The 71,731-nt window shown below is 47.3% G+C and overlaps 1 protein-coding gene and 1 pseudogene across 1 annotated transcript; one reads left to right on the top strand and one right to left on the bottom strand.

Annotated features, from left to right (window-relative positions):
* Positions 1 to 15,783: 15,783 nt before the first annotated feature.
* LOC121156272 lies at positions 15,784 to 56,171 on the bottom strand (annotated as a pseudogene).
* PDX1 (pancreatic and duodenal homeobox 1) lies at positions 56,134 to 60,513 on the top strand. Its single transcript, XM_040979904.1, has 2 exons — positions 56,134 to 56,618; positions 60,072 to 60,513. Exons 1-2 carry the CDS (start codon positions 56,207 to 56,209, stop codon positions 60,509 to 60,511), a joined length of 852 nt encoding a protein of 283 aa, XP_040835838.1. The 5' UTR covers positions 56,134 to 56,206; the 3' UTR covers positions 60,512 to 60,513.
* The last annotated feature ends 11,218 nt before the right edge of the window (positions 60,514 to 71,731 follow it).

Below are 71,731 nucleotides of genomic sequence, written 5' to 3'. Positions count from 1 at the left end.
ATAGACTGAAAGGTAGAAATTTCATGTTATCAACGGTTGCTTGAAGTATGAAGGAAGTAGCTATTCCCAATGAAAAGGCAGAGATAAACACAAAGTATTTTTTAAAATTTATTTTCATTTGAAAGGCAGAGTTAACACAGAGATAAGGAGAGATAAAGAGAGAGAGAGAGATTTTCCATCTTCTGGTTTTCTCCCCAAATGGCTACAATGCTCAGAGCTGAGCTAATCCAAAGCCAGGAGCCAGGAGCTTCCTCCAGGTCCCCAACATGGCTGTAAGGGACAAAGGACTTCCGTTGCTTCCCTAGGCACATTAGCAAGGAGTTGAATTGGAAATGGAGTGTTGGAATTTGAACTGGTGTCCTTACAGGATGCTGGCACCATAGGTGAAGGCTTAACTTTGTATGCCACAGCAACAGGCGGTATCACAAAGTATTTAATGGCAAGCCTAAAATATGCTATCTGTGAGGCATGCGTTTCAAATACAAAACAGAAAAATGAAAGGAGATGGACAGAAGATGATATGGAAACGGTGACATGTAAGAAGGTTAGAGTAGTTCTGCTGGTCTCTGCTAAAATGGACTTTGAGAAAAGAAGCAATATTATTAAAGACAAAAACATTTCTTAATGATAAAGGGCTCAATACGTTAAAAAGACAGAGACATCCAAAAAGTCCATATATCCAGTAATAGAGCTATTCTTGAAGAAAAACTGGCATGTATAATGCCCAATCATAATGAATGCAGATATAAATATGAGCAATCAATGAAGAGTCAGATGAAAACCACCATTAACCACTGTTATTTCATTGATACAATGCACCACATCCATCTGCAGCTACAGAATACTACAGAATACACAGTCTCTTCAAGTGTGATTTGTTGACCATATGTTGAATCATAAAGCAAGAGAATTGAAGAGAATTTAAGAAGCTGGCTCAGTGGCTCAGTTGGCTAATCCTCTATCTACAAGCACCAGCATTCCATGTGGGCATCAGTTCATGTCCTACCTGCTCCACTTCTGGTTCAGCTTCCTGTTTGTGACCTGGAAAAGCAGCAGAGACTGGCCCAAGTCCTTGGGCCCTTGCAGCCACATGGGAGGCCCAAAAGAATCTCCTGGCCCCTGGCTTTGAACTGGCCTAGCTCTGGGGAGTGGACCAGCAGATGAAGGTCTCTCTCTGTTTCTCTCTTCTCTTTCTGTAACTCTCCCATTCCAATAAAAACAAATAAATCTTCTGGGAAAAAAAAAATCTTGTGTAATATGAAGGTAAATTTTTTAAAGATTTATTTATTTTTATTGGAAAGGCAGATATACAGAGATGAGAGAGGAAGCTCTTCTGTTGGCTGGTACACTCCCCAAGTGACCGCAACGGCCAGAGACACACCTCTCTGAAGCCAGGAGATAGGAACCTTTTCTGGGTCTCCCACACAGGTTCAGGGTTCCAAGGCTTTGGACCCTCCCAGAGCTGCTTTCCCAGACCACAAGCAGGGAGCTGGATGGGAAGCAGGTTGCCGGGATATGAACTGGCGCCCAAATGTGATCCCAGCGTGTTCACAGCAAGGACTGTAGCCACTAGGTTACTGTGTCGGGCCAAAAAGCAGAAATTTTTGAGATACAAACAAGCAGTACTCAGAAGTTATAGCTTTACATGTTTATATTAAGGAAGAAAAGGAGCTTCAAAAACAGAAACTCAGTGTTTTACCATGGAAGAATAGAGATCAAAATAAACCCAAAGTATCCAGGAAAAAGGAAATGATAAAGATAAGGGCAGAGAGAGAACATGCAATTGAAAAAAAGTTAGCAGACTATATTAAGCATAACATGAGTGCCAAGACTAGTCTTCTCAAGAAGTGGCACTGAGACAACTAAATGTTCACGTGCAAAGAAATGAAGTTGAGTCCCTACCTCACATCATATGAAACAATGGTTCACATGCAGCAGACCCGGGAGAGCTAACATTTCTAGGAGAGCTAAGAATGTCTAGGAGGAAATTCCCATGTGCTTGGGCGGTAGTTTCTTAAATATTCTACAAAAGTACAGTGACAAAAGAAAAAATAGATAAATTAGAATCAAAAGTATAATCAAGAAAGTGAAAAGCAACCCACAGAACAGGAGAAAATATAAATCATATATCCAATACGAGACTTCCATGCAGAGCATATAAAGAACTCTTACAATTCAAATAAAAGACAATTCAACTACAAATGGACAGAGATTTGCAAAAGATACACAAATGAGCGATAAGCTCCTGAAAAGATGTTCAATAGCATTAGTCATTAGGGAAATGTGGACACAAACCACAATAAGATATCACTTCACACCCACGAATAAAGCTGCCTTCAAAGAGTTACAGAATAACAGAGTAGGAGAGAATGTGGAGAAATTGGAACTTTCATCAATTACTAGTGGGGATACAAAATATTGCATTTATTCTAAACAGGAGTTTGGAAAAATCCTTAACAAACTAAACCTGGAATTCTAGCAACTCTACTCTCAAATTATAAACCCAAGAGAATTGAGCACATGTGTCCTTGCAAAATTTATACAAAAGTGCTTGTTTTGGGGTCAAGCACAATGGTTCAGTGGCTAAATTCTCACCTTGAATGTGCCAGGATCGCACATGGGTGCCACTTCATGTCCAGGCTGCACGGTTTCCCATCCAGCTCCCTGTTTGTGGCCGGAGAGGGCACTGGAGGACAGCCCAAAGCCTCGGAAACCTGCACCCACCTGAGAGACCTGGAGGAAGCTCTGGCAGCTGGCTTCAGATCAGCCCAGTTCGGCTGTTGCAACCACTTGGGGAGTGAACCAGCAGACGGACCTTTCTTTCTGTCTCTCCTTCTCTCTGTAGATCTGACTTTCCAATAAAATAAATAAATTTTTAATTTATTTTTAGCCTAAAATTAGAAGCAACCTAAGCATTCCAAGAATGAGAGACAGATGGACAAAATGTGGTGTAATAATGCAACAGAATAGTGTGTGTTCATAAAAAGGAATGAGTACTGGTGCATGTTACAACATGGATGGACTTGAAAATGTAACACTAGGCAAAAAATTAGACACAATTGACCACATATTTATAATACTGTTGATTAGAATTTCCAGAAGAGGCAGAATCTCAGAACTAGAAATTGGATTAATGATTGCAAATGACTAAAGGAAAATGAGAATGAGGAAGAACTGCTAATGATTATCACAAATCAAATCCAACTGTTTACAATTGTAGCTGTAATTACAATGATCGTATAGGCAGCACCATGAAGAAGTGAGCCTTATTCCAATGATTCAAGGGAAAATCAATAGCCATAATTCATCATTTTAATAAAGTAGAGACACAAGCTCATATCAACTACTGCAACATTTCAATGCTTATTCACGGTATAAATGCTCACAATGGGACTGAGCTGGAAGCCAACCACATGTCCATCAACTGGTGAGTACATAAGCAAAACTAGGCATAGCCACATCACAAAATATTAATGGACAATAAAAAGGAGCAAAGCCCTGATACACATGACAGCGTGAATAAATCTCAGAATCATTATGTTATGTGAAAAGAGCCCAACAGAAAAGCATATGAAAGAGTATGTGATGGAAATGTTTTGAGTGTTTATGGTGACGGTGGTTTCAAGGGTGTGTGTATCCACCAGAGCCAACCAAATTGCTCATTTTCAGTGGATGCAGTTTTCTACACATAATTAATAAATTATAAGTTTGACCAAGATCATGTAGCCAAAAGGTACATGAAGCTATCACTCAAGACAAATAGTTAAAATATTAAACTAGTTTCTGGATCTTTTTTCTTTGTGGTGTTTTTAAATGTTAAACTTAAAAATTGCTCAACATGAACTCTTTGGAGTTCTCTAGCTCTCCCAGCGTCTCCCCCTTATGTCTCCTACTTGGTCTCATTCCACCCGTGTCTTCCTTTACGACTTCATTACACAGAATCCGCCAGTTCACAGCTCTAGCCTGGGATGCTTGCTGCAGCCATCATGTTAAGTAGACCTATTACTATCTATGCAGCAATTCTTCAATGGCCAAATTAATCTTAAGCTCCACCTCTTCAAAATTGTTTTTTGGGTAAGATTTATTTATTTTTATTGGAAAGTCAGATTTACACAGAGAAGAAGACACAAAGATCTTCCATCGCTGGTTTACTTCCCAAGTGGCCGCAATGGCTGTTGATGAGACAATCTAAATCCAGAATCCAGGAGCTTCTTTTGGATCTCCCATGTAGGTTCAGGGTGCCAAGGCTTTCCCAGGCCACGAGTAGGGAGCTGACGGAAAATGGAGCAGCCAGGATACAAACCAGTGCCCATATGGGATCCCAGAGCATGCAGGGCGAGGACTTTAGCCAGTAGGCTAACTCATTGGGCTTACGAGAAAATTCTTGACATCACTAATACTCAAGGAAACATAAACATGAACCAATAAGATGTCTCTTTTCACTTCAGTATTGCCAAAGATTAAAGATGGGTTACTCTGGGGATGACAGTGTGTGAGCATCCACTCCACTGGGGTCCACCCAGTTAGGAGAGGGCAACCATCTTGCTTGGTTGTTTGTGCTTCTGTTTTCTTTGGTCTTTGGTACTCAAGGCATGCTAGCTATTTTCCCATCTGAGAAGTATTTTAAAACATATCCTTGCACACTCCACCATTAAAGGCAAGGTCAAATGCTGGTAGCAGCCTGCGTTAAAACATTCCTGGAGAGCAAACGAGTGATGTGTACCAAGATGTGTGGATCCTCGCACCCAGCATTCAACACCTGCAAGTTTACTGATGATAATGCGCAGGATGTGTGAGAATTTTCCACTTCCTGCCGGGGAAGCATACCGGAACAATGATCAAAGTTCCTCACTTCCCTCCAGGATTCAGCCTCCTGGGTGCTTGGTAGGGAATATCTTGGTGGACATGCAGAGGAAACTGCTTCCCCGAATTCCTGTGTGGCAGCAGAGGCTGACAGTCCCTTCTGGAAGCTGGCGTGGAACCCACCTGTCTGCTTCATCCATCCAGTGGTTGGCTTGCTGTTTACTTACTTACTTATTTCTACTGTAAAGTCAGATTTACAGAGAGACAGGGACAGAGAGGAAGATCTTCCAACCACTGGTTCACTCCCCAAGTAGCAGCAAAGCAGGTGCTGAGCCGATCTGAAGCCAGGAGCCAGGAGCTTCTTCCACGTCTCCCATGTGGGTTCAGGGTCCCAAGGCTTTGGGCCATCCTTGATTGCTTTCCCAGGTCACAGACAGGGGGCTGGATGGGAAGTAGAGCAGCTGGGACGTGAGCAGGTGCCCATATGGGATCCTGGCACATGTAAGGTGAGGACTTTAGGCACCAGGCTATTGCATGGGGCTCAGTGATAGGCTTTTTAAGGCTCTGAGTTCTAGATCTGGGAACAGGAGGAGCTGCCGCAGCAATTGTGAATGCCCTGGACACGCAGGACACCGCTGGCTAGACCTGAAAAGACTTCTGCAACCTCATCGCCGGCAGAGAGGAGCACGAGCCAGGGACCTCTGCCTCGCTCCTGTCTTCCAAATCACACACAAGCATGTGCGGAACTGAGCCTAAGATCAGCCAGAAGGGAGCATGGAGCATCACGCCTGCATCTTTCCTGACCCTGTTGTGCAGAAGCAAATGGACCTGGATGGCATGTGTCCATCATACATGACTCGGCACCAGGATATCTGCTGAGAAATATGCATCATCGGGCTGTTTGGCTGTCTGCCAACATCACAGAGTGTGTTATGTAAATGAAGTGGCTATGACATCACCAGGCCACATAATCTTATGGGTTGTTATAAGATGCCTGGTTGGTATATGCAATGTAAACACAGTAGTTTTTTTTTTAATTTTTAATTCTTCAATATACTAGGAAGCTTAAAACTCAAACATGATTATGTAGAATTTAAGAAGTACTGGGTCCTGTAAGTCTTCTCTACAGAAGAGACTTATATTCTTATATCTAAATCTTTTTTTTTTTTTCTCATTTCTCACTGCTGTTTAGTTCTTCAGCCTCTCCCCCAGTGTCTCTTAGATACTTCCGGTGTCACAGCCTGTGTCACACTGGCCTATGATTTCTCAGAAATAGGCGAATCCTGGGGAGTTCTTTTAAATCAGGAGTACAAGGGCCCCTAGAAATTTGAGAACCACTGTGCTGAGGGGGCAAGTAGGGTCTGGACCCTCTGCAGCCCAGTGGACAGGAGGGAAGTAGCTTGGGGGACAAGGTATATTGGGGACAGCTGACACCCGGTTCTGGGAAGCCCCCAGCCTCCTCTTCCTGGAGTCCCATACTTCTTGACCATCAAAAACCAAATTCATTTGCACATCATGGTCACTCATGAAATTGATTAGAAATACAGAATCCTGGTTCCTACTTTAAGCCAGACCCACCAAACCAAATTTTGGGAGAGGCGGGGCAGGAACCAGTTTGACAAGAAGCCTTGACATTCCTAATGAGTGATTCGGTGCAGCCCAAGTTAGGGCAGCAAAGCTGGGAGAACTGTGCTTCGTTGCTTCCAGGCCTGTTCAACCCATGCCCATCCCCCACTCCCCCAAGACACACCTCAGGAGCAGGTGATACTTGATTAGTCGCTCTGTGACCTGAGGTGCCATTGCTCAACGTGGGTTTCAGGCGCCTGCCTGGAGAGATGGAAATGATTGTTTTCTGCAAGATGTTGGGAAAGACTGACTCATGTGTCAAGAACTCTGAAACCTGCAGATAAAAGGCAACACGATTTCCCCTCCCACTCCCTGTGGTCAGAGCACATGGTGTGTGGGAATCTTGGCCATCACCGCCGCAGACCCCTGCCCATAAAGGTGATGACCTCATCCCACGCCATCATCCAAGCTGTCCCTATCACACGTCATTGCTGTCCATCTGAGGCTCTTGCTGAAGAATGTTTCTTCACCAGTGTAACTCCAAGCCTTCCCACCTGGGAGCTCCAGCAGCTGCTGAGGCCGCAGGTTGGATTTAACTCTGCTGTCCTAGCCCCATGGACCTTATACACCCCTTATGACATCTGGGAGTAGTCAGCACGCCGCAGGGTGAAGGGCGATCCGGTGGCAGCTTTTGCAGGGCGGCCAGATGTCGCCACTGGACCAGTGTCTTTCATCCTGCGACTGGTGAATTTCACATCTATCAATATTTATCAGCTAGAACATTGGCAGTTTTATAAATGAAAGACAATCGGTTGTAAATTATTCTGTGGGTGGGTTATCATGAGGCAGTTTGGGGAGGAGCGGTTCCACTTGTCTGCTTGCTGGCCAGGTGTGTTTCCGCAGGTGGCTGTGTTTTCATAACACCCAGGGCCACACAATGGTAGCAATGAGTGGCTCAGAGCCTGAAGATATGTGCTACAACACCCATGCCAGCCCCCCTACACACCCACCATGGTAAGCCTACAGGCTAACTTCTTGGAGATTTGGTCTGATTCTTCAGGCTTAAGTGAAATTATGTGACTGATAATTGATAGATGGTTTGCTGAGCCCTTGCTGTGTATAATAGACTCAGCTCTCTGTCATTCCCCAAATGACCACAACAGCCAGAGATGGGCCAGGCCAAAGCTTGGCGCCAAGAGCTTCTTCCAGGTCTCCCACGTGCGTGCAGGTGTGCAGCACCTTAGACCTCTGTTGCTCTTTCAGGCACATTAGCAGGGATCAGAAGTGGAGCAGCCAAGCCTCCAACAGGCACCCATTTTGGGTGGCAGCGCTGCAAGTGGCAGTTTTTACCCACTGCACCACAGTGTTGGCGCCTGTGCTTTCTCTTTCAAGGAGAGTGCATATAGAAAATGGCACCTTCCTTACAGGTCCCCAGACCTTGGTGAGCACCAGGATCATCCAGAGCGAGTTTTCCATCAGGAATTTCTGGGCTCTGCTCATGATATTCTGGTTTGGTAGATCTGAGCTAACACTTGAGAATTTGCCTTTCTTAAAAACTCCCGGTGATGCTGAGGCTGCGGTCGGCGTGTGCGCCTCCCTCCAGCACACCCTCTTTCCCCCTGCCCCCTGCAGTCACCACACCTGGCGACCTTTTCTCAGCACTGCCCGCCTGCATTCCAGCCAGCAGCAGGTTGAGGGCGTGCACAGGCTGCTGGTCACGTAGGCTGCAGCCCTACGGAATCCCACTACCACCTCTTGGGCACCAAGTGCTGGTGCAGCAGAAGTTCGGTGAATGAGTGAATGACTTTTCCGGTATTATCTAGCATAGACATGCTGCACATTTGCCAATACCACAGCCATGTGCATCACAACCCTCATGGCCCGGCACGTGCCTTCTAAGTGCCCAAACTTCTGTGCTTTGGGACCCAACCCATGACTGGTTGCAAGTGGGGGCAAAAGTCTGTACTCAGTCCCCTACTACAATTCAGTACCTTCTCCTTCCCCCTCTCCTATTCTCCCTGTCTCTCAATTTTTAATTTAACTTACTGATTGCTTTGAAAGACACTGCCCAAATGCTCACTATAGCCAGTACCAGGCCAGGTCAAAGCCAGTAATCTGGGACTAAATCGGGGTCTCCCATGTGGGGAGCAGTAATTCCAGTCCTTGAATCATCCTTAAGAATCCTCCCAGGAACAGTCATAAGATGTTGGATGGGAAGTGGTGTAGTGGCACTGGAATAGGCACTGCAATATAAAATGCAGACACTGCAAGAAGATTAACCCATTGTGTCACAACGCCAGCCCCTTTCTCCTTCTACAGGGAGTCATTTGGCATTGTTTGCACCCAGCTGTGGGCCATGACCAAGGCCACTGCTGCAATTCCCAATCCCAAAAGCCGGTCCTTGTGGAGGCCTCCTTCCCTGGTGGGCCTAAGAGACTGCCCACAGCACAAGGAGGGAGCAGCTTTTGTTTCAAGGGTTGGGATGGAGCTGTGACTATAAGGAATGGCCAAGGCACAGGCATGACTCAGCAAGGTGGCCTAGTTGTGGTTTTCAAGTTTAGCAGACACACACTCAAAGGCTTGAGGCAAGTCCACACCCAAGTAATTAGGAAGCAGCTGAGAGAGCAGGCCAGCACCGGCCCTGCCCAGGAGCCCTCTGCTACCCGTTTCATCGCTGTCACATCCCTACCATCCTCCCTCAAACTGCTATAAAATGCCTTGGCTTGTTTTTGCACTTCATGAAAATGGAATCACAGTGTACAGACATCTCTGCTTCTGTTCTCTCCATCCTTTCTGTGAATTCATCCACATTTCTGTAAACAGGTGAGTTTGTTGTAGAGCAGAGTGCTTGTCTGGACACACCATGGTTTGTTTATCCACTCTGCGCTGGGTGAACATGTGGGTAGCTCCCAGTTTGGGGCTGTCTCAAGCCATGCACCTGTGACTCGCCCAGCACACTTCCTATGATGACCCTTGTACTCATGTCAGGGGAGGATGTGTGCAGCTTTTCCCAGGCTATAAGCAATGAAATGGATGAAAAGTGAAACTTGAATGGGCACCCTTATGGGATGCAGTTTTACCCACCACGCCACAATGCTAGCCCCAGCAAACATCATTTATTGAATTCACTGCACAACAACTATACCACAGAAAAATATCAGACTTGGAGGGGATGTGAGCCCCTCATTTTACAAGTGAAAGAGCAGCCTGACGTCCAGAACAGCATTTCCAATAAAGCTGGAATGTGCCCCCAACCCTCAAACACAGAAACACAGACACTTGATGCTCCTGTCTGAGTCAAAGCCTTAATCAGAATTGATTTTAAATCTGCTATTTCCTACAGTGTCACACTGATCATATCACTTTATTCACATTTATTTATTTGAGAGGCAAATTGTAAAAGAGAAAGAGACAGAAAGAGTTTCTGTCCTCTTCTTCCCAAAAGTTCATAACCACTAAGGCTGGGTCAGGTCAAAGCCAGGAAGCAAGAACTCAATCCAGGTCTCCCGCATCAGGGGCAGGACCCTGGAACGTGAGCCATGGTGCTGCCTCCCAGGGTGTGTGATAGCAGGAAACTGGACTCAGGGGCAGAAGGCAGAAATCAAACCCAGATACTCAGATGTGGGATGTGGAGCTCATAATGACTGGCCTAGACTGCTTACCTATTTCTTGAGGATATGAAAGAGCCCTGAAGAAACCATGATAGGGCCCAGTGCTATGCAGTAACAGGCTAAGCCACTGCCTACAGATGAACCAATCTGAAGCCAGGAGCCAGGAGCTGCTTCTAGATCTCCCCTGTGGGCACAGGAACTCAAGCACCAGAGCCATCCCCCACTGCTTTCCCAGGTGCATTAGCAGGGAGCTGGAGTGGAAGTGGGACAGCCAGGACTTGAACTCATGGGTATCAGTTCAATTCCTGGCTGCTGTGTATACAATCCAGCTCCTTGTCAATGCACCAGGGAGGTGGAGGATAGCTCATGTACTTGGATGCCTGCCATGACAGTAGGAGATGCAGATGTTGGCTGCAGACTGATCTAACCCCAACCATTATGATTACCTGGAGAAACAATGGATAGAAGATTCTACCTCTCTCTCTCTTTACACACACACACACACACACACACACACACACACACACACACACACTTTCAAATAAATAAAATGAATCTTTAAAAATCTAAAATTAAAAAGAAAAAATTCGAAGAGTAGCACCTAACAAAACAACGTGAAAGTGTCCCAAATAAAATCACTACTGTAAATCAGTCTGACAAAAATATGCAAATATGTTTAGACTTTTAGCAAGGGAAATGAAGGCATAACTTAAATTTTTAGTGAAAATTTATGAAATGAAAACTAACAGAAATAAAGCAAAAATAGGCTGTATTTTGAAAAGAAACTATTGGGACTGGCACCATGGTACAGCACGTAGAGCCGCTGCCCAAGACACTGGTATTCCATATGGGCACTGGTTCAAGTCCCTGCTGCTCCACTTCTGATCTACCTCCCTGCTGATGTGTCCAGGAAAGCAGTCAGAGATGAACTGAATCTCTACACCCACATGGAAGACCCCAATAACGCTCCTGGCTCCCGCTTCAGCCTGGCCGCACCCCAGTCAATGGGGCCATCTGAGGAATGGACTAGCAGACAGATCTCGATGTATCTCTCCCTCTCTTTTTTTTTTTCTATAACTGCATTTCAATAAATAAATAAACATGCCACTTAAAGGGGATATAAGTACTTGCACCGCCAACCGATGTCTTCCAAGGTATGCATTCGTAGAAAGCTGGCATTAGGAGTGGAGCCAAGAACTGACCCCAGGGACCGTGCTTTGGGAAGTGGGCTTCTCAAGCGGCTTGTTTATTGTGTTTTAAAGAAACTCTTAAAAATTGTAAAAATGAAAAATACAGCCACCGGGGTAAAATCTGCACTGTGCAAAATAAGCTTCAGACCTCACATAGCCAAAGATAAAGCCAGGGACCTGGAGACAGCCGTGAGAAGTTCACAGAGAAAACAGTTCAGAGAGGCAATACAAATATTCATGAGAACTGAAGAGACTTGGAAAGAAGATTGAGAATTCCCAAAAAAGTCTCACTTTTCCAAAATAAAAGGAAGGAAAAATAATGAAAAGAAAATATCTAAATAGGGACAGATACTTTTTCAAAACAGATTCTTGGGCCTGGTGTGGTAGCCTAGCAACTAAAGTCTTCACCTTGCATGCGCCAAGATCCCATATGGGCCCCGGTTCTAATCCCAGCAGCCCCACTTCCCATCCAGCTCCCTGCTTGGGGACTGGGAAAGCAACCGAGGACCCTTGGGACCCTGCACTTGAGTGGGAGACCCAGAAAAAGCTCCTGGCTTTGGATCAGCTCAGCTCCTGCTATTGCAGTTATTTGGGGAGTGAATCAATGCATTGAACATCTTCCTCTCTGTCTCTCCTCCTCTCTCTTTATATCTGACTTTCTGGAAAAAAAAAAGTGTGTGTGTGTGTGTATTCTCATGCACTTTTGGCATTATGTAGAAAATATGAAAAGACAAATTCCACATCCAGAGGTGATATAGAGATCATTGAGGACTCACAGTAACGCACAAAATTGATTACTCACAGTAATGATAGCAGAAAAGATAGACTATCTGCCAAGGAATTTCAACAGATTTCTTATCAGAACAGTAAACGCTGGAAGGTAATGTGCTGAGAGTAATGACTGTGTAGACTCTACTCATATCCACAAAGGAGTTAACAAAGAGATAAGTGAGTGAAGCCACCGTTCCAATCCCAGCAACTCACAAACCACAGGTCAGATATAAACACAGTTCTAACTCCATAGCCCAGATTCTTAGCCACTTGCCTCTTTTGCAGTTATAGGATTATAGGAATGATTTGCATAATAGAAAAATCTGCCATACACTGTGGTTCAATGGCTAGGCTATTTTCTGTTAAAAACAAGAAATTAGTATGAAATTAGTATGGGATAGTCACATGGCAGAATACCCAACAGCGATTAGAGCAGGTAAACTACACCTGCATCTATGAGTGCAAGCAGGTTATCTGTCAAAAACATGACATTAACCAGGAGCTCGTGCCTGAAGCCCTGGACCCATCAAGTTGAAAGAATAAAACAGATTGAGGTATTAAGTTTGAACAGGCAATACAATGTGATCATGCTTAGAGATGTGACATGAAACTGATCACGGGTTGAAAATCCTGATGGCCTTAGGCCACCTCTCCTTAGCCATTTAGCTAGAATCAACTTACACGCAATTTGTGATGGAGCCCTGAGGATTTTTCTGTTGACATAAAAAAAATGGGAAGGGGGCCAACAAGATTGTCCTAAAATTGTCAGAAACATAAAGCAGAAGTTGAGACTGGATTTAAGTTACTCAGACAGAGTTCCACTGGAGAGTTAAAAATGCTGTCCAGCAAGCATCAGTTAGATGAGATCATCTTTGGCATCTCAATACGAATGTTTTTGTCCCAAATGAAGGATTCTGATGAACTATCTTCCCTTGGCCTGAGGACAGGCAACAATTGCTAAATACAGTAGCAGCTCCCTACTATTTAATGACTAGTTAAGTTAGCACTGCTTTGGAATTTGAAATTTGTGTTGATTCTTGAGGCGTTTTGGTTCACAGCCTCCTAACTGGAATCTGGTCTTCTTTATGAACTTGGGGGTTCAATGATACACACATGACCCGTGTCCTGGCTCTGCCACCTCATTGTCCAGGTACTCTGGACAAAAAGACTTTGGGAGTGTCTGTCTTCTCCTTGAGACTAAAAACCTGCTTGTAGCAATGACTATGTCTTTCCCATTTCCAGAGCTCCAACACCTGACTTGATGGAGTTGAGAAGGTGTAGGGTTTGCTGTATACACAAAATCCCAGGCAATGGTCTTAGTGCAATGCTGGAGAATGCTAGTAGATGGAGCCATGTTCTGTTTTTTTGAGCCAAAGAAAGAAGAACTTCCAGATAGAAAAGAAAAAGCAGAGTTCAGAGGTAGCTGGTGTCTAAAGGTAATCTTACTAAATGTTATTTTAGGTGGATATCTGGGAAAAGACACACCTTTTTTAGATGGATTGCCCAAAGAGCCACTGTGAGAACACACAGCCAAAAATAAAAGTCCTGTCTGAGAACGGGTATAAAAACTTTTTGAAAATTTTTTGAACCTGGGATTTAATTCACATCATTTTATAAGACTGATAACTCTTTCCAAAGTTAATGTTAGAATTTAATCTATCCTTTAGAAGAACAACCCGAATTCCCTTCTTGTGAAAATATAATAAAACCACACATAAGCCTAAAGCAATTTGAGCAGAGGAAATTTCTTAGATTTTGGTACTAATTATATATACATATATATTCTTTTTCCTAAAACTATAGACTCTAAGTAGAGATGACTTAGAAATACTTCCAGATACATGCACGTTTTTGGTTTGATGCTGGTATCAAAATTAAAAGTTAAAAACACACACACACAAAAACCCCATTTAGGCTTCCTAGATCTCTCGATTCTCTCTGCTCCTGGAAAGTCTGCTGCCTGGGTAATTAATGAATTACTCAACTAATATGTACCCAGGGATTAAGTGTTGCACTAACCAGTTTCAAAATCCATTCCAGAAAGAAAGAAATTTTAAATGTTTGAAAAAGAACTTGAATGTGGGTTGAATAGCTAGCAAACAGTTCAATTTCACAGTTCCTAGAAGCCCACAAGAGCCAAACACAAGGTCAGGCATTGAGCAGTTCTTATGAAAACGCAGTAGGTTTTATCTGGGGGTTAGAGAGACATTCTTTGCACAGCACTGGAAGATCTGGAAAAGAGACTGAGAACCCCTAACACCATCACCACGAGCCAGCTGCTGTTGATAGTGTGACGTCTTTCATGCTTTACAAGACGTTAATTTCAAATTTCAGTGCATGCATCCTCTTCCCCCACTCAATTCTTAAATAAAATTCTTTTTCATATTGCTAAAGAGAGCTTCTCAAATAAAATTTAGATCTTGGGTATGAGCATACAGGTTTCTCAAGGCTTTGCTACCCATCATCAAATTGATCTACAAAAGCCTACATGCACATTTTTAGCAATATTGGATTTTTTAGAAGATTTCATCTTGTTGGGGTCAGTGCCATGGCATACTAGGCTAAACTTTTGCCTGCAAAGCCAGAATCCCACATGGGTGCCAGGTGCTTCATTGCTAATCCAGCTCCTTGCTCATGGCCTGAGAAAGCAGTAGGGGATGGCACAAATCTCTGGGCCCCTGCACCCATGTAGGAGACCTGAAGGAGGGTCCTAGATCCTGACTTCAGATCAGCTCACCTCTAGCCATTGCAACCATTTGGAGAGTGAACCAGCAGATGGAAGATTTTCTGCATGTCTCTCTGCTCTGTGAATCTGCCTTTCAAATAAAAATAAATCTTTCCTAAAAATTTTTAAATGAAAGACATATTTTGTTTATTTGAACAGCAGAATGACAGAGATGGAGAGAGAAAAACAGATCTTTCATCCATTCCCCAAAATGTCCACAGTGATCAGTACAGAGCCAGGCAGGAGCCAGGAGCCAGGAACTTCATGCAGCTCTCCCTGTGGGTGACAGAGGTCCACCTACTTGAATGATCTTGTGCAGCTCTGTTGAGTGTGTTATCAGGGAACCGGATGAAAAGAGAACGAAACCGAGCCACAGGGACCTGCACCACACTTCCAATATGAGGCCGGATTTAACCTGCTTAACCACAATGTCTACCCCAATACTAGATATCAATATTCCCTGAAACATTTGCTAAAATGATGTGCAGAATTCACACCAAGAATTTCCTCACATTTTCAGTCTTCTAAGTCAGAAATAACATTTTTTACATGCCTAATGACAGTGTATGTTACTTCTTAAGTTTCCTGTCCAATTTTTAAACTTATTTTTCTGTAAGTATGTCTTTTTCTTATGGTTTTTTTTTTTTTAGGGTGTTAACTCTATTTTCCATGCTGAGATTTTTATATCCTTGGTCATTTTCTTTATGATTTACATTCGGAGTATCATGGAGTTAACCATTTCAAGTTATACGCACTTCTTTTAAAATTTTTAATTCAAGGGCAGTTGCTGTGCTATGGCCATAGATAGGCTCCAGCTTGGGACACCCCATCCCGCGTCAGAGTGCCGGGTTCAAGGCCTGCTTCTGGTTCTTTGGCAGTTTCCTGCTGACACATCCCACGAGGCAACAGGTGATGCTGTGAGTGCTCGGATCCTTGTCTTCGGTACTTTAGTCTGGTTGAATCTTGGATATTTGCATTTGAGAAATGAACTAACAGATGAAAGCTTTTGGTTTCTGTCTCTCCCTCTCAATCTTTCCCTCTCTGTCTATATGTCATTCAAATAAATAAACAGTCAAAACTTTTTTTACACACATCCATTTTTATTGGACATTCAGGCCTAGTTTCTCTTCTTGCCCTTGCCTGTGACCTTGGCAGAGGTGAGGACTGGTACTGCTGCCTGGTAGAGGGTGGAGGAAGTCTTGATGATGTAGTACAGACTCACCACGGAGAAGATAAAACAGGGTTAACACAGACTCGGTAGATGGGACCAGACGCAAAGCGAACCAACAGGAGGCACAGGAGAATCTCAGGGAAGATCTTGGCTTGGAATCCTTTGCCCAAGACAAGATTCTCAAGATTATTGAAGAGGAAGAGACCAGAGCCCAAGCAGCCCCCACTGGATGCTGTACATCTGCCTGCCACCAACAGCGGGAACTCCTTTGGAACTCTCCCTTCTCTCTCTCTTCAGGACTGATGAGGTAGATTCCTCTTCCTGGAGGAAGATAAATCCATTTCTCGATGCCTTGACCAATGAAAATGTTGGAGAGCCGAATGGCAACGCTGCTGCCATTGGTGTCCTTTATACGAACCACGTCCAAAGAGCCAGCACGCCTCTGTTGGCGATTGCATCAGTTCCTCCCAGGTTAGCACCTCCAACCACTTGCACAGGTTGCCAGGGTTAGGTTTGATGACTTCGGTGATTTTGCCAACCACCAAATCAGTCGGAATGGCGTCCTTTGGGTAGTGAAGTGTAGGGGTACGGGCGTCATCAGAAGACAGCTTCCTTCTATGCTCACTTTGTACAGCTCGTCCTTGGCCTTCTCAGGTATAATACAGTGAACAGCAAAGCGACCCTTGGTGTCGCACTGATCAGACGGAAATTCTCTCCAGTTTCATCAAAGCTGACGACAGCCATAAAGGAGCAGGGCAGGGTGTATCAGTTTGGACTTTGCCATCGGCTTGCAGGAGCGGCAGCCTGCTCGTGTTCTTCCCCTCACCTCCCGCCAGGGCTTCCGCCAGGCTGTTCCTTAGGAGAGGGACGAGAAGAGCATTCTCCAGCTGCTGGGAACCGCTGGGCGGACAAAGAGCAACAGATGGCTCGGTTTACCCAGCATCCTCCGCTCTAGAGCTGTTTTTCACTTCCAAACCTTCTAGGGACCACAAGTCATGGTCGTGCTATGTGGAGCTCTTTTCTATATTTTTAAACTGTCTCTTTAGGCAATACCCTCCCAAGGCATAGAACATTTTATTATAAGGCTCACCATGCATTTTTACATCAGGCCTGCACCATGGCTTAGTAGGTTAAGCTTCTGCCTACTGTATCATCATCCCATGGGAGTGCCCGGTTTGTGCCCCAGCTGTTCCACTTTCAATTCAGCTCCCTGCTAATGGCCTGGGAAAGCAGCAGAGGCTAACCTAGCCCCTGGACCCATGTGGGAGACCCAGAAGCAGCGCTTGACTCCTGGCTTCGAATCAGCTCAGCTTTGGCCTATTATATGGGAAGTAAACCAGTGAATAAAAGTGCCCTCTCTCTATCTCTTCCACTCTCCTTGTTGCCGTAAAGCCACCTCTCCAATAAGAAAATAAATATTAAAAAAAAAAAATGGTTTTTACCCCACCGTCATAATAAATACGAGTACCTTTTCGAGTCAGAGTCATTTTTCCAGATTCATGAGTAATTATCTAGGAGACAGGGTACATGCTGGCTTTTTAAATTTTCATTTCCTTATTTTTCTTGTTTGAAAAGCAACAGAGAAACAAAAAGAGTTCTCACCCGCTGGGTCTCTCTCCCAATGTCTGCAACAGCCGGGACAGGGCCAGGCAGGAGTCAGGAGGCAGGACTTCATCCCAGGTCTCCCCTGTGGATGGCAGGCTACAGCACAAGAATCACCATGTGCTGCTTGCAGGTGCATCAGCAGGGAGCTGGCACTGGAAGTAGAGCCAGAACTGAAACCTTGGCCCTCCTATCTGGGCTGTGGGCACCTCAACAAGTAACCCAACTGCCAGGCCAAATACCCACCTTGCTTTTATTTCCATTGTTATGCTACTTAGGAAGATAAGCATTTTCCAATGCATTTTTTTTTCTCAATGGTTTGTCCTTGATATGGACGCTATTCATATGAACTGAATTGCCACCAGCTAGTCAAGGATGAGTTCATTTATTTTCAACAAGGAGGAAGTGTGTTTCGTTACTCAAATGACTTGGGGGAGATGGCTGGCCGTGGGAGTTAGTAAGCGGCTGCCAGGAATGATGGACTCCAGCTCACAGGACATTCCTGCCCAACAACCAGTGTCATATTGAACATTCCTGCAAGTGGAAAATTTACTCATAATTTTCTGTATGTAAGATTTAACTCTATTTTATATATGCACATACTTTTTACATCATTTCTTAAGTGCAATTATAAAACGTGAATCAAGGTAAAATTAATGTTTTGATTTGTTTGAATATCAATCAAGAATTGTTCAGAACTTTAGAAAATTTGCTACTAATGCTGACAGATATATGTAACTGACATGATCAGGGACAAGTGTTGTGGCACAGCAAGTTAACTTGCAATCTGCAACATGGGCATCCCGTTTTGCAGTGCTGATTCAAGTCCCAGCTTTTCCATTTCCAATCCAGCTCCCTGCTAATGTACCTGTACATGGGCCCCTGCTGCCTAACAGAGGACCCGGAAGAAGTTCTGGGCTCTTGGCTTCAGTCTGGCCAGCTATTATGGCTATTTGGGGATTGAAGCAATAGATCTCTCTCTCTCTCCCCCTAACATCCTCTTTTTCAGCTAAATAAATCTTTTTAAAAATCAGTACAACATATCATTCCTTATCAATCTTACTTTGTAGCTGTCCATTCATGATGATTCTAAAAACAAGCACAGGAATCTGAGTGATGGAATAGACATGCTCAGATGCTTACCTGTAGGAATAAGTGTCAGCCTGCAAGCAATTATTTTCTCTGCAGCTCTCCTATGTCCTGAAGTCAGGGCAAGGTATGTGAAACATTATGAGAAGGTTTTTTAATAAGATTAGAAATGAAACTAAAAAAAAATTATTTTGATGAAAAAATCTGAAATTTATGTATGACTTTATTTTATTTTTTGATGATTTTTACATAGTTGAACAGGGCACAAAGGGTCAAGGGCTACAGGAAAGTGGGTAAGACCATTGTTTCCACATTCTCTTCTTTCCTTCATGTATCTGGGGGAAGGGTGGAGATAAGGGGAGAAGCCCCACCCAGGCTCCCAACCATGCCAGGGTCCCCGATGTGGGGCATGCTCCGAGGGTCCTGCTTAAGTGGTTTTGCTAGTTCAACAGTTCTATTTTGCTGCCAATCTTGCTACTCTAATCATGATGAAATCTCTCCAGACTCCACCGGCTGACATAGTCCAACTTAGAACCTCTGTTTGCCCAGACATTCACTACCAAGACTAGGCTGGGGTAGTTAATCAATTTGTTCTGTCCTCCATCCTCCATCATGGTACCAGGTGTCCCCTGCAGGTTCCAACATATTGCCATATCCCCCATGTGTATCTGGATATGCTGTCCACCACTCCGTCTAAACCTTTGAGGATGCCCAGCTCTGACACATGCACTCCACAGCCGGACCGTGGAACCTGTAATCACCTTCACGGTTGGAGTTCTGAGTCCAGTGGTTCAGTTGGGGGAATCTCCTAAGAAATCTCATCTGAGGCAGTCTCAGACCTGATTCTTGTGTGTTCATGCCAATATAGGGTCCAGCACAGTCCATTGCCCAAATCAGCCTATGCGCACACTGGTCGTTGCAATTGCTAAGTCAGTTCTGTCCCCAAATTTGTCTTCTACACAAACCAATGGCTTTGTGATTGTTTCTGTGGAAAACATGAGTAAGGTAGGGTAAGAAGCTTTAGGAGGGGCTGGTTGAGTTACTTTAGGACCTGGGACATGGCAGCTGTCCCTTGTTGGCTGGTACTTGGCCCTGAGATGATACGAGCAGGTGGGTGGTGGTTTGGAGTGTGAGCATCCAGTGGAGGCTATTTCCTGTATGGGAGTTGGTCCCTCCATTCTGCCTCCTGACAGGCCCAGGTAGCAGCATTGATGAATATAAGAAATTTTCTTTTATGGAGAGAGAAAGAGAGCGAGATCTCCCATCTATTGATTCACCTCTCAAATGCCTATGATAAGCAGGGCTTGTCCAGGCTGTAGCCAGGCTGTAGCCAAGAGGCAGGAGCTCCGTGTATCCCATGTGGGTAGCAGGGACCCAAGCACTTAGACCATTACCTTTTGCTTCCTAGAGTGCACATCAGCAGGAAGCTGGAATTGGGAACAGAGCCAGGATCCAAAGCCAGACACTCTGATCTGGGATGGGATTGCGCTAAGTAATGTCTTAACCACTGTGTCTACCTCTAAATGATTGTTTAATGGAAGTCTTCTGATCTGTTGACATTGCCCTGTTTTAAAATAAAATTATATTTCAAATGCATACTAAAATATATAAAGTGTAATCCTAAAGCAAGCATTCTATTTAGTTAGAAACCCCAGGGCCAGTACTGCTCAGGATGCAACAGGTTAAGCTACTGCCTATAATATTAGAATCTTGTAAGTGCCAGTTCCAATCCTGGCTGCTTCATTTCTGATCCAGTTCCCTGCTGTGCCCGAGAAAGGAGCACAAGATCATCCAAGTACACAGGCCCCTGCCATCTACCTGGGAGACCAAGATGGAGTTCCAGGCTCCTACTTTCATCTTGGCCGAGCCCCAGGTTTTGGGGGCTCTTTGGGAGATGAATTAGTAGATGGAAGATCTGCCTCCCTCTCTCCTCTTTCTCTCTGTAATTGTGCATTTCAAATAAATAATAAATTCTGCCCCCCTCCCCAAATAAAGCCTGAAAAGCCCAGGAGCCATTTTAAGCCAGTAGCAAGGCAGAATACGCACTCCCTACATGTACCAGCCCACACAATGTGACTGCAACCAGCAATAAAAAGGCGTAAGAAAAAGAAAACAGAAACTGCCACCATCTCTATCTGTAGATCACATAATAGCAAACCTGAAAAGGCCTTACAAAATCAAAGATAAACCATTCAAACAATAAAAGAATTTCATAAGATAGCAGGATATAAAATTAACTCACGAAAATCAATAAAGTTGACTTTTAGTTTCCCATCTGACATGGAAAGAGTTTGGAATTCATCATTCCAATCTCAAAACAAGAAAGGAAATGGAAGGGAAGAGAGAGGGAGAGGGAAGAGACAGCAAAGGAAGAGGAGAGGAGGCGAGGGGGAGGGGAGGAAAAAGAGAAGGGGAGAAAAGGGGGAGGGGAGGGGAGGGAAAGGAAAGGAAGGGAGAGGAAGGCAGAGGAGAGGAGGAGGAAGGTAAGAAGGAAGAAGAAAACACTCAACAAACTAAAAGCCACAACTCTTCTTGGATCCATCAGTTAATTGAGGTCACTGGACAAACAGAAAACTGGAGAAACAGACCCTGAACACCAGTACCTGGTGGGGCAGAAGCCAAGCTGGAGCCTGTAGGAACACTTGATGAACAGGTGTCTAATTGCTAGAGACTAAGCAAGGACTAGCCTGAGATAGAAAACTTTGAGAAGCACAGTCACAGGGTAATCCATCCCATTTTGTGAGTTTTACCTCCCCATGTTCCACAGGCTTTCAGGGGAAGAAGAAAGGAACAATTTTGAAATAAACCCAGAAGACTCTTGTCTCCTTAATGGTGATCTACTCTTAGAGAAACTGACAGCTAATGGGAGTAGGGCTATAACCAGCTCCAGTCTCTAGCTTTCCTGTCTTGTTAAAACAGGGCACCAAGTGACTATCGCTATGGTGCACTGGGTTAAGCTGCTGGCTGCAAGGCCAGTATGCTGCATGAGCACTTATTCATGTCTGGTACCAACTCCTTACTAATGCTTCTGGGAAAGCATTAGAAAATGACCCAGGCCTTGGCTAGACCGCAGCACCAGTCAGTTCATATGAGATATGCAGCTGGGGCAGAACTGACCAAGTAGCTGCATCCATTGCTGTGTGCATTGGCTGGTGTAGGTAATGGATGGAACCTGACCCTCTACTGGCTGCTGCACACAAGAGTCAAGTTTGAGGCCACTCATCAGGACCACGCAAGGTTTCTTGGGGCCACTCCCCAGCTAGATCACTGGACTCAAACCACAGCCACAAGGACAAATCACAATGTATGTGATCCGACCTTGGACAGGACTTTCTCAGTTGCTAAGGCATGTGCAGTGGACAGCATGCCCAGATGCATACAGGGAACATAACAGCCAGCTCATCAAGCCAGTGGAAGACATTGAATGCCTAGCATGAGGTTGGGAAGCAAAACAGGTTAGACTATGTTCCTGGCCAAGTTTTGCAGCATGTTCCTGAGTCTGTGGGTGCACAATAAGGTGGACTTGGTCAGGCAGCAGACCTTGGAAAGATCTCAACCCTGGAGCAACAAAGCCAACAATATCTCAGAACTATGAAAACCACTGAAGTCACACCCTAGGAACATCCTTCTCCACATCAGGGTCTCCTAGGAATTATCAAGTTGTCTCCCATCCCTGAGTGCGGATATAGTTTGATAGTCAGGAGTGGCTTCCTTCCCGTTCCCTTCTCACTGCTGCAGACACAGGAGAAAGAAGGAGAAGGAGAGAAATGAAGCATTTGTCCCATCCACCTTCCTCCATACCTTGACCCTCCCCACCCTAATCAGAGTCCCACACGGGAGTACATCCCTCTCAACTATGTGGGCAAAACATAAAACAAAATCAAGTTTACAAGAAGAAAAGACCAAGGAAAACTTTTGCTGATTTGTAAATTTCTATTTGCATGTTTAGGAAAGATGATTAAAAATGGCACTTTAAAGGTTAAAGATAATTTTTTGCATGCTGAAAAGAACTGAAAGAACCAGTTACTTATAAGGGAAATAAAATCAGCTGGTTATGGGTTTCACCTACACAAAGCAGCACTAGAAACGCATGCAGTGGTGGAATAAAGTTTACAGAAAAGAGCCAAGACCCAATGACAAAAAGCAAAATAGTAGGATACCACCTATTCATTACAGTGAAAGAAAAACGCCTGCCGAGATGCAAGAATTCATTGTTCACAAAGCAAGGAGAAAAGTTATGGGGGCATGGAGGAGAGAAAGAAAACACATGTAAAGGAAGGAAACAGAAAATGAGTCAGCAGTAAGCAGAGGATTTTGCAATATGTGGCTAATCTAAACAGATAATGATAGACTGGGAATGGGAAATGGGACTATTAGAAATCCTGGAAATACAAGAACTACTGCAATAGAGGGCCAAGCAATGAGCTGCAGCTAAAAATCTTCTTTATGTCAACAACATCTAGGAATTTACGTATTCAAGGACAATAATGAGGAATGAGAAAATGGCATGAGAAAGTCCAGTCAAGTCTCCAAATGAACATGAGGAAAGGGAGTCAAGAGAAATACGCTGGATCAATCCCCACAAACAACAGAGCAAATGGCAAAAGCAAGTGCAAAAAGTAAGGCAGGAGACAGCAGCTGAAAGTCAAAGACAATCGGGAAAAGAAGAAGGAAAGCTCAGTTATATGTTGCTTATAAGAAATATACAGGACAAACATTTGGCTCCCCATGAGTAACAAACTACTCGGAACAGCTGCATTCCATATCATTGTACCTGGGTCCAAGTCCAGCTCTGAGTTCTAATTCAGTTCCTTGTGAATGCACACCCTGAGGAGCAGCAGGGTATAACCCGAGTACATGGGTCCCTCTCACCCAGGAAAAATGCTCAGATTGAATGCCAGGCTTCAACTTGGCCAAGCCTCAACTATAGTGGGCATATAGAAACTGAACCAGAGAATAGAATAGAATAGAATAGAATAGAATAGAATAGAATAGAATAGAATAGAATAGAATGAAATAGAATGAAATAGAATAGAAATCTCTCCCCTTTCAAATAAATAGGTAAAACTTTTTTTAAAAAAAAGTACACACATACAAGGTAACAGTCAAAAATCAAATTGATGAGGCAAGAGAATACAAAATGCTGATGGAAGAAATCGAAGATCCTAGAGACACACAGTGTTCATTTAGTAGAAGATTTAATGGGGCCCTGCATGGTAGCCTAGTGTCTAAAGTCCTCACCTTGTATGTGCCACAATCCCATATGGGTGCTGATACACGTACCGGCAGCTTTACTCCCCATCCAGATCCCTGCTTGTGGCCTGGGAAAGCAGTCAGGGATGCCTCAAGGCCTTTGGACCCTGCACCTATATGGGAGACCCGAAAGAGTCTCCTGGCTTCTGGGTTCCGGTTTCAGATCAGCTCAACTCTGGCCATTGCAGCCACTTGGGGAGTGAATCAGTGCACTAAAGATCTTTCTCTCTGTCTCTCCTTCTCTCTGTAAATCTTTCTAATAAAAATGAATAAATCTTTTCAAAAGATTAAACATAATAAAATATAAATTCTTTCATCAAGTTATTTAACACAAGTCTTACCAAATTGTTACCAATTTTTACCAAAACGCCATCAAAATTTCTCTGTAGAAATGGACAAGCTTACCATAAAGTTTCTATGGAGAAGAAAGGAATCAAGGCAGCCAACACAATTCTGAAAACAACTAAGTGGGAGGAGACTGTTGGGTTTTTGAGACAGACTCTCCAGCTGCATTAATGAAGACACTGTGGAAGTGAGATGCAAGAGAAAAACCCAGAGACAGAAACATCTCATTGCTTTTGTTTTTTTTTTTTTTACAAAGATATAAGAGCAACTATATCTTCAACCAAGTCGTGTTCAAGTAGACAATCGTAGGCAAAATAAGATAAAATAGGACTGAAACTTCACCTTTACATCTTACACAAAGATATCAACTCAAAAGAGATTATAGACCTAAATATAAAGTTTTTAGTATTTTAGAAAAAAAATCAGGAGAAAATCCTTGGGACCCAGAGTTACACAGAGTATTCTTTTTTTTTTTTTTTCTTAATGCAAGTTTTTTTTTTTTTAAGATTTATTTATTGGAAAGGCAGATGTACAGAGAGGAGAGACAGAGAAAAAGATCTTCCGTTTGATGATTCACTCCCCAAATGACCACAACAGCCAGTACTGCACCAATCCGAAGCCAGGAGTCAGGAGCTCTTCCGGGTCTCCCACGTGGGTGCAGGGTCCCAAAGCTTTGGGCTGTCCTCGACTGCTTTCCCAGGCCACAAGCAGGGACCTGGATGGGAAGCGGGGCCACCAGGATTAGAACTAGTGACCATATGGGATCCCGGCGCATTCAAGGCGAGGACTTTAACTGTTAGGCCACCATGCCGGGACACAGAGTTTTCTTAGACTTGACATCAAAAGCATGACCCAAAAGAAAAACAAAACAAACAAAACATTGAGTATAATATCCATGTTGGCAGAATATGGAAAAGACGTGCTAATTTTGACCACAGAAGACCACAGAATCAAAGGAGAAGTGCATCCCAGTGGACAATGGGAGAGAAGTTTGCAGTGGAAGTGCCACAGACAGGAGGCAGATGGCATGCCAGAGTGATAGATCTGTGGTCCCCACTGACAGTCTGTCTTGAAAGGTTGGCATGGGTGGGTACCTGGAAAGAAATCCTCTTCCCTCTTTTTATCAAGGTGTCTGGATTTGACTTGCCAAATCTGAGCATTGATCAACTTGTATAAGGTGGCTTGTGGGACTATAAATCGGTCCCCTACTCCCTACGACCGGGTGAACCAGGATGGGGTGTGGCTGGGCCTCTGGGCAATCTCTGTGTCTGCCCTCAGAGACAGAGGTCCCTGAGTGCATGGGGTGGGTCATCACAGAAGATTCAATGCTCATGCTGAGAAGTACAGATCCTTGGTACAGTTCATAGTGCCTGCATGGGCTCACCTATGTAGTTGGTGCACTTTGGTAAGAGGGGGTGACACTGTGATCATGCCACTACCTGGTCATGCCCTCCCCGCTGCTGACGACAGAGATCTACCACGCCCTATTTGGTGTTACTCTGGACTCTCGCCCCACCTTCTGGGTCTGGCCTGGGTTCTCTGGTCCCACCCAGCTCACACTTCTGAATATCTACCAAAGGCACCACTAAGCCAGAGAAGCAAAGAGAAAAGCCCTCTGAAGAGAGAACCAATCAGTGTTTCCATGAACACCTAAAATTAAAGGTAGAAATACAAGAAATATGAACAAGGAAGGCAATATGACTCCTTTCAGTTCTGTTCAAAAGAACATTAGCTTTCAATACTAGAATATGAAGACAAAGAGATTGACAAAAATGCCTGGAAAGAAATTCTAAAAACTGACTGTAAGACTACTCAAAAACAAATATGTGGGTTAAAGAAATCCAGCTATGGGAGCTCGGCACAATGGCAATTTGGCTAATTCTATACACCTTGCAGGTGCCGGGATCCCATTTGGACACCTGTTCATATCCTGGCTGCTTTCCACTGTCCATCTAGCTCCCTGGTGAGGCCTAAGAAAACAGCAGAGGATGAGCCAAAGCCTTGGGACCCTGGCTTCTGGCTTCGGTTCAGCTCAACTCCAGCCATCATGGCCATCAAGGGAGTGAACCAGCAGATGAAAGATCTGTCTCTGTGTCTTTGCTTCTCTGTATAAATCTGCCTCTCCAATAAAAAGAAAGGAGTCTTTAAAAACAAGAAATCCATGTGTGATATGGATGAGAATTTTCACTGGGAGATAGAGATACTGAAGAGAAATCAAACTGAAATGTTAGATATGAAGAATCTAGTGCGTCAAATAAAAAATACAGTGGGAAGCCCCAAGAACGGACTTAGTGAGGCAGAAGAAAGACTGTGTGAAAGACAAATCCTTGGAGATATATCAAACAAGAAGAAGTTAGAAAAACAGAAAACAGTGCTCGGGATTTATGGGATGCTATCAAGCAACCAAACAGTGTTTTAGGTATTCCTGAAGGTGTGGGAAGAGAGAAGGCAACAGAGTGATTCAGTTAAATAGTAGAAAACTTCACTAACTTGGAGGGAAGAAGGAACATCTACATGCAGGGAGCACATAGAACTCCTAACAGAGATGATCAGAAAAGATCCTCACCGTGACACATCATTCTCTCTCTCTCTCCTAGGATTTATTTCGTTATGTAAACAGCAGGGTTAGAGAGAGTCTTCCAACTGCTGGGTCATTCTGCAAATGGTCACAATAACTGAAGGTAAGCAAAACCAACGCCCAGGGACAAGAGCTTCTTCTGAGTCTCTGGGTGCAGGAGCCCAAGCATTGAGGTCATCTTCCATTGCTTTTCCAGGTACATTAGCAGGGAGCTGGATCAAAAGTGGAGCAGCTGGGACTTGAACTAACACTCATGTGAAATGCCATCACCACTGACCCCAAATATCGCCAAGCTTTCCAAAATAAAACAAAAACGTGTGTGAAAGAAATACTAGATTACCTTCAGAGAATCTCCAACTAGACTGACAGACGATCTCTCATCAGAAACCCTACAGGGTACAAGACACAGTCCAAATTCTAAAATTAAAAAAACAAAAGAAAGAAAACTGTCAAACTAGAAAATTGTACTCCGAAAAGTTATCTTTTACAAATGAGGGTGAAGAGAACATTCCAAAACAAACAGAAACTGAAAGAATTTGTCACCACTTGTCTAGTCTTACAGATGATGCTTAAGATGTGTTATACATACAAACACAGTAAGACATATCATGACAGAATGTGAAGGCAGAAAATCTCCTAGCGGGCCAAGCACAATAGCGTGGTGGTTAAAGTCCTCGCTTTGAACGCGCCAGGATCCCATATGGTCATCAGATCTAATCCCGGCAGCCCCACTCCCCATCGAGCTCCCTGCTTGTGGCCTCGAAAAGCAGTTGAGGACAGACCAAAGCCTTGGGACTCTGCGCCCATGAGCGAGACCCAGAAATGCTCCTGGCTCCTGGCTTCGGATCGGCTCAGCTCCAGCAGTTGCGGTCACTTGGGGAGTGAACCATCGGACGGAAGATCTTCCTCTCTGTCTCTCTTCCTTTCTGTACATCTGCCTTTCCAATAAAAATGAATAAATCTTAAAAAAAAGAAAAAGAACCTGTAGAAAATATGCAAACACATGGAGACTGAACAAGATGCTCCTGAATGAACAGTGAGTCAGAAGAATGGAAAAAAGATAACAATACAACGTATTAAACCTAAGACAGAGCACAGTTTTAAGAGGAAAGTTTCTAGCAATTAGCATCCATATGAAAAAATTAGAGAGGCATCAAATAAATTATCTAACAATGTATCTCAGGGACCTAGAAAAACAAGAACAAACCAAACCTCAAATTAGCAAGAGAAAATAATTAACAAAAATAATGGAAAAAATAAGCAAAATTAAGGTGCAAAAAAATTAAAGAGCATTGAAATCAAGAGCTAGTTTTTGAAAAAAATAAGTAAAACCAATAAAAGATTGTTCCAACTAGCCAAAGTAAAGGGAACAAGGGAGAAGAGGCCAATTAATGAAATCAGAGATGAAAAAGAAAATGTTATATAACAGATACCACAGAAATAAAAATAATTATCAGGAATTATTACAGTTATATGCCGGTGGATAAATTTCTGGACTCATTCAATCTACCAAAAATTGAGTCACAAAGTCAGAAAACTTAAGTATACCAACAAACAAGAGAAAATGAGGCACAGAGAAGGATTTCCCATCTGCTTGTTCACTCCCCCAATGGGCATAACCATCCAGGACTGAGCCAGGTTGAAGCCAGGAGTCAGGAGCGTCATCCTTGTCTCTCATGATCATTCAGCCCCGTTACCAGGAAACTGGATCAGAAGTGGTGCAGCTGGGACTCGAACTGGTGCCCATGTGGGATACCAGCACTGCAGGCAATCACTTTACCTGATACACCATGATTCTGGCTTCTATTATGGATATTAATCTCTTACTAGAAAGATGATTTCTAAACATCTTTTATTCTATTTTTTATCTTTTTCACTTTCTTGATATGTTTGATGAAAAAATGTTCTTGGCTTTAATAATTTCAATTTATCTGTGTTTTTTTTCAATGTATATGCCTTAGGTGTCATTACCAGGAAATGATTGTCACATCTAACATCGAAATATTTCCCCACGTGTTTCCCCCTAAGATTATTACAATTTTTAGCTTTTTAGTCTTTGATTTGGATCTTGAATTCATTTTATCTTTTTATGTGTTGTAATGTAAGGGTCCAACCTTATTTTTCTCTCTCTTTGTGGTAATGCTTTCTTTATTTTTATGTGGACGGCACAGTGACACAGAAAGTAGGCGAGAGAGAGAGAGAATGAGAATATTTTATCCTCTGATTCACTCCCCAAATACCCACGGTACCCAGAGCTAAGCCAATCTGAAGTGAGAAGCCAGGAACTTCTTCTAGGTCTCCCACATGGGTACAGGTGCCCAAGGATTTGAGGCATCTTCTGCTGCTTTACCAAGACACAGGCAGGGAGCTGATTGGAAGTGAAACAGCCTAAACTAGAACCAATGCTCATATGGACTGCCAGTGCTGCCTACTAAGTCACCACCCACCTAACTTATTTCTTTACAAGTATATATATCCAGGTTTCCCAGTTTCATTTATTGAAAAGCTATCCTTTTTTCATCAAATGGCCTTGGTATCTTCACGATCCTTGAGTTTGTTTCTGAGTTGTCTTATCTATTTGGCCTATAAATCTGTCTTTATACCAATATTATATAGGATTTTTTTAATGAGTATTGTTGATTTATTTGAAAGGCAGAGTGACAGGGAGAGAGCGAGATCTTCTGTCTACTGGTTAATTCCCCAAATGGCCGCAAAAGCCCAGAGATGGGTCGATCTAAAGCCAGAAGCTTCTTCTGGGTCTCCCGTGTGGATACAGAGGACCAAAGACTTGGGCCGTCTTCCTGGCTTTTCCAGGCCATCAGCAGGGAGCTGTATCAGCTAGGACGTGCCCACTGGGGATAAATGTGCAGGTAGAGGCACAGCCTACTATGCTATGATGCCAGCCCCAGCCACACTCTTAATTAGTACTAGCATAGTGTAGTATCTTTCTAAATCAAGAAAGATGAGTATTCCAACACTGATCTTTCTCCATGTAATTTTGGCTATGTGAAATATTTGATACTCCATATGAACTTTAGTGTAGATCTTTCTACTTCTGGGGGAAAAAAATCATCAGGATTTTTTGATAGTCACTGCCACCTTTCAGTATTTTTGTCCAATCCATTAACATGAACCCTCTCCTCATTCATTTATGTTATTTCTTTGTTGAGTAATGTTTTATAGCTTGCAGAGTAAAAGTCCCTTTTACGACTCCCTGTTTTATTCCTAAATATTATATGTATTTTTAAGATACATTTATTTATATTGCAAAAGCAGACTTACAGAGAGAAGGAGAGAGAACGGGAAAGATCTTCCATCCACTGATTTGTTCCCCAAATTGCCACCATGGGTGGAATTGAGCCAGGAGCCAAAGGTCCAAAACCAGGAGCCAGGGGCCAGGAGCCAGAGGTCCCCTCCTGCACATGGGTGCAGGCTTCCAAGGTTTGGGGCTGTCCTCGACTGTTTTCCCAGACCACAAGCAGGGAGCTGGATAGGAAGTGAAGCAGCCAGGACACAAGCCAGTGTTCATATGGAATGCCAGCACTTGCAGGCTGAGTATTAGGCAATTGAACCATCATGCCAGCCCCATATTATATTTGTGCTATTGTAAATGGAACTACTCTCTCAAACTCTCTTTCGGATTATTTTATTGGCAGTGCCTAGAAATGAAACCAATCTTTGTATGCTTATTTGGGATCCCAAAACCTTGTCTAAATCATTTATTATCTCAGACAATGTTTTCTGCGGAATGACCTGAATGATCACGTCACCTGTGAAGAGATAGTTGTACTTATCCAGATCAGATGCTTTATATGATTTGTTGTTATTGCCTAATTCTTTTTTAATAGAACTTATAATTTTATATTGAATAGAAGTGGTAGAAAAGTAGATATTCTTGGGGCAAGCACTATGGCACAGAACTACTTGGAGTCCTTGCAACTCATAATGCAGTGCCTGGAATTGAATCTCACCTCCACTCTCCAGCCAGCTTCCTGCTCACATGCCAGGCAGGTAGAAGAAGAAGGACCAAATTGGATTCCTGCCATGCACATGAAAGAACTGGATACAGTTCCTATCCAAAGCCCTGGCTGGGCCCTTGGGTATTGAAACACAAGATGGAAAATTCATTTTCTCTCTCCCTCTCTCTCTTTCTTCATTTCAAATAAATAAATATACTTTTAAGTAATAAGAAATGAGCATATTGTCTTATTCCTACTCAGTTTTTAAAAGATTTCACTATTTGGGGCCCGGCACGGTGGCGCAAGTGGTTAAAGGTCCTCGCCTTGCACGCCCGGGAGCCCATGTGGGCGCCGGTTCTAATCCTGGCAGCCCCGCTTCCCTTCCAGCTCCCTGCCTGTGGCCCGGGAAAGCAGTCGAGGACGGCCCAAAGCTTTGGGAACCTGCACCTGCGTGGGAGACCTGGAAGAGGCTCCTGGCTTCGGATCGGCATAACATCGGCCGTTGCGGCTCACTTGGGGAGTGAATCATCGGATGGAAGATCTTCCTCTCTGTCTCTCCTCTCTGTATATCCGCCTTTCTAATGAAAAAATAATAAAAATAAATCTTTAAAAAAAAAAAAGATTTCACTATTTGGCATGTAGAGTTACACAGAGCAAGAGGAGGGGCAGAAAGGAGGCCCCCACGTACTGCTTCACTCCTCAAGTGGTCATATAGCTGGGTCTGGGCCAGGATGAAGCCAGGAGCCAGGAACTTCATCCTCGTCCCCACATGGGTGACAAGGGTCCCAGGGCTTTCCCATGTGCATTAACAGGGACTGGTTTTGGAAGCAGAGCAGCCGATACCCATATCAGCAGCATCACAATGAGCTGCGGCTTAACCTACTTCCCCATAATCCATCCCCTTGTTTCTGATTTTAGGGGAAAGTTCTCAAACTTTTAAAAAATGATTTATTTATTTTACATGGAAGCTAGAATTTATAAACGACAAAGAGAGAGAAAGAGAGAGACAGATTTCCTATTCACTGGTTCACACCCCAGATGGCCACCTCGGCCAGAGCTGAGCTAGTCCAAAGTTGAGATTCAGAGCTTCTTTGGGTCTCCCGTGGGGATACAAGGCCTCTGCTGCTTTCTCAGACCACTAGCAGAGCGCTGGATCAGAGGCGGAGTAGCCATAACACAGAGTAGTGCCCATATGGGATGCCAGCACCACAGATGGGATGGAGCAGTATCCTGCTACGCCACTATGCCAGACCCAGATTTTTTTTGAAGAGCCAGGTACTGGGTTTGGTGATTTTATCTGTTGCTTTTCTATTTTCTGTGTTTTTATCTGTATCTTTACTAGTTCTTCTTTTTCCAACATCAGGTTTAATTTCTCCTCCTTTTTAAAAAAATTTTTTTTTAATTTTGAATTTTATGGTACAATTCCAGAGGGTCTGGGATTTTCCCCACCTCCTCCCCTATCTGGGGTTCCAGCAGCCTCTTACAGTCTAGGTTTATGGTCTTCACCAAACTCGTGAGGTTTTCAGCCATTATTTCCTCACTCCTCTAATCTCACTTCCTCTTTCATTTTGGGGGGGGGGGGATTCTGAAAATGCAAATGCTGGCTCTTTAATTATTGTCCTGGAGCTCCGGCCATTCTTCTCAGTGAATATCTGCTATGCAGATGGTGTCAGTTCCACTGATCTGCCCTCAAGTTCACTGCTTCTCTTCACTGCCATTTCAACTCTGCTGTTAAGACACGAGTCAGAACACCTGCATCCCACATCAGAGCAAATTGCAGCTTCAAGCTTCTCACGCTTTCTGCCCTGGGAGACAGCGATTATGGCTCAAGCAACTTGACTCTGGCCACCACATGGATGACCTGGACCATTGTGGACATTGGGACAGAAACAGCAGATGAAAGTTCTGTCTCTGTCTCTCAAATAAATAAGTAAATCTTGAAAAATGTTAAATGCATATTCTTGGTGCTTGGTTATTAAGTGAGAAATTTGTAGCTAAAGCTGCGATGCTAGCAGGCAGTCAGTCACCCTGTTCAGACTTAGCACATAGGTTCTAGCCTGCTGGTGTGGGTTTAGCTTCTAACAGAGCCCTTGTGTACTGTTTTGTTCTTTGGGATTTGTGTGATGCAGCTGGAGCTTCTGTGTGTCCCTGCAAGTGCTGCCTCCCTCACAAGCTTTGCCAGGACTGAAAATCTCAAGTCCAGAGTTGTCCTGCCTCCTGGTGTCTCTGGAGGCTTCTGGCCCGGCAGGAAGGGAGTGCCCGGCCTCTGACCAACACTGAGTTTCAGATTTGTCTCACCAGCTGCTGCTGCTGCTTGGTCTCCTGGTGTTGTTGATGCACGAAGAGGACCAGTCTACCTGAATGCCTTCTGTTGAAAGACAGTGGTTATAAAACCACAGACCTGAATCATCTTCTTTGGCTGTTCGAATGGCCATAAGATTCCCTGCCACAACATTGTCCTCCATGGCCTAAGGTCCCCAACCAGGCTAGGTTCTTTCCATGTTTTAGGCCCATCCTTGGGAGGCTGTGATACTTCCAGAGCCTGTTAGTTGCACTTAGGGGGAGAAGTAGAGAGAGATGAGTCTGCAGCATCCCATCCGGGTTGAAGGTCAGACCTCTGACAGGCACCTCTCGTTGACTGGGTCATGGTGCACATGAGAGAGAAAGAGCAGGCAAAACAGAGAGGGAGACGTCCGAACACACAGCAGAGGGAGAGGGCTGGAAAGTGGCCTAGGAGGGACAGACAATGAATACCCCACACCAAGACCATGCTATTGTGATGGAGAAGTCCAAATAGTTTAAACACACAAACGCTAAGGATTTCTCTACTCACCTACCACCAGGAAAAGAACCTCAGAAAAACAGTAACTACAGAGGGAAGAACAAGAGAGCAAGAAAGTGAGTCTTGGGGCTAGGAGTCGGTCCAGCAGTTACGAGGCCTGTAGGAGGACATTGTGACCCTGGAAGGTCAGCGAGCACAGGTTTGCAGTTCATTGGACAGTATTTGCCTGACAACAACCAAATAGCTACCTTTGGTATAAATAGCATGTAAATGAAAACACCTGGTGGAATATACAAAACAAAAGGAATTCCAATCAAGAAGAGGGAAACAGTACGGACTCTCAGTGTATAAAGTCTGATGCCCCTAATAAACTTCGGCTTTGACCATCAGTCAGGGTCCACGTGTGTTATTATCGGCTCCATGCACCAAGTCCATCGCTGCGGGACAGCGACAGAGGCCTGCATCCCTATCAGAGCATCCGGCTTCCAGTCCCAAGCTCACTCCTGATTCTAATTTCCTGCTAATGTGCACATTGGGAGCAGGCTCACATAGCTGAGTCCTTGCCACCCACATGGGAGATCCTTGAGTTTCTGGCTTCCAGTTTCAATACAACCCCAGCCATTGTGGGCATTGGAAAACAAGCCTCCGGAGGACGAAATCTCTCTCTCTCTCTCTCTCTCTCTCTCTCTCTCTGGTATCAAGCAGATGAAAACAAATACATGGACATTTTAAAAGGCAGTAAAGATGAAACACACAATTTGCTTGCACTATTGTAGGCCCACAGAATGTGCAGAGGACATGAGCATGCCATCTGATTGAGCAACACGCACGTGTTTTCACGGCATGAAAGTGCCTCTGGCACAGCCTGCCCATGGTCTGAGTCCTTTCTGAAAGGCAGCTTTCCTTTTTCACCAAAATTGATAATTAACCAGCTCTGCAAAGGAGACATTGATATGGGCCGGGGGGTTAAAAATCAATCCCTGGGAAGCTGTTTCCTGCTTGTGCCTCCCGCCCAGCCTGCCTCCCCACCTTCTCTCAACCCTGAACCTTCAAAGCCTTCCTGACCTCAGAGCCTCACATTTGTTCTCCAAAAAGCACAGCACATGGGAGAAGTAGAAATCAGGAATAAATCTCTTTTTTTATAGCAATTTCTCAAAACAACAAGACCAATAACTGTGATTGATGCTAATTTTTCTCTGTCTAGTCACTAGGGATGGGAACTATGGTATAGTGGGTAGATGTGTAAAATGCACCACCTGCAGCACTGGCATCCCATAGGGGCCCATTTGAGTCCTGGCTGCTCCACTTCCAATCTAGCTCCCTGCCAATGTGGTTGGGAAAGCAGTGGAGGTTGACCCAAGTCCTTGGGAACCTGCATCTATATGGGAGACTTGGATGTAACTCCTGCCCCTGGCTGTGGCCTGGCCCAGCCCCATTTGTTGCGGCCATTTATGGAGTGAACCACCAGACAGAAGATCCATCTCCATGTGCCTTTCCCCTACTCTGTAACTCTTTCAAATAAGTAATCTTTATCAGTAATTAACTCAGCAGTGACAGACACACAGGAGTCATGAATATGAGATGGAGGTGGAAGCCCGAGGCAGGGAAGGAAGGAGATTCAACAACCATTTACTGAGCACTTACTCAGCCCAGGCTAAGTACGGAGGACACACAGAAGTCTTTGAAGAGGTCATGGGAAAATGTGTATTATTGGGGGGGGGGGGAGGAACACTACACTTAGATTTTAAATTTTTCATACCAAAATGCACTGATCTTTAAATTCCATTTTCCACAACTCTGTATTTTTCTCCAACTTTGATTTGAGAGGCAGAGAGAAAGAAAGAGACCTCCCAATCCTTGGTTCACTCCCCAGATGCTCACAGCAGCACACAGGGGGTGGGGCTGGGAAGCCGGAGTCAGGATCTCAACCCAGACAACCCACATGGACAGCAGGAATTCTAGAGCCATCACGCTACCCCCCAGAGTCCATACCAGCAGGAAGCTGGGGTCAGAAGCCAGAGCCTGGCCTTGAACTCAGTCACCTGAATGTGGGACCTGAGCATCCTAACCAGCATCTTGCTGCTAAGGTAAATACCACCGCTTCCACAAACCTTTTTAGCACTCTCATAGAATGGCACGAGCGCGGCTTTTAAACGTGAGACTGAGGCAGGGCTGTGGCACAACTGTTACGGTTGCCATTCCATATCAGAGCACTCCTTCAAGTTCCTGCTGCCCTGTATCTGATAGCTCCTGGCTAAGGAACCCAAGAAAACAGAAGATGGCTCAAGTATATGGGCCCTGGCACCTTCATGGGAAACCGAGATGGAGTTCCTGGCTTCGGTCTGTCCCAGCCCCAGACCTGGTAAGCCGTATGAGGAATGAACCAGAAGATGGAAGATCTCTCTCTCTCGCTCTGCAACTCTGCCTTTCAAGTTAATATATCTCTGTGTTTTTTTTTAAGACTTTATTTAAAGACTGAGTTAGAGAGACAGAAAAATATTCTGTCCTCTGATTCACTCCCCCAAAGCAGCCACAACAGCCAGAGCTGAGCTAATCAGGAGCTAAGCGTTTCTGCCTTGTCTCCCACATAAGTGCAGGGTCCCCAGACTTTGGGTCATTCTCAACTGCTTCTCCAAGCCAGTGGAGCAATCAGGGAGCTGGTGGAAAGTAGAGCAGCCAGTACATGAGCCAGCACCCATACAGCAACCTGGCACAGGCAAGATGAAGATTTAGCTATTCGGCCACTGTGCTGGACCCTCAAATTAAAACATTTTTTTAAATATTTTAAGTATTGGTGACCCGGCATGGTAGCCTAGTGGCTAAAGTCCTCACCTTGCATACCTGGAATCACATATGGGCGCCGGTTCTAATCCCAGTGACTTCACTTCCCATCCAGCTCTCTGCTTGGGGGCTGGGAAAGCAGCAGAGGACGGGCAAAAGCCTTGGCACCCTGCACCCACATGGGAGACTCAGAAGAAGCTCCAGGCTCCTGACTTCAGATCGGCTCAGCTCTGACCGTTGTGGTCACTTGGGGAATGAATTAGTGGATGGAAGATCTTCCTCTCCTCCTCTCTGTATATTTGACTTTCCAATAAAAATAAATAAATCTTTAAAATAGATTTTAAGTATCTGATGATGCTCAGACGACTTCATGCCATCTTCCAGAATCAAAGAGCTTTGAGGGGAAAGAACGTAGAGGGAGGCTAGATAACTGGCACGGACATATAGATAGGAAAAGTTCTAGTGTTCCATGGCACAGGGGGAGGATTACAGTTCACAATAACTCATTATACACTGCACACAGGAGAGTCAGGCAAAGGCTCCAAGTATAAAGGCAAATTCCATAAAATTATTGATTAATAATGACCTGATGTGACCCATTTAAATTGTAACATGGATGGTGATATAACATTGCAGACCATAAGTGTGTATACTGCAGCTTTAGTCAAAAATAAAATAAGAACCAAGGCTTAGTAAACTAATCCTCTACCTGAGGGGTGACGGTTCGAGTCCCGACTACTCCACTTCTGCTCTAGCTCCTTGTTAATGAGCCTACAAAGGTAGCAGAGGACAGCCACAGTCCTTGGACCCCTGCATCCACATGGGAGACCCCAAAGAACTTGTAGCTTCAGATATTACAGCCATTTCGGGAGTCAACCAGCACACTGAAGTTCTCTCTCTGTCTTTCCTTCTCTTTGTAACTCTACCTTTTAAATAAAATAAGTCATCTTTTAAAAACTGAACTTGCCCAAACAGGGACTCTGAATCCCTGACGTTGGTCTGAAGACAGCCAGGGCTGGGACGCAAGTAGGAAGGATTCCATGTGCTCAACCAAGGGGCTTGGCTTCCCTCTGTGTACAATGGAATTCTCAGCTTTCTTTTAAAACACTACAAGGCTCGTATTATAAGAAAACCAACTCTGGTGATTAGGTTCACAGGCTTAGCTTGAAGAAGCCAGCATCAAAGCCCCTCTGGACACCTGTCAGCTGGGTGAGACCAGCCTGTGCTAAGGCAGGAGCCCTGGGAATTAGGGAGGGGCTTGTCGAGGGCTGTTGAAAAGGAGGAATGTGCAGGGGTCTGGAATCCAGAGGAGAGGAATGTAAGGCAGGATTTCAGGTAAATAGTGGTACCTGCACTGAGACCGGGCAGCCACGTGCTCTACTCAGAATTCTTATATGGAAGCTACGGTGTGGTCCAGTGGGTTAAACTGCCACTTTGATGCTGGAATTCCATATTGCAGCAGCAGTTCAAGTCCTGGTTGTTCCACTTCCAATCCAGCTTCCCACTAGTGTGGCTGGGAGGGAAGTGGAAGCGCATGTGGGTGACCAACATGGAATGCTGGCTCCTGGCTTCAGTCCAGCCCAGCCCTGGCTAGCTGCTACATCCCTTCGACCAGTAAACCCAAAATCAATCTCTCTCTCTCTCTCTCTCTCTCTGCACCCTTCAAGTAAATCAATCAATAATTATTTTTAATGTTTATTTGAAAGAGAATTACAAGGAGAGAGATCTTCTATCCACTGGTTCACTCCTACATGACTGCCAGGCTAAAGTCAGGAGCCAGTAGCTTCATTCAGAAATCCCACATGTGTAACAGCAGACAAAGCGCCAAGGCCATCCTCTCTTTTGCTTTCCCAGGTGCATTAGAAGAGAGCCAGATCAGAACTGGCACAGCCAGGACTCACAGTGGAGCTCATATAGGACATTAGTGTCACAGGCGGAAGTTCCACATGCTATGCCCCCATGCTGGCCCCTAAGAAACTCTTACCTGACTTTCTTGACTCATACTGAACAAACTGGAGCCTACTGTGCTGCAGTTACACTTCCCCAAGCTGAAGCACATGGATTAGTTTTCTTTCAACTCACTCCCATAATGTTTGCTTTGCTTTGCTAACTACATTGATTTCTTTCTTTTTCTTGTCCCCTAAGTGAGGATACCCCCCCCAAAATTAACACTGCCTCTTGTCTTTACATATTCACTCTTTGTTTCTTTTTTTTTTTAACTGTTTATTTTACTTGGAAGAGTTTGAGAGATAGAGAGAAATCTTCCATCTGCTGGCTCACTCCCCAAATAACAGCATTGGCCAGAATTAGGCTGGTCTGAAGCTGGGAGCCAAGAGTTTCTTCCAAGTCTTCCCTGTAGGCCATTCTCCACCGCTTTCCCAGGCCATTAGCAAGGAGCTGGAGTGAAAGTGAAGCAGCTGGGACTGTAACTGAAACCCATATGAGATGCCTGCACCATAGGCAAAGGAGCAGCTGATGTGCCACCATGTTGCTTCCCCCATTCACTCTGAATTAAGCTCACCAACTCTTAGCTGGCTGTCTGCCCATGTGCCGATCCCTAGCAAGCCCAGGAATTCTCACTGTCCACTGGGAAGGTTTGGATGTGGTTTGTCCACCAAGGGCATGTATTTGGAAAGTTTGGTCCCCAAAGTAACAGTGCTAGGAGGCAGTAAGACCTTTAAAAAAGTGGATATAGGGGAGAGCATTTGGCACAGCATGCCTGAATCCCATGTTGGGATGTCTGGTTTGTATCCTGCAGCTTCCAACTCAAATGCCTGCAGATACACACACTGGGATGTAGCAGGTGATACTCAGCACGTGGGCTCCCCCATACACGTGGCTGATCTAGATTAAGTTCTAAGCTCCTGTTGTTAGCCTTGTCCAGCCCAAGCTACTACAGGCATTCAAGAGAAACAAGAAATGAAAGATCTCTCTCTCTCTTTCTGTCTCTCTCCTTCTTTTTGCTTTTCAGACAAAATAATTTTTTTAAAAAAAATTGTGCTAAACAAAAATCCATAGGCAAAATCTTCAAGGAGCTACAGGTGCTTGCCTTGGCCCAAGAATTCATGGAATGGGCAGGAATACACGGCAAGCTTAGAGAATCCGCCTTTGCCAGTGGTCCTCATCCCAGCCTCCGTCATTTCCCTGCAGCACAGAGACCAGCTTACTGATTGAAGTCGCTTGTTAGTTGCCTTGGCCCCCAGCCAGACCATACGTGTCTTGCCTCTTTACCAGGGCAGTCAGGCTCAGAGTGGACACTTCATACATATTCATACAGTATGAATGAACAAGTGAAGAACCAGGCCTGGTCTTTGCCAGTTGCTTTGCACATGTTTATCCATGGGTCTGACACGATCATCATCTCCATTTTATGGAAGAAGAAAATGAAACACTGAAACCCAGAAAGGTAAGAGACTTGTTCAAGGTCAGACAGCTTCATAATAAGTGATATTGCTGGGACTTGGACCAGGACAGTCCAGCTCCAGAGTCTATACGTTTAACCCCTTGCCAAGCTGCCACTTTGATGAATGAGAAGTTGGAAATAGAATCAGCTGAAAGTCCAAAGTCAAACCTGCAGTCAGTGGTGAGTGCTGGCCGTACCCTGAGCTGAGGAGCGTCCAGGAAATAACCAAGAATGGGCCACAGGGAAACCTCAGGTACCCTAGGTGTCACAATGAAGTCCTCCAACATCTTTTTTTTTTTAATTGTATTTATTTTTATTGGAAAGGCAAATTTACAGAGAAAAAAGAGAGACAAAGATCTTCTGTCTGCTGGTTCACTCCACAAGTGGCCACAATGGTCGGAGCTGAGCCAATCCGAAGGCAGGAGCCAGGAACCAGGAACCAGGAGCCTCTTCTGGGTCTCCCATGTAGGTGCAGGGTCCCAAGGCCTTGGGCCATCCTCCACTGCTTTCTCAAGCCACAAGCAGGAAGCTATATGGAAAGTGGAGCAGCCAGGACACAAACCGGTGCCCATATGGGATCCCAGTGTGTGCAAGAAAAGGACTTAGCCACTAGACTACCAGGACCAAGTCCTCCAACTTCTAATCAAAGTTGGAAGCTACACTTTGGGGGCCTCTGGACTTCTGTCCTACATGTGTCTGCATCTGTGTGCATGTGTGTTGCCTGTGTGTGCATGTGTGTCTGAGAATCTCGTGGACCTGGGAACTACAGGAACAAAACTGGGCATTAAATTACGTGGTGTATAAATCTCTCAGTAACATGGACATCCAACCCACGATCAGTGTGAATATTTATAAGGAACAAACAAAAGCCCTAGAGACCAGCAAGCAAATCCAGAAGCAGAGAGAAAAAGGACAAGCTGGGCATGGATCAGGCTAGGTAAGCCGTGCCTGGAGAAGCAGGGTGATGTGGGGGCACTTGGGGGCAACAGACTCCTGAAATGTCACACAGGATGCCGTGCGTTGATGCACATGTGTCTCTCTGGGGAGCTGGATCATAACATGTTATCATGTCTCATTTACAATTTTTAAAAATACCCTCGGGTCCCAGCAAGGTAGCCTAGTGTGTAAATCCTCCCATTGCATCCACCAGGATCCCATATGGGGGCTGTTTTCGTGTTTTGGCTGCTCCACTTTCCATCCAGCTTCCCGCTTGTGGTCTGGGAAGCAGTAGAGAATGGCCCAAAGCCCTGGGACTCTGCGCCTGTATGGAAGACCAGAAAGAAGTTCCTGGCTCCTGGTTTCAGATCAGCTCAGCTCTGGCTGCTGTAACTACTTGGGGAATGAACCAGTGGATGGAAGATCCTTCTGTATTTCCTTCTCTATATATATCTGCCTTTTCAATAAAAATAAATAAATCTTAAAAAAAAAAAAACTGTGGAGCTCCCACTGTGCCATAGCAGGTTAAGCCACTGCCTATGATATCAGCATCCCAAAAGGACACTGGTTTGTGTCCCGGCTACTCCACTTCTGACCCAATTCCCTGCTAACACTCTGGGGAAAGCCAAAGAAGCCGACACAAGTGGTTGGTCCCCTTCACCCACATGGGAGGCACAAGAAGTCCTTGGCTTCTGCAGTCAGCTAAGAGTGAACCAGCACATGGAAGATTTCTCTGTCTCTCTTGCTGTAACTCTGAGTTTCAAACAAACAACTTTGTAAATTTGTGCTTATTTTGAAGGGAGGCAGAGAGAGAGAGAAAGCCTGTCTTCTCTCCCAAACACCTTCAAAGACCAGGGCTGGGCCAGGCTGAAGCGAGGAGCTGAGAGCTGAGAGCAGGGACTCAATTTAAGTCTCCCGCATGAGTGGCAGGGACTGAGTTCTTTCAACCATCACCACTGCCATCATCACACTGACAGAAAGCTGGAGCCAGAAACCGAAGCTGAAAATCAAACCTGGCAACTCCGATATGGGGGGCAGGTGTCCTGCTAGGCTAGAAGCACATCCCCCGCTATGATCTTTCAGAGCAGCTTGCCTGAAAAAAACAAATCAGACTGGGGGCTTCAGTACCTTGGCTTACCTACCAGACAAGACAGGTTTCCTGCTCGGCACCGAATGAGAGAATCTTCTTGACTCCTTGGTATAAACTGAAGTTGTGCTTCAAGCCTCAAAAAAAAAAAAAAAAAAAAAAAAAAGACAATAAGGAAACACATGATATTAGTGAAATGCCTAATAGACGGACAGATTTATTTAAGCTTCAGGCAAAATTTGGTGCAAGGCCAGGTGCAATGGCATAGCAGTTAAAGTCCTCGCCGTGAACGCACTGGGATCCCATATGGGTGCCGGTTCTAATCTCGGCCAACCTGCTTCCCATCCAGCTTCCTACTTGTGCCTGGGAAAGCAGTCGAGGACGGCCCAAAGCCTTGGGACCCTGCACCTGTGTGGGAGATCCAGAGGAAGCTCCTGGTACCTGGTACCTGGCTTCAGAGTGGATCAGCTCCTGCCTTTGCAGCCGCTTGGGGAGTGACCCATCAGACAAAGGACCTTCCTCTCTGTCTCTCTTCCTCTCTGTATATCCGCCTTTCCAATAAAAATAAATAAATCTTTTTTTAAAGATTTATTTTTATTATGTTTTTATTGGAAAGGCGGATATACAGAGAGGAGAGACAGGGAGGAAGATCTTCCGTCTGATGATTCACTCCCCGAGTGAGCCCAACGGCCAATGCTATGCCGATCCGAAGCCAGGAGACTCTTCTGGGTCTCCCATGCGGGTGCAGGGTCCCAAGGCCTTGGGCTGTCCTCAACTGCTTTCCCGGGCCTCAGGCAGGGAGCTGGAAGGGAAGCGGGGCTGCCGGGATAGAACCGGCGCCCATATGGGATCCCGGGTGTGCAAGGCGAGGACCTTAACAACTTGCACCACTGCGCAGGACCCTAAATCTTTAAAAAAAAAATTTGGTGCAAAAGTGTTCGTTGTCTTAATTGCCCTAGTTAATGTCTTCTCAGAAGTTCAATAAAGCTGATTTTCCAGGGTGTGTTTTATAGAGAAATGGAGCTTGAATTAGGTAGGGAAGGAGGACCAGGTCATTCCCTGTCACCTGTCTACCTTGTTTCAAGGCCATTCGCTGCCCTTTCGCTCAACACACTGCTTTCCCAGGTTATACACAAGGAGCTGCACTGGAAATGGAGCAGCAGGGGCTCGAACTAACTGTATGGGAATGGCTATATGGGAGCCAGCGCTGGCAGGTGAAGAATTAGCCTGTTGAACCATTGCGCTGGCCCCTAGCTCAATTATTTCTCAGCAGGCATATATATAAACCATCTCAGTTCTTTTCTCACCTTATATCAAACAACAATCAGAACCACAGTCATAGAAATTTGAAAGAACTTTTAGATTCTTTGTGTATTCTCATTGTATTTGAAAGGCAGAGAGAGAGAGAGATAGAGAGAGAGAGAGAGAGAGAGCTCTGCCATTTCTCCAAGCAAGCTGGAATGGAGAACAGAGCAGAGACTCAAATTCAGGCATGGTAATATAGGATGCAGGTACCATGAGGGGCGTCCTAGCTGCAGCATCTAATGCCCACCCCTTCCAGGGTCATTTTTTTTTTTTTAAGATTTACTTTATTTATTTGAAAGGCAGAATTTCAGAGAGAAAGATCTTCTATCTGTTGGTTCATGCAGCAAATAGCTACAACAACCAAGGCTGGGCCAGAAGCCAGGAGTTTGCTTCCGGTCTCCCACGTGGGTACTGGGAGCCCAAGCACTTGGGCATCTGCTGCTTCCCTGGGTGCATTGGCAGAAAACTGGATCAGAAATGGAGCAGCTGGGTCTCAAACTGGCTCCCATATGGAATGCCAACACTGCAGATGGCAGTTTTCCTCGCTGTGCCACAAGCCCAGCCCATTCCCACCTCACCCCCCACAGGGGTCTTTTTTTTTTTTTAACCGGCAGCTATTTGGAAGTTTCTAAGACTGGAGTGGTGCTTGACTCCATGGTTAAGTCACCTCTTGGAATGCCGACATCCCATACGGGAGTGCTTGCTTTGAATCCGTCATCCTGAGAGATAACAAGTGCTACATGAAGTCCTTGGCTCCCTGCCACCCACGTGGGAGACTCAGATTGAGTCCTGGGCTCCTTGTTTCTATCTGACTCAGCCCTGGCTATGTCAGGTGTTTGGAGAGAGAACCAACAGATGAAAGATCTCTCTCTCTCTCCCTCTTTCTCTCTCTTCCTTTTCTCACTCTCTCTCTCTTTCAAGTTAAGTTCTTAAAAAACAAATTGCACTGTAGCTTGTAGGAAAGAAGTTCACAAGGGAACATAGCAGGAGAAAAGGAAAAAAAAAAAAAGTTGAACATTTCCCAGGATTTTTCCTTATGATTTTCTCCAGTTAGTCTACTTAAATTTGGCTACTGGTTATATAAATACCAAAAGGCAAATAATGTCACTCTACTTTCTTGAGAAAAAATCCGAATCCCGTGTAGTGACAGGCCAGGAGACAGATTAAGCCGGGCTCGGGTGGGAGGCAGGTGTTTGCCTTGGTGTTATCGCCTGTCACAAGTTGCTGGAAGCTAAGAAAACACGGCTGTTTGTCTGCATTCACGGCAATCTCCAACTCCAACTTGCAGCAACCTGCGGGTCTCGCTGCCACCATGCTGCCAGGGCCTAATTAATTGCTTTGTAAATGAAGCAGACAACGCTGATTGATTGCGTTCTACAACATGGCATTTGTAAAAAGAAAAAGGATTTTCTCCCTCTGCCAGTTGAATGCTCTAGCTATGTGAGCTTTTCCCACCAAACCAATGAGAATTACATCAATTTGTACATCGGCCAACCATGAAATCTGGGAAACACAATTATTTTTACTTCGTATACCAGGAATACACTGTTGATCACATTACATATACTTCAAGGACTCCCTAAAAGACATATTAGAGGGATACTGTAATATGAAATGAGTGGATATGAACTGACTGCTTGATGTAAAAGTGGTGAACTCAGTCGTTAATTTGAGACGTCAATGCAAACTTAGTCACTGAAATTATACAGCTGGGGGCCTGGCATGGTAGCCTAGCGGCTAAAGTCCTCACCTTGTACACACTGGAATCCCATATGGGCACCAGTTCATATCCCGGCAGCCCTGCTTCCCATCCAGCTCCCTGCTTGAGGGCTGGGAAAGTAACCGAGGACAGCCCAAAGCCTTGAGACCCTGCACCCGCATGGGAGACCCAGAAGAAGCTCCTGGCTCCTGGCTTTGGATCAGCTCAGCTCCGGCTGTTGTCACTTGGGGAGTGACTCATCGGACACAAAATCTTCCTGTCTCTCTTCTCTGTATATCTGACTTTACAATAAAAATAAATGAATCTTTTTTAAAAAAAATTAAAGAAATTCCAGGCATCTACTTCCCGCTTCAATTGTCTCAATGAATCTGGCCACAACAATCCCTCCAATACATCTGGGTCTTTACTAGTTGCTCTCGTATCAACTACATACACCTGAATTCCCGGGGAGACAGCTCCCCTCAAAACAAAACGTATTTCACAACTCTTGAATAGAATCATCAGTATTTACCAATAAATAAATAAATGAATAAACACACCCAAATGAAATCTGTTTTTTACATAGACTTTTCATGGAGAACGTATTCCCTGCCTCCAGGGGGAACTACAAAAGCTCTCAGCAGAGCACGGCATGGGACAAGGGTCGACACGCTGATACAGAGGGGAAGATCAAGTCCACCAGGTAACTCAGGCATTTTAATGTGAGCTTGCCATTTAAAGCTTTCAGTTTTCAAATAATTTTACAACAGTTGGCATCTTCTGAGTTAAACGAAGAAATAACCTATCTCTGATGCAAGACCCAAAGCCTTCCCCATGTTATAAAATAACGTCTCTCCGTGATTAGAATCTGGCATGGGCCCTGCTTCAAGGCACTTTCTCTAGGAACCTATCCCAGCAAGAAACATTTTGTGTAAAATAATTTACTATCCAGAAAGTCTCCCTGTTTCCAAGATAAGAAAGCCTGTTCTGCCATCCCAGCAGGCAAGGGTTGTTTAAGTTACTAGATAACAAAGTTGCTATTGATCCTATTATTTTTACTCCTCTTGATTCTCTGCAGTCCACAGGGAGTTTGTCAGCGCAAGAATGATTTTTATTAAAAAAAAAAAAAAAAAGAGTGGCTTATTGTTGCGCTGGCCTCCTTGTGACAGATGGGATCCCAGTGTTTTGTCACTGCCCTTTACTCGGGAGCTGAGTGAACAGAAAGCAAATAACCAAGAAACCAACACACTCACCGTAATCTGGATTTCTCAGCGTTGAGCCAGAGGACCTGGAAATCAAATATTGGCTCCTCCTGCACACCCCTTTTAGCCTGCTGTTGTTAACCAGTTTAACATTCCCTTATCACATGCTCATGTGGGCAGAATTAAATGGAATTAGCTACAAATTATATAAAATTCATTTACCTTTAAAGGAAGCTATTTGGTCATGTTCGAGGGAGAGGAGAGTATTGCATTAAGTCACAAACTAATGGTTCTGCCTGGAGATGGATCAATTTGCTCTGGTTTTATTGCCTCCCTTTATTTGCCGTTAAGTGTTAGCTACTGGGGCTGGAAATGCTCCACTCAACTTTGCAGAGCCACATGGACAGCCCAAGGAGAGTCCCAGTGTTTCTAAAGGGCTCAGGCCAGGCAAGCGCGGTAATAAGACCACACTAATCCCTTTTAAATCCTTAGTCACATAAAGGAGGAACGGACATGCAAGAGAGAAAGTGAAACCTAACAAAATGTCCAGGACTTCTGTGTGCTTGGTTCGTACAGAATCAAACATACCCCCGGAGTGTCTGCTTTCTGCACTAATTTAGGCATTTCCCCAACATTTCTTTATTTAAACCTCACGACAACCTATGACACAGATGTGCCTGTTTACCTGAATGTCCATCTGCTTAGGGTATGTCAGTCTCTGTCTACAGCAAATGGATTTTAGTGGAAGTATCATGGATCGTATTATTCTAAGCTTGTGGTGCACAAAAGAAAGACTGCTTGCGTTTAAATGTGAATTCTCAACTACTCCCTCCCTCCATCTTGTCATCAGTAGAGCTGGGAGCTGGGATTGGGCTCAGACACTGCATCGTGTAAGCATCCCAGTGATTCTGATACACGTGGTTCATGAATCACATCTCCAGAAACACTGCCCTATGAACACATTACTGCATTCATGAGCAGGAGTCTCCATCATCGCAGGGTTTGCCTATGAAGATTAATGCGCTACAATGTGGAACTGTACTAAACAGAAATGAAGGCATTGTGTATTCCAATATCATTTCCGCCTCCCTGTACAACACACTGCTAAGTGTTATCTACTGTAGGAAGAAGTCCTAATACACTGAGTCAATGATGCTATGACAATAAACTCTGAGCCCTTGTCAGGATGTGTCCATCGACCTCAGCGGCCATGGACTGATCCTAGGCAGCTCCGGGTCTGGCACTGACTCCCATTTTAATCCCACTGATGTCCGGGATTGACATTGTTGTGTGGGTCTTCGATTTGCAGGTCACACATGGAAATCGCCCTGATAGGGGAGTCCTGTCCCCTCACAAAGATGACCAGGTGGCCCATGACTTCTTACTTTAGAAAAAGCAGAAATGGTGCAGGATACCAGCCCTGCTCTAACCAAGCACAACTTCCTGAGCTGTTCTGAAGCTTCCTCTGAGCTTGAGCTGGAGTTTGACCCCCAAGCTGGATATGAAAGAAGGAGAAAACAGGATGAGTGTGGCCTCTGGCTAGAAGATGCAACTCAGGCACCTGCTCCACCTGCCCGGGACAGCAAGGTATTAATGGCTGTGATACATTTGTCCTCCAAGGCTTTCTTGCAGCCATCCTGACTAATAAAGAAGTCCCTACCCCTACTCCACACCTTTGTGTGTGTGTGTGTGTGTGTGTGTGTGTGTGTCTTTCTCTAAGGCCTGTCAGCTCCGAAGAGTATCTCCCAGCCCCTCTTTTTCTCTCTCCACTTAAGCAGGGCCCCACTTAGGCCAACCCTGCACTGGTATCCCATATGGGTGCTGATTCTTGTCCCAGCTGCTCCACTTCCAAAACAGTTCTCTTCTTTTGACCTGGGAAAGCAGTGGAAGATGGTCCAGGTCCTTGGGACTCGGCACCCACGTGGGAGACCTGGAAGAAGCTCCTGGCTTCCAGCTTCAGACCACCCCAGCTCTGTCTGAAGTGGCCATTTGGGAAGGAAAACTACATACGGAATATCTCTCTCTCGGGTCCAGCGTGATAGTGTAGCGGTTAAAGTCCTCACCTTGCATGCTCCAGGATCCCAATGGGTGCCAGTTTTAATCCTGGCCAACCTGCAAGACCTGGAAGAGGCTCCTGACTCCTGGCTTGGGATTGGCTCAGCTCCAGCCATTGCGGTCACTTGGGGAGTGAATCATCGGATGAAGATCTTCCTCTCTGTCTCTCTACCTATCTGTCTCTCTCTTTTTCTCTCTCTCTTTCTCTCTCCCTTCCCTCTCTGTAACTCTGTAATTGTGACTTCCAAGTAAAAATAAATACATCCCTAAAAAAATGTTCTCACTTAAACAATGAGTGATGTTCCCATTCAGGGCTTCCTCTCCAGGTTCCTGGATGCACCTGTCCAGGACCACCTGTCCATAGACCAGGGCTCAGATGTCTCAGCTCTGCAGTCCTTTGGATGCACTCATGAGCAATAGCTAAAAGCTTACAGGTGCACTCAGAGCAACAGTAGGAGAGAAAGGAAGAGATGGACATTGACTGAGTACCCACAAAGTATCAAGAGCCTTCAACATTCTGTTTCATCAAATTCATCCTAAACAGAAAAATATTTCTCAAAAGCCTATACAGCAAGCTGGTATATTGTCATAATCTACATAATGGATTACTTTTACATTTCATCTTTAATATTGTTTACATAGTTGATAGGGATGTGCACCCAAGTGGGTCTCTGATTAGGATGGGGAGGGTCAAGACATGGAGGAAGGTAAGCAGGACAAGTGTTTCAATTTTTTTCTCCTGTTTCCACAGAGACAGAGCGGGAGAGAGGCACTCCTTGCTGTCAAACTACATCGGCACCCAGGGATGAGGGGCCATCATTTAATGATGCCTTAGAGATCCCAATATGGAGAACAGTATTCTGAGGGTGTTACTTGAGTGGTTTTGATAATTCTGAGATGTTGTTGGCTTCGTTACACCAAGTCTATTGTCTGATCTTAATGCATTCACAGACAAGAACATGCTGCAAAGCTTAACCAAGAGAGTGATCCAACCTGTTCTGCTTCTTATCCTCTGACTAGGCACTCAACATCTTCTACTGGCCTAGATGAGCTGGCTCTCACGGTTCCTTTGTGCATTTTGTCATACTGTCCACTGCACAGGCACCAGCAACTGAGGAAGCCCAGTCTTGATACATGCACTGCACTCCAATGTCAGACAACATATACTGTGCTTTTTTTCCCTTGGTTTGAATCCAGTGGTCTAGTTGAGAAGTCCTCCAAAAAAAATCTTGCCTGGGGTGAGCTCAGACTTGACTCCTATGTACATCAGCCAGTGCAGGGTAAGATTCAGGCTGTCACCTGCTCCAGCCAATGCACATACCAGTGGATGCAGCAGCCTGGTCAGTTCTGCCCCTAATCCCATCACCCATGCAAACTGATGGATGCTGCAGCTCAGCCCAGCCCAGCTGCCACAGGCCTAATCTTCACATACATCAGTGGGCGCCATAGCCCAATAGAGGCAATCCCCAATAACCCTCGGTAGCCCTGTTCCCAGCCTTGATTTTTGCATGTGCCAGCATGTGCTGTGGTTTAGCCCAGTCTGCTCCACATCCCATCTGGCTCTCATGTACTTCCATGGGTGCTGCAACTTAGCTCAATTTGACACACACCCAGATCCAGCCCACATGTGTACTGTCAGCTGCTGCTGCCTTGACCAGCATGGCCTGCCCCAGTCCTGGCTCTCATAATCACCAGCAGGAGCTTCAGTCCAGCAGGGGAAAACCCACAGTTCCCCTATTAGAACTGCTCCCAGCCCTGGATCTTGTGCCTGCTTGGTCTGCAGTCCAGCCTGACATAACTCATACCCAGTTCTGGCATCTTGGCACTTGCCAGCAGATATGGATGCCCAGTCTGCCCTGGCCTACCCAAGTCCCAACTCTCATGCTCACCAGTGAAAACAAGGGAGTCCATGAAGTTCGTCTACCAGGCCCACTCCTAACCCAGGGTCTTTACATGCCATTGGTTCTGCAGTTCAGTTCTAAATGTCCTACCTCCAGTCTCAGCATTCACTAGCAGATGCTACCAGTCCACCCACAGTCCCAATTCTCACCAGCAGGTACAGCAGTCCTCCATAAGAACTGGTGGGTGGGGCCTAGCAGTGTGGCCTAGCAGCTAAAGTCCTAGCCTTGAACGCACCGAGATCCCATATGGGCGCCGGTTCTATTCCCGGCAGCTCCACTTCCCATCCAGCTCCCTGCTTGTCTGGGAAAGCAGTTGAGGATGGCCCAAAGCTTTGGGACCCTGCACCCGTGTGGGATACCCAGAAGAAGTTCCTGGTTCCTGGGTTCGGATCGGCATAGCATAGGCCATTGTGCTTACTTGGGGAGTGAATCATCGGACGGAAGATCTTCTTCTCTGTCTCTCCTCCTCTCTCTATATCTGACTTTGTAATAAAAGTAAATAAAATCTAAAAAAGAAAAAAAAAAAAAAACAAAGAAAAGAAAAGAAAAAGAACTGGTGGGTGTTGCCATCCAACCAGGCCTGGCCTGCCCCCTGTCATGACTCTCACATATGCCAGTGTAGGCTGTGGATTGGGCCAGCCTGGTCTGTCCTCAGATCCAGATAACACATATGCCAGCTAGTGCTGCAGCCCAGCCTGGCTTGGCCTGCCCTCAACCCTGGCTATTGTGCTTCCTCAGCGGGAGCCACAGCCTAGCAGGGGAGTTCCCCAAGTTCCCCTACCAGCTCCTCTCCTAGCCCCTGATTTCACGCATGGTATGGTCTGCCCCCAGTCCTGGCCTTTGCATGTACAGGCATGTGCCACAACCTGGCTCAGCCCAGCCACCTCCCAACCATGTCTCCAGTGTCTGTGGTGAGTTCTGTGGTCCAGCCTGGCGCAGCGTGTCACCAACCCCAGCTCTCTGCACAAATCAGTGGGACTGCAGTCCCACAGAGGGAAGTGAACAAGTCCCCTACAGAATTTGCCCCCCAGATGTGGTTTTCTCTCATTCTGCTGGGTACTGCAGCCCAATCTGACATGGCCTACCCCTGCTCTGACACCCACAGGTAGGTACTGCAGCTAGCCCAGCCAGGCATCTCTCCAGCCCCAGCTGGCAGTGATGCTATTTAGACCAGCCCAGGTCTCTCACGTGGTTGGGGACCTTGGCTTAATCCAAACGCACCCTCCAGTTTCTCCCCTCTAAACCAACCTGGCCCTATCTGTAAGTGCAGTGGCCAGGTCCATGAAGATCCCAGAAGTCATTTCTCCCCATGCTCTCAGCCGCTCCCACTCCAATGCATCTGCAGACCCCCTTCCCTGAGCAATCTTCAGCCCCTACCCTCACCACCTGGTCAGGGATGTCATACCCCAGCCTGGCCTGGCATTCTCCACCTACCCCAGATAACTTAAAAATAATAATAATAACTATGCTGGCACACACACTGGTATAATTAACACAAATTTGGCATCAGCCACGCCCAGAATGCCTGCCAGCTATTGGCTGCTTTTCTCCCAGCAGGTAGAGCACTTGCCTACATACAAGGCAACCTGGGCAACTGCCTACAGTTGGGGCCACATAACGGATTATAAATCTTATAAGTCCAGGACACCTCAGCATGGATCCAGGCTCTGCCACTTACTTTATAACTTTGTAAAGTGAGTTAATGTTGTGGTGCCTCAGTTTCTTCATATATGACAGGGACATCAGTGAGGATTAAAGTGTGCAAAATATTCGCCTGGTTCATGAACTTCGCTCTTAATGCCATTATTATCACTATACTTCATGAGAAATTGCTATCATTTCCATTTCAGAGAGGGACAGGGAGGCTTAATGAAATCGCACAACTTACTAAAACACACAGGGCAAAGCTACATGTGAAGGACAGGTATAGGGCCAGGATTGTGGTGAAGTGGATAAAGCTACCACCTGCAATGCCTACATCCCATTTCTGAGAGCTTCTTAGAGTCACAGCTACTCTGCTTCCAATCCAGCTTCCCGCTAGCGTCCCTGGGAAAGTAGCATAATATGGCTCAAGTGCCTGGGTCCTGGCCACCCATGTGGGAGACCCGAGTTGTTGCAGGCTCCTGGTTTCAGCCTGGTCCAGCCCAGCTTGGAGCCACTGCAACCATTTGGAAAATGAACCAGTAGATGGAAAATGTCTTTCTTTTTCTCTCATTTTCCCTCTTGGTCACTTATCCTTTCAAGTTAATAAAATAGACCTGTTTTTAAAAGGGGTGGGAAGGAAGGGAGGGAGGGAGGGAGGGAGAGGGAGGGAGAGAGAGAGAGAAAGAGAGAGAAGTTAAGAAAGGCAGAGAGAAAAAAAAATTAAAATATACTCAGCTCCTAAGAGCTTACTGTCACCGTAGGTGCACAGCTATGTCCGCTTCTGAATTTTTGTCACTCCAGAAGATTTAGGCAGGCACAAAGCGAGGACTCTCATAGGCATTCGATGGGTACCTGCTGTTGAAAGGACTGCTCTCCAAGCCAAGAGCTGTGAGAAGCACAGAGCCAGACAGTCCGAGGAACTGGGTAGTGTGTGGGTTAAGCCTTCTCCGGGCTTTTGCAGAAACCTGGAGGTGAGGAGAGATTCCCAGGAGAACAAAGACTTAGTTACCGGAAACAAGGGGGAGGTGGCAAGGTAAAGAAAGGGAATTTCAATGAGAACCCGAAGCGGGTTGTGGAAGTCGAGAGGGAGCGAGGTCAGGTACTGTGGACACTGTGCCTCTGAAGCATTGTCTGAGCAGGAGCCTGGCCAGGGCTCCTGAGAGGGGCCCAACTTGATTCTCAGGCTTTCCTTTCAACCCAAGTTCACGGAGGAGAGGGGAAGGCAGGACTGCAGGTGCTGCTTCTGGAAGGCCCTGGCAGGAGGCCCTGGCAGAAGGCACTGGCAGGAGACACTGGCAGGAGGCCCTGGCAGGAGATGTGCCCCCTCCAGGGGCATCCAGAGCCCCCTTCCTGAGTGTCCCTGCTCTGCCCTCACACTCAGCACAACAAGGAGGTGCTCCCCCAACTTGACTCCAGAGTCTGTATGCATCACTGGAACAGGGAGTGATGAATTATCCACAAGATAATTGCAAATCACCCCCTTATACTGACACTAGATTGTCCAAGTACCCAATGGAAAAGGCTTAAATTTAAAGTCTAAGCTGCTTTTCTCTGCCCTCGCTCCACCCCCAGCGCCAGACCTGGGGTGTGGAAACCCTAAGGATTCACAGAGGAATATCATGAGCTCAAGCCCCGGTTGATTCGACTCAAACCTTGTGTGCACTAATAGTCCATGAAGGAGATGCCGGTGTCCCCGACCTTGGAGTTAGCTAGGTGGAGCACATTCACCCCTTCTATCAATCACAGCCCTGAGTTTATTCTGAACCCCGGTTTCATTATAAAAAGGAACATGCTCTCATACATTGCGCGTAAGTTCATGGAGTTAAGTGAGATCCATCTCCCCCCCCCCCCCCATTTCAAACGAATGTAGTGACTTTAAAATGCCAGACTCCACTTACAAGGTAAACTGTTGTCCGGTTGGGGCCACACGGTGTGTGTGTGTGTGTGTGTGTGTGTGTGTGTGTGTGTGTGTGTGTGTGTGTGTGTGAAGGCAAGGGGCGGGGGGAGCGGGCAGCGAGAACGGCCTGCTAATAAACGACTTTTTCACTGTCCACACTATAATTGGTTTACAGCCTTTTTTGTTGATTTATCCATAAGAGCTGCTGTTAAATGGCTCGGGAAGGCGCTCGCCTAATGGCTCGGTATCGCGGCTGTCAGGGGCCAGGCTGCGAGGAGGCGGCGCGGGCGGCCGGGGATGCAGAGCGGAAACGCACTCCCCCCCAGTAATGCGCTTGGCGGTTTTATGGTGCCTGGAGCTGCGTCCTCGGATCTTGCCCCGTGCCGGGTTGTGCAGAGATGCCTCTTTTATACGGATGCCCTTGACAATGAGCTAATAAAAAAAAAAAGCCCTTAATAGCCTCGTCCCACCTGATAGGCATAATAACAAGCAAGGACCGCTTGCCCTTGAGCCCTGAGTGCGTTCTTGAGGCCACAGGCGGCAGGAAAAGGGCCAACAGCCCAACAGCGAAGATCACGCGTTGCCCCCATTGCAGCCCTTCCGCACTCCCCCCCCCATCTCGGCCCCCCCTACTCCCCTCGGGTCTGAATCAGTTCGAGGTTGGGGATCTTCAGCTCCCCCGGGAGCGCAGGGGAGGTGGAAGGATTCGCTTTCCGCTGAGGGCCTCTTTGCTTTCCGCAGGACCGAGCAAAAAATATTAAATGGGAGCAAATGAAGCATCGAAATGGAGACCAATTCACAGAAATGTGCAATTAGATGAGAAGTGCAGAGCAAACACTCCGAGGCCAGGGCGCGCACGGAGTCTGCAGTGGGGGGCTGGGGGCGCCCCCGCGGGAGCGGAGGGACGAGCCGAGAGGGGGAGGGGAGGCCGAGGCCGATCTTTGTCCCGTGCGCGGCTGGAGCTCCGCTCATAACCGCGTCGCCAAGTCAACCCGCGGCTACTTGGCCGATTATCTCCGGAGGGTCAACACGCGGCGCCCGGGACCCCGCTCCGGCCCTGCCCCATGATCGATGTAGCCCTCGCGGCCAGGGCGATAGCGCAGGGTCCTCCGCGGCCAGCGCGAACAATGGATCCATTGAGGCGGACGCGGGGAGATTCCGGGCGAGGGTCCCAAGGCCTCTCGCTCCCCCGACCCCTTTGACAGCAGGTGGCCCTTTTCCCTGAGGAACTCTCAGAAAGGCTCGCCGCTTCCCCACCTTGCCCGCCGGGGTCTCCTTCTGCAGCGAGAACCGGGGCGCAGCAGCGAGCCCAGGGCCGACGTGTGGACCCGGGTTCGCGCTCCCAACCTCCCACCAAAGAAAGGCTTCCCGGAGCTTTGGGTCCTGTAAGGAAATGAAGGTTGTTCGGATTAGCGCACTTAGTCTGTGCGCATTTAGAACACACACATTCGCAGCAGGAGAAAACATTAAAAATCAGCAAAGGCCTGTATTGGTGTATGCGCGTGTTGCCCTAATGGTCTCTTGGGTTCCTGGCGGCTCATGTTTGGCTTTGCAGACACGTTCCTGCGCCAGTGGGCCAGTTTTTCTAAAATTAAAAAAAAAAAAAAAAAAAAAACCCTTCCGAGGCGGCTCCGGGAAAGGCATCCTCTCGGGAGCACCCCCAGATCCACAGGCTGGTCCGACTGCGTGGGCCTTGGTGGCTCAGTGGCGTCGCTCCCGCACAGGTCTGGGCGATCCCTGTGAACAGGCCAGTGCGGGAGAAGCGGCTCCGCGCTCCGCCACAATGCACAGAGGTGACCCAGCGTGTGGAAGGCAAGCGCGAACTTTGTCAGGAAAACCAAGCACTTGGATTTCCTTCCCAAGAACCCCAATTCCCTCCAGGGACCTCGTTTCAATCACAAAGTGGACGTTCTGGACTGGGAAACCTTGGCCCCGGTCCCAAGATCCCCAAGAACTGTCAAGGACTTGGAAACCCGGGACGGCCAAAAAATGAGCTGCCCGCCCTCTCGGAGCGAGCGAGTCCAAGCCGCCTGCCAGCCGCGTTACACCTGCGTCCCGAGTCGGCCACACGAACCTCAATCTCCCGAAATCAAAGTTAAACGCCTTTTTAATTTTGCAAATAACGTATCTACTCAATTATATGTAATATATATAAATATAATATAAAATATGTTATATATGTATCAAAAACCACCATGAATGCTTCTAAAATCGCAGCTGACACTGTCCAGGTACTTGGAACAGTCACAAATAAAACCTCTAACGAATGCTAACATTTTATGTGTTCCCTCATCGACATCCTTTAATGACCGAGAATAAATATCTCAAATAAAACCAACGCCTACAGAAATGGGGTCCGCAACCTTGTTAATTTGCAGGCCCCAAGAGTCAAGAAAGCCTGAAACCTTGGAATGTATTTGTGAACGTGATTTAAAAAAAAAAAAAAAAAATTCTAGCGTCCCCAAGAAGCACGGGGGGGCGGGGGGGTGTCTAACAAAGATCCGATGCTTCCGTCAGCGCCCAGCTTTGAACTGCGCTGCCAGCTGTACACAAACATGTTCAGCAAGCTCAGTTGAGAGAGAAAATTGAATACGCAGGTGCCTGTGGAAACCTGGGCCTCACTTCTTAAGGTAGTCAGTCGGGCCAATAATGGCCCCGGGTGGAGCCACGTGAGGCACGGCGGAGCCTATGGCGCGGCTGCCGGCCCGCCTGTCCCTGCGGGTCCGCGGGTTCCCCCCGGGAGAGCAGTGCGGAGCTGTCAAAGCGAGTAGCAGTGGGAGCGCAGAGCGCCGAGCGCCCGGCGTCAGCTCCCTCATCTCGGGCTCCGACTCCCCGAGCCCGGGCTCCAGCCATGAACGGCGAGGAGCAGTACTACGCGGCCACGCAGCTCTACAAGGACCCGTGCGCGTTCCAGCGAGGCCCCGCGCCGCCCGAGTTCGGCGCCAGCCCCCCGGCGTGCCTGTATATGGGCCGCCAGCCCCCGCCGCCCCCGCCGCCCCCGTTCCCCGGCGCGCTAGGTGCGCTGGAGCAGGGCAGTCCCCCCGACATTTCGCCTTACGAGGTGCCCGCGCTGGCCGACGACCCCGCCGCCGTGGCGCACCTGCACCACCACCTGCCGGCTCAGCTTGCGCTCCCCCACCCGCCCGCCGGGCCCTTCCCGGATGGAGCGGAGCCCAGCACCCTGGAGGATCCCTGCCGCGTCCAGCTGCCCTACCCATGGATGAAGTCCACCAAAGCTCACGCGTGGAAAGGCCAGTGGGCAGGTAAGCCTGCCTCTCCCCAGCCACCCATCCTGTCCCTTTTTTTTTTTTTTTCCTTTTTCTCAGCTATGGGTCCGGATGCGCCATCCCGCGCAAGAGCGCCTTTTTGGTCCAGAGCCTGATTCGGCTGTCCTGGCAGTTTCCAGCCTCTTGCCTCTCCACTGAGCCCAGCTTAGCCCCCAGAAGCCCTTAGGAAGCCGAGGCCTAACCAGACTCGGGGTTCTATGCTAGTGGAGGATCTGATAGTTCGGGACGCACGCGTAACGCGCGTGAAGGAGGCTAACCCAGACCGAGGACGCCTCTGATCCGGGGGGGAGCGCCTTCAGGGCCCATGGTCTCCTCACTGCCCCCTGCCCATCCCAGTGGCTTCATTACAGAGGCGCGAGCCCGTCTCCAGGACATTGGGTAGACCTAGAAAGGTTGAGAAAGTCCGAAAAAAAAAAGTGCACCCACTCCGCTGGCAGTGTCCGGAGGCCCAGCTTACGCCAAGCTGCAAGGGTAAGGCGGGGAAGGGCGGGGAAGGGGCTCACCGCAAGGCCAAGGACCGGACGCGCCCTTAGCTCCCGGCGTAGGCGTCTGCGTTGCTCATGTTTTTCCCACCAACCAGCAGCAGCTTGCGAAAGGGGTCTCCCCGCGCTGCTGCCCCCGAAGGCAATTTAAAGACTGCGGCGTTGCGCCTTCCCTGGCACAGCCGGCTCGGAGAGGCGAGAGGCCCGGCTTCCCGCGGCCCCGGGCGCTGGCGCGCACCCCAAGGTCTTTCCCGCGGCAGGGAGGCGGAGACGCTAAGCAGCCCCCAGCTCCCTTCCCCCGCCCCGAGCTGCGGCGAGTTCCGGCGCGGCCTGTGCACCGAAGCTACACAATGTTATCGCTTCCGTGCAGCAGCCACTTCGGGTCACACCTGCATTGCAAATAGTTACATTTTGCTTTCCACTGACAGTCCCGAGAAGGGGAGAGAAGCCCGAGCTGGCACCCCTCCTCCCAGTGCGCCCCTAGATTTCTCGGCGCCCCCTGTCTGGTGGGATCTGGCTAGCCCTGACAGATACTAACTTTGGGCCGGTGCTGCCAGTGCGGGCTGGGGAGTAGAAGGCGATTCAGGCTCGGCCGGGCCGTGGGCTTGCCTCTTCCCAGGTCACTTTCTAGCTAAAATAAAGGTTTCAAGACACCCAGACAGCCAGTGCCCATACTTAGCCTCAGTCGTCCCTACCTCCTGCTAAACACGGGCCATGGCGATGCCAGGGGATGCCAGATGCTGTGGAGATGCGGTCTTGTTCCTAGCCAGGCTCCCAGGCCTTGGAGTCCCGGGCAACTCGGGAGACTAGGGGACCCCCCTGAACCTCACTCCGCCCCACACAGGCCCCCAATAGGTAATTTCTTTCAGAGCTACCTTCCCAGCAAGGCCTCCTTGTCACAGGGCAGGCTGCGGACAGGAGTTACTGGCCTCCTAGGCCCTCGCTGTCTCTGCCCCTATGCCAGGGGCATCCTCAGAACCTGAGCTAGGGAGATTCTAAGAACCTTCCAGAAGTGGAGTAACTTCCATATCTGCTCCCCCCACCCAGGGATGTGCACCTGCACCTGAGGAGGAAAGCTTTAGGATGTAAGACCCAAAAAAGAACTGGACATCGCGGCCCTACAGGTCCGCGGGAAGAACCTAGTGCGTGGAAGTCCTGGCTTGGTGGACCTTTGTGCACCCTGGGCCCACAGGGAAGGGACCCACTTTGGCTCAGAAGCCTCGGGTAGCTGCTTGTGCCTATCCTTCCTAACCCTCCACCACACTCACACACACACACACACACACACACACACACACACACACACACACACACCAGTCCTGAAAAACTTTCTCGAAGGCCCACCAGGGTTGATGAACCTGCCTCCTTGCCAGCCGAAGCCCAAGGGTGCCAGCCAAGCACCAGTGTGAATTGGCTCTCTGAAAACCCGAGCTCCGCTGCCCCTGCCTGCGCCTTAGGACCAGGGCCCTGGACATCTTCCCAACAACACCATCTCCAGCTTCCACCTTCAGACTGCCTCCCTGCTGGCCGCCTGGTTCCAGCACAGGTGCCCTTCTCCCAGCCCCTCCACCAGACTTGCAACTCAGGCTGGCCCCAGAGAGTTGTAGTCCACACCTCGGCTGGCTGAGCTTTCTTAAATCCTCTTTTCAGACCAAGGACAACCTGCAGTCAAGGTATAACTTTGCTCTGGTGGAAATCCAGGTGGGATGGAAGGAAGTGAATTCTGTCCCAGACACACTCCCAGACATGCACGCACGCATATGTTTCAACTTAAAGCTTTCCGAACAGCCTTAGCAAAACGTCCACCCGCCTTGGAACCAGCAGGCATAAGCACTCCCTCCGCTTTAGGGCAAGTATTTTGTCCAGAAAGGAGCAGATCAAGAACTAGCAGACAGCGGCAAACAGTGTGTGCTGTGCACTGATTTTGAAACTGGACACCCTTTTGCTTTCTGGTGACCCAGAGCTTGCAGCCTTTGAGGCTTGTTTCTATATTCACATATTCATTCTCTCTCTCTCCCTCTCTCTCTCTCTCTCTCTCTCTCTTCCCTTATCTCCACTCTCCTTCCCTCCCTCGGTCTGCTGCTGCCATCCCAGCTCCCAAGCATAGTTCCTGACACCATGCCCTCCCTGTTGGCCTCTACCTCCAATTGTCCCAGCAGTCCCGTACCGGCCCAGTGGTGACTGTCCCTGGAACAGTCTGGCTTCTCCCGCTGCCTGCCTAGGGGTGAAACCACAAGCACTAGTTTGGGGACTCCCAGGTTGAGATCAATGACAATGTAACCAAAGAAAAGGTAACTTAAATGACCAGGGGATAAAGAGATGTATCCTAGTTTCCTAACCAGGCATTAGCACAGGGAATTTCTAGCAGCATACAGCATCCCATTAGTGGATTCTGGACCCAACTCAATAGGTTTAAATTGGAGTTGTTTTAATGGAGTAATTGGTGGGGCAATTAGGTAACATATGGGGTCAAAGTCGGTGGTATAGGCTGAAGTGCTTGTCAGGTACGCTTATGTGCATAAATACAATCATACGTAATATATCATCGTGTGGACTGATAGTGATCTGAGATTTATTTCTTGCTATAGGTCATCGGCAGAAAGTGTTTTTTTCTTCTTTTAAGCAAGTCCTATGTTAAAGACATTTTGTCCTCTTTATACCGAGACAGCGGTGTCAGTAAATATTGTATGCATCTTAATCAGCATCAACCCAGACGTGGGTTAAATGAACTCACTGGACAGAAACAAACCTGGGCATAGGGCAAGCGCCCCTGCAGAACTGACCTCCGGGATAGGGTTGCAGGGAACGGCTGTGTGGATCCACACCCGCCGTTGGGCAGGGGTCTGGAGCACAAGAGCAGTTGGCAGCGCTATGGCACCTTGGGCAGGTTGGGGGGGGTGATGTCTAGCAGGGGACCCCACACTCACACATTCTGTCGCCCCCGCAGGCGGCGCCTACATGGCTGAACCGGAGGAGAACAAACGCACGCGCACCGCCTACACGCGCGCCCAGCTGCTGGAGCTAGAGAAAGAGTTTCTGTTCAACAAGTACATCTCCCGACCGCGCCGGGTGGAGCTGGCCGTAATGCTGAACTTGACCGAAAGGCATATCAAGATCTGGTTCCAAAACCGCCGCATGAAATGGAAAAAGGAGGAGGACAAAAAGCGCGGGGGCGGTGGGACCGCGGCCGGGGGCGGCGGGGTGGCGGAGCCGGAGCAGGACTGCGCCGTGACCTCCGGCGAGGAGCTGCTGGCGCTGCCGCCGCCCGGAGCAGCTGTGCCGCCCGCTGCGCCCGCCGCCGCCCGCGAGGGTCGCCTGCCGCCGGGCCTTAGCACGTCGCCGCAGCCATCGGGTGTCGCGCCCCGGAGGCCGCAGGAACCCCGGTGAGATGCTCGGGTGGCACAGCTCCCGCCAGTGGCAATGGCCTTGGCGGTTGGGCCGGGTGGGGCTGCCGGCAGCACCGGAAACTGAAGGGGACAGAACTTGGCGCCGGTTCTTCCCGGTGCACGTCGCCCGTAGAGGAGCCGAGGGGAGCTGCGGGCGAGCCTTCCCGGAGCAGCAGGGATCCTGGTGGCTTGTACTAGGGGAGTCGGGGGAGGGCTTTTCTGGTTTTTTGTTTTGTTTTGTTTTTTTAATTGAGTGGGCGCTGTCCGCCGCGGTGGGGCGCATCTCTCCCGTCTCGCCTCCGTTTTAAGAAGCACTACCCCCCAGTTTTAAGAACCCAGCGCGGGCTCAGACCGAGAACGCAAAACTACGTCAAAGCAAGCGAGCTGAAGGCTGACTGAACACCTCAGCCTGCGGCTGTTCAGCCTCCACTGAAACGTCGGAGGTTTTAAAGCTCTTGAGAGACCCTTGCCCCTCCTCCCGTGGTTCTGTTTCCTAAGTCGCACGCTTCCCAGCTCAGGTCCTCCCGTCTTCGTGCCAGTCGGCTGTGCACGTCCCGACTGCAGTGGAGCGGAGGGTGCCCGCTGGCGTCCCGGTGCGCTCCAGCGTGCAGGCCAGAACGCTTGCGTAGGGAACTAGGCGGTGAGGGAGAAAGATGAATGGGTCCCCACTCCAATCCCACCCAATGGACCACTAATCTAAATGTCTCTGGAACTTTCCTTTCAGTTTGTGGAGTCTGCGCTGGGTCTCAACGCCTGTGGCCACTATGCTGCGGGCGTGCTGATGGCCCTGTCCACCTTGGAAACAGCTATTCCAAGGCGGTCGACAGATTTGGAAAATATGTCATTTTAACTTGTGAAGCCACCTGACCACTTTTTACCAACATATGGGTGGAGACCGGGTCGGTTCCTCCTTTCGAAATCTGGGCGTCGTATTTAGTTTATGTCTGTGGGGCATGCTTAATCAATACATTTCATGTGGGAGAAGATGAAAAGGGGTGGCCCTTACCTTGTGGTAAACCCTTTTTACCGTGCAGTGACTACAGTGTTTTTAAAAAGGTATGCAAGTGGGAGGCATTTTTAAAAAGTTATGTAATTGCATAATTCCACACCTCCACTAACCAGGGAGATTTTCAATGCAATGATATCTTTCCAAGATGGCTTTCTGGCTGGGAGTTTGGAGCAGCCCTGGCTAAGGCTAAACGGAAGAGTAGAGCCAGGAGTGGCTCAAACCAGTAGCCGGCCAGGCGGCCCAGTTTGTTTTGCCTTCCAACTGGGAGGGTGGGGGGGGGCTCCTGCGGGCCTTTTTTCCCGGGGCCATTTTCCCGTGCTCCTCTAAGAATGCTGCTGCATAAGATCGGTGGAGACAGGGCCCCTCTGCGCAGCCCTCGGTAGCTTTGTTTGGGCTGTGCACCCCCACAGGGCATCCACTGTCCTGGGTCCCTTACAAGAGGCCCTACTTTAATTTTTCCCTTATATGTTGTTTTCCTTCTCAGAGATGGAAATCTGAAGCCCTTCAGAACAGAAATGCCCCCACTCCCGGTTAAGGACGGGAAAGGGGGCAGGGAAAACTTTGTTCTTCCCCCCCCCACCCCCCACCCCGCCACGCCAATCTTCGCCCTTGAGTCCCAGTCCCTCAAACAGTGGCCAAAGGTAACCCCTAAAAGTACCCAGGATAGCGGGACCTCAGCTACTCCATCTGTAAGGTGGGGGCAGGTGCCGTTTCAGAAAGTTGCTACTGAGTTTTAAACAGCAAAACTACAAATACGCAAGGAGCTTATTTCCGAGCTAGAAAGCCATCATCCTTTGGCAAAAATTAGCCGCTGTTTACCGTTTCTTCGTTACCGGCGGCGATGGAGCTCCCTCGGGGTCGCCCACCGGCATCTCCCTGTAGGCCCGAGCCCGTGTGCTCTCGCGGAGGCTGCGGACTGTCTCCTGTGGATCCAATTGGAGCTGTCACGGTCTTGGTTGAGGCACGTCCCAGTGCAATCGCCCAGGAGCATTTGGATCCGCGGGACAAACCCGTCGCGGGCTCCGAGGTTCGGGTGCGAATGCGGTGCGGCGCGCGGACTGATTAGGGCTTCTCCACGCGGGTTTCATGGTTCTCCAGGGTGAGAAGAGATGCGGGACTCCGGGGATTGAATCTTGAAGCCGCGGGAAGATAGCGGGATTTGGCACAGAGCCAAATCCGAGATCCTGAAGTTTGGGCTGAAACTGTAACTCAGCTGTTCTTTGAGGCACCGAAAGTGTCGGGAGCCCTGGATCGCGCGCAGCCGGCCGCGATCCTGGGTTTGGATCCCACCCCCTGCACCTGCAGTGGCTTTAATTAAACCGTTTAGCTCTCGGTTTCCTCTGAGGATGACAGGAGGTGATGTCCTTGCAGCCCTAGGAGTGGGCTCCAGTCCGCGTGACATGAGGTAATGTCCTTGGAGCCCTGGCATGGGCTCCAGTCCGCGTGGCGGGGTGGAGGAGCTGTTGTCAGTAGTGTCAGTAGAGAGAGGCCCCGGGGCAAGGAAACCGGATAACTCCGAGAAAGGAACGCGTTTAAACTTGGGTGGCATCCCTCTGCGTTTGCCAGGGGGTAGCAGCGGAGGGGGCTCTATCCCAACCCTCCAGGAGATGCAGATCCCGCCGCAAGAGGAGAGATCGGGCCCCACCGGGTGCGTAGCCCTGAGCCGCTACTCTGGGCCAGCTGCCCCATGCACCTGTCCGTCGTGGACTCCGACAGAACGAACGGAGCCGCGCTGTGCTCCAAGCCGGAGCCCCTTCTTGCTAGGGAGGACTCCGGGAGGCGATTTCCCGGAATGGGTCAGGAAGAGGTCTTTTAACCTGCACAGACTTCTGTCAGCATTTTGGGTGATCTCCAGGTCCTACCCCCACCCCCTGCTTTCCCTCTGCATTCCCGGCTCGCTTTGTTCCTTTGCTGGAAAGTGCAGGTGGGCCTGCCCCAGCTCCCCCGGAACGGTCTGGGCAGAGGGCGCCGGCTCCACGGGAGCGCCCCGCGGGGCTGCGCGATAGCCGGGACTCTGTGAGCCCAGTCCTGGAGCACGCCCACCTGCGCTCCTAGCCCCTTCCCAATTGCTTATCCTCACCTCCACCCGCCCCGCTGGAGCCACAAGTTTTTGCCAATTCCCTGAGAATCTTCAACCCAAGTGGGAAGGTTCCTTGGTGGCACTTCGGGTCTCTGCGCGCTCTCTCTGGATTCCAATTCGGCGCCAGCACTCAACCCAGCGCTCAGCTCGGCACATCTACTCTGGGAAAAACAAACAAAACAAAACAAACAACAACAACAAAAAAAAAACCCCGCGGACCTGGCTCTGACAAAGCCCAGGCCCGGAACCGCCCCCCCCCACTCCTGTTCCCGCATCACGCAGACCGCGGGTGGAAGCCCCTAAAAACGTGAGACCAGGGCTAGAGCAGACAGGGTCCTGAGCTATGGGACTCCCCCAGTTTCCCGAAATCGCCTCAATCCCCAGCCCACGACTCCGAGGATGCGTCCTGTACAGGAAACACCCCTGTGATGTAGGTTCTGCCTGTAGGTTTGTTAACGAGGTTACAAGAAGAAATTTTCATCTTGTAAAATTAAATCCATCGTGGGCCCTGGGCATCCCAAATGAGCTATGGTTCCTGTCCCAGCTGCTCCATTTCCCATCTAGGTCTCTGCTTAGGCTTGGGCGCTACACCCACGTGGGAGACTGTGAGGAAGCCCCAGGAACCAACCTGGCTTTGGGTGCGCTCAGTTCTGGCTGTTGCAGCCATTTGGGTAGTGAACCAGTGAATGAGAGCTCTTTCTGTCTCTCCTCTCTGTGAAATTATCTAATAAAAATGAATAAATCTTTTTTTAAAAAATTAAATTCTTTCCTACCCAATAACAACCTCTGAGAGCTGGTGATGATTTCCACTCCTGCCTGTTGCAGTTAGCCTTGTTGAGGTCTGCGATCCACTTGGAGTGGCCTGCTCCGGTGCTAAGCAACATGTGTTGGGTTCCTGCATGGGCTGGGGGCCCTCTGGTGCTTGACCCCCAGGAAGAGATGCTTTTTTAACAAGTGTCCCTGTGACATTGACCCTCACAGTATGGGGGATGGCTTGATTGTTCACTGGTAGAGTAAGAAGGAGTCCTTGGGAATCGGGGTTACTTCCAAGTTCCCAGTTAATTTAACTCTCTCACTGCTGCCCTCTGCTTCAGCTAGCTGCTTCTTAACCTCATTTGTTTATTGATTGTTTTCTGAGGGTTGACACATATGGGTCCTGGTCTTGCACCTCTGTGATGATCGGGAACCCCTGCCATGGCTGAAGAGTGAAGATGATTTCTCTTTTCCATGGGAGTCATAAGGCAGGTGGTCCTGAACTGAATTGCGCCCCTGGGTTCTCCCCTAGCCTGCCCTGAATTTTTCCGTACATAACTGTCCCCTGTCACTGCAGCTGTCACAGCCTTACGAGTCCCAGCGTGAAGGAATGGAGAAAAAAGCGTATGTCCCTCTGACAGGTAGACTGATAGGTCCCTGAAAGGTTGAAAGAGGTCCATCTTGTATTGCCTCCACCCTATGCACCTTCAGAAAGGAATTTTGCTGCTGTAAGTAGAACAGAGCCCTGGATTGGCCCTGTGCACCCGAGCTAGCCAGGCCAGCCCTAAGAGGGGCAGAATTTTAGCTAGAAGCCCACAGAGGAGGCAGAGGTGAAGCTGAAGTATTCCCATGAGGAGGGTTTGCTGAGCTCTGGCTGGCTCTGGAGACAAGGTGCATCTGTGTGAAGCCCAGAGTGAAGCCACAAGGACAGAATGAACCAAGGACTGCCCCCTGAAGCACAGTTGGCAAGGAAACCGGTCCCTCTGACCTGGGGCGATGAATACCTGGTTTTGTACTCTTCCCAGAGCTTTCTAGTAAAAGCACAGGCAGCCAGCAACTTGATTTATGCCTTGCACATGTCAGAGCAGAGAAACCTGCTTAGTCAGTGGGGACTTGTGACCTACATCAAGGTATGCTATTTTCTGTGACTACATTTGTGTGGATTCATTGTTGCAGCAATAGAAAATGATTCGTTCCCTTCCCTTCTGTGACATTTAAGGAACATGCATATAGGATCCTGTTTACACCTCATTAACAAATCTTAGTTACATGACAACACCTCGCTGCTCAGTAGGCTGGAAAATGTGTTTTATTTTCCTATGACCACTTACCCAGCTAAAGCTGGAAGGAGGTACAGCACTAAAGAAGGCAGGGATGCAAGGATACCAGGGGCAGCCAGCAGTTTCCACGACTGCTGCCAAGGGTATACCTGTCTCCAAAAAACTTGGGGGCTCAGCACTGTGGCACAGTAGACAAAGCCTCTGTTTAAACTGTGGGTCCCAGTATGGGTAACAGTTCGAGTCCCAGCTACTCCACTTCTGATCCAGCTCCTTACTAAGGACCTGGGAAAGCAGTAGAGGACGGCCCAAGGCCTTAGGCCCCTGCACCCACATGGGAGACCTCAAGGAAGCTTTTGGCTCCTTAGCTTCAGATCAGCTCAGTTCCAGCCACTGTGGCTATTTGGGGAATGAACCAGCAGATGAAAGATGTCTCTCTCTCTCTCCTTCTCTCTGTAACTCTTTCTTTAAAATTTTAAAAAGAAGTAAAAATAAAATCAATCTTTTAAAAGAATAGCATAAATATATGAAAAGCACCTTTTGAGATGAATGAGAGGTTCCTTTTCTTTTAAATTACCTTTATTTTTTAAACATTTATTTATTTGTATTGCAAAGGCAGATATGCAGAGAGAAGAAAAGACAGAGAGAAAGATCTTCCATCTGCTGGTTCATTCCCCAAGTAGCCACAAAGGACAGAATCTGAAGCCAGGAGCCAGAGCTTCTTCCAGGTCTCCAACATGGGTGCAAGGTCCCAAGGCTTTGGGCCATGATCTGCTGCTTTCCCTGGCCACAAGCAGGGAGCAGAATGGGATGTGGAACAGCCGGAACACAAACCAGTGCCTATAGGGGACCCTGACACAGACAAGGCAAGGATTTAGCCACAAGGCTATCACGCCAGGCTCCACATTACCATTTTGGTGTAGTAGGTTACAAGTGATTGGCAGTGGATAAAATCCACTGAAGTGAGTTGTTACTATATTTTTAAAGATTTATTGATTTTTGTTTTGAAAGGTGGAGTTGAGAGAGAGAGAGCACTTCCATCTGCTGAGTCACTCCTCACAACAACCAGGGCAGGGCCGGATCAAAGCCGGCACAGGGAGGCAGGGGCCCTGTTGGCGCTAGCCCCAGCTCAAGGCCCTTCCTTCCAGGCTGCGGTCTCTTTGTTTTTCTGCCTCAGGGCCAGACCTTAGTTGTTCTTCCCAGTTCCCCACCCCTTGATAGAAAGGCCCTCTTTTTTTTTCTACTTTTTTCTAATCCATGGGGGGGGAGGGGTATATATATTCTAAGACCTTTGATAGATGTCTAAATCCACACATCACATCTCTATACACACTGGAATTTTTTTCTTGTATCATGTAGCTTTAATAAAGTATAATTTATAAAATAGGCACAATAAGATTAATAGCAATTACTAATAAAATGTAGCAATTAGAACAATGCACTGTAATATAATGATCATGATTTAAAAAAAAATTGATGATTGATTGATTTGAAAGGTAGTGATCGGGAGAGAAAGAGATCTTCCTTTGTTTGCTCTCTCCTTAAATGGCCACAACCCCCAACTCTGGCCAACGCCAGGAGCTAAGAACTCTGTCCAGATCTCCCAAGTGTGTGCCTGGGCTCAAGACGTTGGGCATTCTCTGAGGATGCCTTCCCATGCATAGGCAGGGAGCTTGATCCAAAGAAGAGTAGCTGGGAATTGAACCAGCTCTTACATGATACCAGCATCGCAGGCAGTAGTTAACATGCTGGCCCCAAGATGGACAGTAATTTAAAACTTACATATTACTTATTTCTGGAATTTTCCACTTAGTCTTTTCTGACTGTGGATAACCATGAGCAACTGACACCATGGAGCACAAAATGACAGTAAAGGGGAACTACTACATTTAATCCGTCTCCCTCTTAAGTTAACTTGTATTGTTTCTGTTTCTTAATCGGACCATGGGCCATGACCACGATGTAAGGCAACTCCACCAAGTTCATGGAAAGTGAAGTTAAAAGAAAACCTGTCTCTTCTGTGCACTCTTTGAAGACTTTCCTATAGTGTGCTCAGAGGAGAAGGATGGGTTATTACGGCTGGATGACAGAATTTCCATCTCTCTTCCAGCCTGCCTTCTTGATTCCTTGGGAAAACCACATGGATTTCTGGTGGCCAGCCATGATGAGACGCTCACTTTATGAGTGTGAAAACACCTCGCTGTTCATCTCACTGTTCAGAACTGGGCTTAGACAGCACATTGCTACCATTAGGTCCTTTTGCATTGTCTGCCTCCCCATGGGAAGGTGTCTTAGGGCAATGCTATGGTTTGAAGCATGGTTGTCCTCATGAAAAGCCTCAGGCTGAAGCTTGGTCTGTGGCAGGACAGTGTTGGGAAGAGAGCCTACTTGAAGGTGTTTAGGTTCGTGTCTTTCTCCCAGGGCTGCATCTTTCATATGCAGGACTGGATTGGTCACCAGGAAAAACTGGAATACAGTGACTGAAGCTCTTTCTCTTTCATTGCTTCACTTCAGCACATACTGTCCTGCCCTTCTGTGGTTTCCATCATGAGGGAAAGCAACACAGGGCCCTCACCAGGAGCAAGGCAGATGCTAGTGCCATAATCTTAGATTTTCCAGGCACCAGAACCATGAGCCAAAAGTAACCCCTTCCTTTAGGAATTACCTACTCTCAGGTATTCCATTATAGTAACAGAAATATGCTTAGAGAAGTTGTTACTGCATCTTTCTTTCTTTCTTTCTTTCTTTCTTTCTTTCTTTCTTTCTTTCTTTCTTTCTTTCTTTCTTTCTTCTCTTTTCTTTTCTTTCTCTCGTTCTTTCTTTTTAAAAAGATTTATTTCTTTTTATTGGAAAGTCAGATATACAGAAAGGAACAACAGAGAAAGATCCTCCACCCGCTGATTCACTCCCCAAGTGACTGCAACGGTCAGAGTTGAGTCGATCCAAAGCCAGGAGCCAGAAGCCTCTACTGGGTCTCCTATGTGGGTGCAGGGTCCCAAGGCTTTGTTCCATCTTCCACTGCTTCCCCAGGCGACAAGCAAGGAGCTGGAAAGGAAGCAGGGCCACAAGAACACAAATTGGTGCCCAAGTGGGATCCGGTGCGTGTAAGGCAAAGACTTTAGCCACTAAACTACATCACAGGGCCCTTCTTTATTTTTTATATTAGAAAGTTCAGTATAGAAACCATTAGAGGGACTGACACTATGGTTCAATAGGCTAATCCTCCACCCTGTGGTGCCAGCATCCTATATGGGCACCAGTTTATGTCCCAGTAGCTCCACTTTGAATCCAGCTCTCTGCTTAAGACCTGGCAAAGTAGCTGAAGATGGTCCACAGTCTTGGCCTCTGCACCCTGGTGGAAAGCACAGAGGAGGTTCCTGGCTCCCATCTTTGGATCAGTTCTGCTCTGGCCATTGTGGCTATTTGGGAAGTAAAACATTAGATGGAAGACCTTCTCTTTCTATCTCTCCTTCTCTTTGTAAAATTGCCTTTGAAATGAAAATAAATCTTTAAAAACCAACCAAGAAATAACAACAAAACCCTGGAAAGACCAGCTGAATGAGCAGTGAGTGATTTGATTCGCAGCTGCTCCACTTCTGATTCAGCATCCTGATCATAGCCTGGGAAAAACAGAAGATGGTCCAAGCACCTGGAAAACTCCAACGACACCTCTGGCTGCTGGCTTTGGCGTGGCCCAGCCCTGGTCATTGCTGCCATTCAGGGAGTGAACCAACTCATGGAAGATTCCTTTCTCTGTGTCTCTCTCTCTGTAACTCTAACTTCCAAACCAGCTGTTTTTAAAACAAAGGATAAGAAATCGCAGAATGTGTTTCAAAGAGGATGAAGTGTGAGAGTAGTTCAAAAAGTTCACGGAGTCGGACACTTGGCCTCCAGGTCCGAGTGCTGGTTACAATCCCGGCTGATCATCTCATCCAGCTTCCTGCTGGTGCATGTGGGAGCAGCAGGTAATGGCTCAAGTGCCTGTCACTCACGTGGACAGAATGCCTGGCTCTTAGCTCCAGCCTGACCTGCCCGAATCCTGTCTATTGCAAGCACCTAGTGCATCCACCAATGGAAAATATTGCTGTACACACACACATACACACACACACACTGCCGTCACCATGCCTTTCAAACACATACATACATATATACATACATAAAAAGAAAAAAGTTCCATGGAGAGATTGGTACTGTGGCTCATGAAGTTAAGTTGCTGCTTAGAAATTATGTCAAGTCAAATGCCAGAACCACCTGGAGAGTGCATAATCTGGGAGTGGGTGTGGCCTAGAAGGGAAATAGTGGGCACCTCCCTCAGGGTTGCCACTCTCACTGGACAGCACAAAAACCAGGACAGGGGCAGGGGTGGCTAGACAGAAAGGCACCTGCCAGTAGGTGTATGGGCTGGATAATAGGTTGGTTGGGTTGAACTAGGCTCCAATGCCCGTTGACATGTGTAATAGCTAAATGGGATGTGGGACAGACTGGACAAGCCTGCGGTACATACTGGCAAGCATGGGAACCAGGGAAGGGGGCAGAGCTGGTGGGGGTTATGAGGAGTCGCCCCAACTAGGCTGCAGCTCCAACTGGTTTGCGTGAGGACCGAGTATGAAGTGGGTAGGATTGAGCTGGACTACAACACCGTTGGCTCATGAGGAAGACAGGGCTAGAAACAGAACGGACCCAGCAATTACAACGACCAGCATGTACATAAGCTGATTGGGGTGACGGACGGTGTTGGACTCTGTACTAGCAAACTCACGCAAGAATCAGGTCTGGGATCATCTCAGATGAAGTTTCTTTGGAGATCCCTCCAACTGAACTGCTGATCTTAGAACCGCAACCATGAAGAGACTGTCAGCCAGTGGATTCTGAATAGGTTTCATTGCAATTGGAACTGCGAGATTGGCAGCAATCCAGAACTGATGAACTATCAAAACTGTTTGAGCAGGACCCTTGGAGCGAGCCTCCCTTTGGGGATCTGGATAGGTAGGAGATTGGGTGGGGCTTTTCCCTTTGTTACTCCCCTAACCCCAGATACAGGGAAAAATGATAATATTAGTGTGGAAACAATGGTATTACCCACTTTCACCCTGTAGCCCTTGACCCTTTGTACCCTAATCAACAAAGTAAGATTATTAAAATAATAAATAAATAAATAAGTTAAGTTGCTGCTTATAGTCTTACCATCCCATGTTGGAAAACCAATCTGAGTCCTGGTTGGTCTGCTTCTGAGTCAGCATCCTGCTAATACATCTTGGGAGGTAACAAAAGATAGTCCAGGTGGGCCCTTGTCACCTGTGCAGGAGACCCAGGTGGATTTCTAGGGTCCTGGCTTCAGTCTGGCCCAGCCCTGGCTTTGACAGGCATATGGGGAGAGAATCAGTAGATTTTTTTTCTCTCTGTTATTTTGCCTTTCAAGAAGATAAAAATAAGCAAACACCTTCAAAGTTCATGATTAAATAGAATTAAAGATAAGCTTATTGTAGTGCAAAAAAATGAAATATATTTATTATTCTTTTTCATAAATGCATTATTCCACAAACTTTCTGAAAAACAGTTGTATTTACAAAGTCATTGCACTTCTGGCTGCAAGATCATGCCACCATTGTGATAACACAGAGGTCTGGAAAGCGCTGGTGCTGTCACAGCTCTACCCTACACAGCCACGCAGTAAGAGGTGGACCTGACCATGCAAGCACACCAGTCAGAACCGGCCAACCACAACCACGAGAAGAATGACCTTGTTTTCTGTCTTCCAGATAGTACAGGAATGCATCTCACAGGAAGAATTCCAATGCACCTACAAGCCCTAAAACTTCTAGAAAAGGTGGTGTTTACCCTTCCAACTAATGCTGGAAATGAGAACTCATCACCAGTTATGTAGTGCATTTCTATATCCTGAGCCCAACTATTATACCCTGGTAAGTCAAAAATCTCCATGATTCTCCATGAATGATTAATGAATATGAAAAGTAATGAGAGCCTGGCGTGGCAGCCTAGTGGCTAAAGTCCTTGCCTTGCACACGCCAGGATCCAATGTGGGCGCTGGTTTGTGTCCCAGCGTCCCACTTCCCATCAGCAGATGCAGGGTCTTTTCTC

This window comes from Ochotona curzoniae, unplaced genomic scaffold, assembly GCF_017591425.1.
Source record: "Ochotona curzoniae isolate NIBS_2020 unplaced genomic scaffold, NIBS_Ocur_1.0 contig_3332, whole genome shotgun sequence".
Classification (NCBI taxonomy): Eukaryota; Metazoa; Chordata; class Mammalia; order Lagomorpha; family Ochotonidae; genus Ochotona; species Ochotona curzoniae.
Note: the sequence above shows the minus strand (reverse complement) of the source record. Positions and strands in the feature narration are given on the sequence as shown.

What these genes read in the sequence shown, in the direction of transcription:
- PDX1 (XM_040979904.1), top strand. Translation starts at nt 56,207, where the DNA reads ATGAACGGCGAGGAGCAGTACTACGCGGCCACGCAGCTCTACAAGGAC. An exon ending in GTGGAAAGGCCAGTGGGCAG is followed by an intron (nt 56,619 to 60,071) that starts GTAAGCCTGCCT and finishes TCGCCCCCGCAG; the next exon opens with GCGGCGCCTACATGGCTGAA.